The sequence below is a fragment of the Ptychodera flava genome, chromosome 4 (assembly GCF_041260155.1).
Source record: "Ptychodera flava strain L36383 chromosome 4, AS_Pfla_20210202, whole genome shotgun sequence".
NCBI classification, from domain to species: domain Eukaryota; kingdom Metazoa; phylum Hemichordata; class Enteropneusta; family Ptychoderidae; genus Ptychodera; species Ptychodera flava.
The window spans coordinates 12,575,537-12,647,625 of NC_091931.1; the positions used below are offsets into that span (position 1 = coordinate 12,575,537).

Genomic DNA, 72,089 nt, shown 5'->3' on the forward strand with positions numbered 1-72,089 from the left:
GTGAGTCGCAATTATACGACAACACTACCAAAGCATAAACAACAGATGTGATGCAGTGTGTTATGCAGCTAAGTACGCACATGGTTGCCTCGGCCAAGATTCTGGCTGTCATTGAAAAGTTCTGAAGTCTTGTGGAAGACGTCAAATCAACTGCCTTCACGAAGAACTGTCGACACTATTCTGGATGGAAAAATGGCTGTCTGCCTTAAGCAACTACAGTGATCTCCCCAGAGGGTTTTAGCGTATCAGGGCCGATATCCTTTGATTTTTGCCGATATGCTATCACTAAGGCCGATAGGCTACCCGATATCCTATCGTAAATTGAACCATCCCTAATCAAGCTTTTCACTCCTGTGTTGCTCGTTTCACAAATAACGTCTTGTTTGTTGTAAAATAAAATCAAATCATTACTGGAGTTACTCCAATTGTCTGGTTGCTTCTATTTACCGGTATCTCATCTTAACCAGGTAGGTAAAGTTGCATTTCATTGAAAAGTAAATGAAACTTAGTTGTTTTTTTACATCAATCCCAAAATATTTTACTTACTGCTGGAAGTTTTATTTCCAACTCATCTTTGAGATCCAGCATAAAAGTGACCCTGTCAAGTTTTCTGTCAATACTACACACTAAGATCTCTCTTAATTTTATTTACCTTGTAGGGCGACAACGCTAACTACAAATCTGAGCAGATGCTGCAAGAGATGCTGACAACAACAGCCGATGATATCAGCAATGGTATATTTAGAGATGTTAAGACCAGCCCAGTATTCAGTATCATGATTGATGAAACTACTGACATTGCAGTGTTGAAGCAGCTGATCAGCTATGTAAAGTACATCAAATTTACTGGTGAATCATGTGAGGTAAGGGCACTGATGACTTCAAAATTTTCCAATAATGTGATTTACAGTATATCATTTTTGTCAGACACAATTTAGTTACAAACAGTACACATTTGACAATAAGGTTTTTATTTGCTAATGTTTTAAAGGTCAAGACTTCCTTTGGTAACATGAAGATCTGTTTGATGGTAAAGCTGACACAATTGTGAGTTCAGAAATGTTTTTTGAAGAGAAGTCTCTGGCTTTTGGAAGTTGTGTTGCATTGGGGTCAGACGGTGCTGCAGTCATGGTTGGAAAAATGGATGTGTAAGTAAATGCAAAATTGCATTATAACAGTCCTAGAACTCATGTTATGGTCATCTAAAGAGAACTAGTTGAATTGTATGAACTGGTGATTGTAGTTTAGTGAGCGGAACAACATTAGGAATCTATCAAAAAAAACTGAAATTAAAATTAGTGTCAAAAGTGAGCGATTTTGTCCTATTAACTTCTCTGTGTGTTATTTTTGGTAATTTTGGTAAGTAGCCAATATGCTGTGTTTGATGGTTTGTTGTAGGTTTGCAGCCAAGTTGAGACAGAAAAATGAGAAGATGATCAACATTCACTGTAAAGCACATCGTTTGGCCCTGGCTTCAGCTCAAGCTGTCAACAGTAGCCCGTATTTGAAGAAATTCAGCAGCATACTGCAATACTATTCTACTTCTACCGAAATTCCCCTGTATGAATGGCTGGACTGGCAGAAATTCAAGTGAGTATTTTGAGAATTGTTTGAATTGATCATAAATGCATTGACATCATTGGCAAATACCTGATGTGTTGTCATTTTTGTACTAAATTTATTCGAAATTTTGTCTTACAGAAAATACTTGGTGATCCCCAGCTGAAATTGAAGGAAGCCAAAGCTGTCAGATGGTTATCTCACCAGAGAGCAGTCGAAACATTGAAGAGGTATCTTCCTGCTGTTATCAAGAGTTTGGAGAGAGAGAGAGTGCTGAATGCCACCATGCAACAGCAGCAGGCCTGGCTACATTCTTGAAGCAGTATAACTTTGTTGCCACATTGTACATGTTGTGTGATGTTCTGCCACACCTGACCAGATTGTCTTTGTTGTTCCAGGTATTTTACATTCTTACTCTGCTTTTTTCATATAACACTAGGCACATAGAATACTAATTTTGTTTTCAGAACTCAAACTGAGAAGACATTCCCTGAAACTGCTATTATTCCTCAACACAAATATAACCTTTTTATTTTTTTATTATTTTTTTTTGCAGAAGCGGCATGTAGACCTCTCCGTAATAGACCCAGTTCTACAAAGAACTGTCACAAATATCAGGCAGCTGGTGTACCATGAAGGAGACACCATATCCAGAGGCTTGAAGCTGGACTTGGTGATGACCTCAGCCAACACATATCACCACCTACTGACAGGCAGAAGCAAGATTTTAAATATCAGGTAATTTTAAAAGTCATGTATACAAAAATTCAAAAAAAACGTATTTGTCCATACCTGTGTATGTTTCAAAAGCTAATGAAAACATTTGTATTGTTTTTTAAGGCATATTACAAGTATATTGAGGCGGTGACATCAAATCTTGAACACAGGTTTCCAGATGTAAAACCTAGAAGTAGTTTTACTGTCTTTGATGCAAGTTTCATCACCAAAGATCATGAGGGGGTCATAGGAGATGCTGATCATAAAGAGAAGCTGGAGGAAGTGAATAACAATCACCTGATATTCTGTAATTATAAAAATATTCTGAATAATCCCAGGATTAAAACTGTTTTTATCAAGTGAAAATTAGAGATCAGGCCTTGATTTTATACATTTTGTTTTAACATTTTAAACACTTTACTTTTCATCCTAGGTCTTAAGTCAACATTATGATACGGATGAAGACACAGTTCTGTCAGAGTGGGATTTATTGAAGAATATCCTTGTCCAGAATCAGGATAAAGATTATGGGAGCATCTTGAAACAGGCAGTCTGAAGATACTAAGACATCATCCCAAATCTATGTAAGAATGCAATGGTAGTACCGGTATCAACAGGAGGTAATTACTCTATGTCCACAGTGTATATTATGAAACAGCCATGCAAATAATTTAATTCAAATGCTTCAAGTTCACAGTGCCAACAATGTTCCTCTATTCCATGTAAAACCTCTAGTGACAGGTCTTAATCTTTCTACTTTATTTTCAGATTGTGAGAGAGGCTTCTCCACTCTGGGAAGAGAGAAGATTCTGAAGTATCTGCTGTTCATAAAGATTGAAGGGCCAGCCATCCATGAGTACAACTTCAGCAAAGCTGTTGACTATTGGGCACGCAAGAAGACCAGGAGAATTAGAGTAGAGTAGGGCTGACCTAGTAATTTAGGTCATACCATGTAACTTAGGAATCAGAGTAGTCTGAACACATAAAATGTGAAATATTCCTTTGTGTGTTGATGTGTACAAGCATTTAAGAAATATTTAAAAATGTAATAATGTGTAAATATATTATGCAGTGTGGGTTTTGTTGACCAACATTAAAGAAATATCTGCTTATTTTACGGTTCCCTTATGTTGACATCATTTTTGAAACACTTGTTTTTCAAGTTTTGTGACAAGATTCTCAGTGAATTTATTTTATGCCATGTTAATTATTGTTTACTGCCATTTTATTGCAATAAATTCTTAGAAAAAATGAAAAAAGGCCCTTGGAATCATTAATTCATCTAGGTCAATCTTTTTTCTATTATTATGCAAATCCATACATTATTATGTAAATTCATATAAATTCATTGTTATGCAAATTAGCCAATATCCTATAATTTTTTTGCTGAGGAGAACACTGAACCAGGTGAATGTTTGGGCAAGAGTCAGGATACCACTCTGTACCAAGATGAGACACAAAAATTTGGCTGAACATCCAATGCGCACATGCTGTCGGATACAGAGCAAACATATGTACTGGGCTTTCACGACATGGTTGACAAAAGTGCAAAATCACTGTTTTCGACATTCAAGGAAATCCTGTCTGATCTGGAAGACAATAATCAAAAAAGTGATATCGGTCAGAAGATAGCGTCCCAGATATCCAATACCATGAATGATCGTGCCAAAAATAACATCACATTCAATACCTTGCTATCCGACTACAGACGGGAAATAATAACACAGTACCTTGACATTTGGGCTGACCTCACAGTAGAGGAACAGGCGGCATATTCCAGAATCACGAATTTCTTTTGTGGACTGCATTTATTGGTTTATTTTGCTGATTGCTCGGCTGAATTAATCACGAAATATGAACGGACAACATCAACTTCAGTATGAGATGATGGAAATACAGAAGGTGGTCCAGTAAATGTCATTCGGATGGTTGCCAAGTGTTTTGCAAGGGGAGGCGATGAGCGGTGTGGAGTTTTCAGCGACTTCTCAACATTCCCCCATACCATTAATGAAAAGAACACAATCACCACTTTCCGGGGAAATTGCTTTAACATTCTGTTTTTTCAGTGACACATTGTTATTATCACCAAAAAAATATTGTTCATTTCCTTGCTAACGTGCATGGTGCTAGCAATGGTCTCCAGACGTCAATTTTGGAGTTCATCCAACAGGAGACTAACATTCCTGTCTTAAAGGTCTTGGGACTCATTGACAAGCTGGTGACTGGGCCTTTCTGGAGGCTAGTAAACGAAGCCGACCACATTTTGAAGTTGAATGAGGTTTATGTGGCATTAGATGCTTTTTGCAGCATGCGCCTGCCAATTCCGACCCCTTCCTGGCTGGTCACGACCACCCTTTCTCTGCCGATCAAACGAGGACAGACAAATACCTGGAGGCTCTTCTGGTTCCACACGAAAATGTTGATAACATAGCATGCTCCATGGCGCAGTCTGTGTTCACTGGCTTATCAACATTATTAAAGAGGGCAGTACAAGATCACTTGCAAGGAGGTCCAATACACTCGCCCAGTGAATTAGTGTGGCAGCTGTGCCTCATCAACAGCTACAACCAACATGAAGCCTGAATTTGTGTTTGGTGTTGTCGATTTCTTGTTGAGGTACAGACCCAATTCCAGTACTTTAGTAAATGAGGCATTTGTGATGTACAGTGTCAACCTCACTGGACACTGGCTTGAGTCTTCACCTCTACAGGAAAGAGACAATTTGCTACAGAGTGCCAAAAAGGTAGGACAAGACTTCAGACGAAAATTCAAAGTCAGGTGCCAAGAAATAAAAGAAGCCAGAATTCGCAATCTAAGGAGGAAGAAGGAAGAAAAGGCCGAAAAACAAAGAAAGCAGCTACAAGCGAAGCTGAAGCTGAGTGATGATATGATCTATTTTGGATTGTGGCAGTTCAGGCAAAAGAAACTTTCAAGATGAAAGCACCAGGCCTGGCACACCACTTTTGGTGGGCAAAAGTGTGAACCACACCACAGTCCCTCCACCAAAGGGGGCCGTGACCACACATTTGCAGATTGTATAACATATCGCGGCAAGATTCTGAACGTGGTACCAGGATTTCCTTCCTGGTAAAACATTCAATATGATGGATTTGAGCGCCTGTATACGTATACAGATTGCACAATATGCGCAAAGTTTACAGTCACTTTCACCTGATGCACCAAATTTTATCCTCGGGGATTTATTTGCCTGTAATCTGAAATCAATTTTACCTTCTTTCAAACAGTATGTCTCATGTTCAACTAGGCTAATGCTATATTCAAGCTGCGTATAAATCGGTGTCATTAACACCAATTGGCACGTCGGACCACAATACCATCCACCTGGTGCCTGAACCGACCAAAAATAGTGAGAGAAAGGGTTGCTGAAAAGAAAGTGGAAGTGTGGTCATCTGACAATGTAGAGCGGCTACAAAGCTGTTTCGAATTTACCGATTGGGACCTGTTCTTTCAAACCAGTGTTGACGTGCATGAGGCTGCATGTGTCATATCTGATTACATTCTGTTTTGTCAGGATATGATTATACCTAAACGTAGTGTGAAAATCTTCCCAAATAATAAGCCCTGGATTTCAAAGTCGCTTAAAGCCTTACTTAATCAGAAAAAGATTGCCTTTAAATCAAATGATCCAAATGAAAGAAGGAAAATCCAAATAAAACTGCGGAAAGAAATTAAGGAAGCAAAGAAGCAGTATAAGGAAAAAATAGAAAACCAGTTTACCTCAGGAAACATGTCTGATGCCTGGAAAGGGCTGAGGACACTGTCAGTGCTGGGTAAAGCAAAGGATAAAATTGGTGGGTCAACTTTGGCGGAACAAATATCGATGGCAAACGAGTTGCACAAATTTTACTGTCGTTTTGACAAATTTGATTTCAGTAATGTTATTGGGGATATTAGATCAGATCTTGAGCAAAGGGCAGGGAAAGAGCTTTTTGAGATTACCGACGAACAGGTTAGGTCCATATTTGGAAGGATTAACACACGGAAAGCAATGGGACCAGATAACATATGTGGAAAGCTTTTGAGGTTTTGTGCTGAACAGCTTGCAAGTGTTTTCAGTAAATTGTTCAACTGGTCTTTGAATGATTATACAGTACCAGCTATTTGGAAAAACTCCATCATCAGCCCTATTGCCAAAAATTTGAAACCCACTTCCCTGAACGATTATCGTCCAGTAGCTTTAACGTCCATTATAATGGAGTTTTTTGAACGTATCGTTCGCTGCCAACTTCTAAAATACACAAATCCCTATCTTGACCCGTACATTTGTGCGTTTGTTGTTTATAGATTTCTTATCAGCCTTTAATACAATTCAACCCTATCTCATGGCACAAAAACTTCTTAAATTTAGTGTCAACCCCAAACTTATTCTTTGGATCGTTGATTTTCTTGTATTAATCACTCTCAAAGGGTTCACTATGAGTCAACCTATCCAATCTCTCGGTCCAACTTTACTGGAGCTCCACAGGATACTGTTCTTTCCCCGATTCTATTTACACTTTACACAAATGATTGTCATGGTAATGAATCTACTCCACTTGTCAAGTACTCTGATGACTCTGCCTTAGTAAATTTATCCAACTCTGATACCACCTACTTTAGTGAAGTTGAAAATGTTTCGAAATGGTGTAAAGAAAACTATCTTGATTTGAATGTAAAAAAGACAAAGGAAATGGTTATTGATTTCAGGACAAAACCAACAGTCATTCCTAGTCTTTTGATAGATGATATGTTGCAGTAGAAAGGGTTACTAAATACAAATACTTAGGTACTATCTTAGACAACAAACTCAATTTAAAATCACACATAAATTACATTAACTCAAAGTGTCAGTCCAGGATTTACTGCCTTCAGAAGCTAAGATCACTCAGTGTCAATTCTGCAATCTTAAAAATGTTTTACCGTTGTTTTATCAAATCCGTGTTGACATTTTCATTTTAGGCTGGTTTTGAGGTTTGAGTTTGTGTGGCAAAAGCATTCTAGGAAGAATTGTGAATATATGTAGCAAGAGCATTCTAGGTAGAATTGTGAATATATGTAGCAAGATTATTGATGGGCGACAGTTAAATCTCAGTGATCTATATATCCGACGCATAAAAAAGAAGGCAAAAGAGATTTTAAAAGATCAAAATCATATCTTAAGTAGATTTTATGAGAACTTGCCATCAGGCCGTCGTTTCCAAAGTGTAGAGCTGTGAGAACGAAGCTGAGTTTTATTCCGAATTCAATTTCAATTTTAAACTATTCAAATTAGGGTAATGTCCAGTATCAGTTCTATCCCTTTGTGTGTAAGTGTATTGTGTGTTGTGTATTTTGGTGTTAAGAACCACATGTAAATTTCTCTAGAGGAGATGATAAAGTTTCTGAATCTGAATCTGAATCTGAATCAGTTGCAGGATGACTACAATGAAGGGACATTGAAAATATGCTTGTAGTTAAAGAAAGACCCACCTTATCACACCAATTTATGTACTGTACTGTACCTACTTTGTATGTATGATGTTGGAAGATATTTACAGTTCAGGTGGCAGCAAGCCAAAGAAGACCCCCATCTCATGCTGTCATTCACTCACAGTCTTGGAAGTTTAAATTTCCAGTTGTACATTCCCACCATTACACGTTTGTTGTACTTGTAAAGAGCACATGATGCACATGTACATTTCAAGCAACCTTTTTGTTCATGAATTGCAAGGTTCTCCCCACGCCAGACGGCGCTGGACGGGCCCGTCCAGCACTCAAAGAAAACAGCCGGCAGATAAAACAGTCCGTCCGGCTCCTATTGTTTTCGTTTTACTGATGTTCTGCTTTGTTTGACACAAAGCAACCGCCGTTTTCCCATGATTGGTTCACTCATAAGTCTATTTTAAATGAATATAATAAAGAAACATTGGGTGTAAAATTTCGAAAAGTGTGAAAAGCATTAAGTAAATTGGGCGGAGAAGTGATCAAAGTGGGCGGCACTTTTTATTCTAGCCCGCCACGGGCGCTACGCCTTCATGCGTTTTGTCTGTCGGCAATAGTAACAGACAGCTCGCTATATGCATTTACAAAAAATGTGAAATGGGTGATATTGGCCAAAGCAGTTTTCGGCCTTGAAAAGAAAGACTTGAAATTGTTATCACTTTTTGGGGTGCCAATCTGACAAATAAACACCTTTTGGAATACAAACTCGAACATCCTACTGCTCAGTACCATTTCTATCTCGAGATACACATAGTACACATCGAGTCTGAAAGCTCCGTAACCATGTAACTTCTGAAGTACATGACGTCTGGTAAACGTAAGCAGTCAGCTGATGCTGAAAATCAACCACCAGCAGAGAATGATGTGAAGAAACCCAAGCTAGATGATGCGAAGTCGGTGCAGCCGATCAAGCAGTCGACAGTTTTCCGGTCCGAGTGGCTCAGAAGTCGAGAGACCTGGCTGTACTACCGTAAAGCAATCTCATTAAAATCCAGCTGTAGTGATGTGCTCGGTATTTTCGCCCTTACCGTTGTGGTCGTTTACTTCCGCGTAGCCTGAGGCAAGGCTACGCGGAAGTAAATAACCACAACGGTAAGGGTGAAAATACCGAGCACATCACTATAGCTGGATTTTAATCAGATTGTACCGTAAAGGCGAGGGCATGTTTTGCCGCCTGTGCCAAAAATTCAACCTGCGTCCCTACGACCGAAGTACATGGAATGACACTCCATGTAAGCGACTCCGACTAAGCAGCGTAAATGAACACGAACAGACTGTAGCCCACCGAGACGCCGTTCAACGCGAGTTGGCCTCCAAGTTCAGTCAAAACATCGCCAAAATTATTCGACCCGAAGTAAACTCCGATGCCATTGTAACGCCCCTCCCTGTAGAGATTTTATCTTGAAGCGTCCCTCACGTGGCCAAGGCGTGTGAAGTTCATTGACTCAGATTGTACGAGAAGCAGATAAGAGATAGTGTGATAGTTTAATTAATTATTGGTTAAGATTTCATTGAGAACAATCGAGAATGGGATATTCCATGGTGTGATCTTATTTAATCTTAAGAAACAATCAAAGACTGGCGGGAAAATTACCACGTGATAACTTTTGTAATTATGTAAGTTTGAAGATGTATTTAACTTTGTAGAGAGTTTAGACTGAGACTTGAGATCAGACCGTTGACAGTGAACGACACGGTCGCCATCTTGCAATAAAGTACAAGGTTGTGTTACAATCTACATCTTGGTGTGTCGGCTTCAGTTACTGAAAGCATTACGATCCAGACTGGTACCTCTCAACTCGTAATTCCCCTAACTACGAGCGCAACAATTTGGTGTGAGAATCCGGAGTATACTGAAGCAGCACGGCTGTAGGTTTCTTAGATCTGGTGGTAGAGTCAACGAGGGGCGTGCAAGAGAGATGGCAGACCCCGACGAAGGACCACTGAACCAGCAGTACGAGCGAATGTATGGTGATATGTAGCGGCTCATCGAAGATGCACCCCAGCGGATGGAGGTGAACTATGACCGGAGAGACGAAGGCGGCTTGCAGACATGGACGCGTGCCGGACGTCCGAGGTAGGCAATGTGACATTATTAATGTTGGTGCTAACGTCATGCTTCGAAGATACACCGGACGAGAGAGTGGTTGTCTACAGAAATGGCTCAAGAAGTTGGTAATGTGTGTGAGTTTAGAACAGATACGACCAGCCAACGTCAGCGATGCTTGTTGTTCACCTTCCAGTCGGCTGTGTAAACACGGGGCTGATTATGTGACGAATGAACTGACAATCGTAAGAAGCAGAATTTCGGAATACACCCACCCATAAAATGCGACAACAACGTACAAGATGCATGACTTTTCAGTTTTGTTGATTGTATTTTCTGGTATTTTGGAAACCACTCATTTCTTAGGATAATACTCTGGACTTGTATGCAAACGAGGCGTCTTTCTTTTTGAAGTGTTGTTTTGTTTTGTTTTGATGAAGTTTAAGTTATGTTGCTGTTGAAGAAGTAAGAGTAAGGAGTTGTGGATGTCTTGTTGTGTATCTCCCCTCAGTTGGCTAGGAATGCCAGTGCTAGTGATCCGTAAGTGATACAATGGTCCTTAGTTTTGACCGATGGCCTGAGGAATTGAGTTTTTGAGATGAAGCGATATTGAGGTTTATCGCGTTTTATTTTGGAGTTTTTGAAGTCGGTTGATGATGTTTGGTGTCGATGTTTTGCTGTTGTTGTTTTTACATTTTATGAAGATTTTTGGAGATAGAAAGAGCCCCGAATATTGGCACAGGAGTTGCTATTTGCTGCAGTCTAGTGATGCCTAACGGTCGTTACTATGGTTACCCTGAACCTTTGACCGTGACATCAGAATACACCAAGCAAAATTACTTCATCCTTCCCAATGTCCACCCCTTCCAGCTAACCCACCCTTTCACACAAATTAAAGAAAATTATCACTGATAAATGGCAAGATTTTCGAATGATTTTCGTCGATTGTATTTTATGTAGAATAGTTGAATTTTGAGTTTGTAGTTGGATGTATTTTAGTGATTTTATTAGTATTTCTGTAAGTATTTTAGATGCGTTAATGTTAGTCTGTAATTTTGTAGGTGCACGAATAATGAATGACTTTATGCTAACTTGTAAAATATGTGATTTATGCGTATTTTAACCGCACTGCCTTACGATTAATGTATTTTTTTAATTTTAAGTAGATTGCAATTGTCAGCTATCGCCATGCTTCGTCACTCGTTTTGACCAGCGAGGACGCTGGTTATAAAAAAGGTGGGAGAGTGTAACGCCCCTCCCTGTAGAGATTTTATCTTGAAGCGTCCCTCACGTGGCCAAGGCGTGTGAAGTTCATTGACTCAGATCGTACGAGAAGCAGATAAGAGATAGTGTGATAGTTTAATTAATTATTGGTTAAGATTTCATTGAGAACAATCGAGAATGGGATATTCCATGGTGTGATCTTATTTAATCTTAAGAAACAATCAAAGACTGGCGGGAAAATTACCACGTGATAACTTTTGTAATTATGTAAGTTTGAAGATGTATTTAACTTTGTAGAGAGTTTAGACTGAGACTTGAGATCAGACCGTTGACAGTGAACGACACGGTCGCCATCTTGCAATAAAGTACAAGGTTGTGTTACAATCTACATCTTGGTGTATCGGCTTCAGTTACTGAAAGCATTACGATCCAGACTGGTACCTCTCAACTCGTAATTCCCCTAACTACGAGCGCAACACCATTACCTCTGCTTTCACCATCCTGTATTTTCTCACTAGGCGTCGCAATACCACACACCACAAACTTTGAGCCGACTCTCTATCTCCTAAGCCAGCTTGGCTTGTCAGTTAGGCAAGATTTAAACGTCAGCAAGAACGTCACCTACTGCAGCGAAAGATCGAGGCAAGAAATGTTGCACATCTTATCATCCGTCATCGATGACAAAACAATCTATGAACTGAAGAGCTCTGAGTTTTATTCGGTTATGCTGGATGAAACCACAGATGTTAGTGTTAGCAAAGAGCACAGCAAGTTTTAATGATATAATTAGTAATAGGCAATAAACTAACAGGTAATTCATTTGTCAAAATACGAAAATGTTTAATTGTACCGATGGCCTGTTCAACATATATACGTACATTTGCTATTCTTGAAGTTTCAGTGACTGCTGTGCTTGTCATTGGTAGGTTTGCAGTAGTGCTAGGTGGAATTGCCAACCTTACCTGCTTTATCATCAAGTCATCATGTATTTTAAATCCTCTGTCGGCTAACAACTGGTCATATGGGTCTAACAATGTGTAAAAATTGCTATTCTGTACGATGAATTTATCAGAGGCCCTACCCCCATAACACTCAGAGATAAATGATATCAATCCATTGGGTGAAATGCCAACTAAAAATTTTACAGTGCAATGGTGTTTATACTCTGACCAAAATTTTGCTTGCAGCTCGAGACATGATGGTCTCTCTACAAATATTTCAGTACAATCAATGATGCATCTCACCTTGGGGTAGAAACGTCGAAAACATGCTGGTAGATTATCCCGTACTGCTTGTTTTGAAGGCCAAATAATTAACCACCCAAGTTCCCTACTCATTAATTTAACCCATGTAATAAAAATAGAACTCACCAACCCATAAGAAATTTGAAAACGAAACGAAAGATCAGGTATTAGTAATGTCAAACGAAGACGCATCATGACCAAAAGTAATTCTTGGGGCAAAGTAAGTTTTCTTGATGGACCTGGCCTATTGAAATAAACTTCGGATGTGGAATATCTTGATGGTGTTTCTTTCACCGTTTGTTTTTCCCCTTTCCAATATTGCATATGTGCTGCCTTTGGGAGTAAATGATCGAAAATGGCCTCAAAAGCAGCACAGTTCTTCAGGCCATTATAAAAATGCATATCAGCATCTCTGGTAATTTGTTCTGATGCTGTACTTATTTTTATTCCTGTGTCATCGATGTCCACATTGTCTGATGGTATATCAACACTGGTATTTCCTTGGGAGTTATTGTTGTTGTTAATACTGGTACACTTTTCCAACACTCTGCACTTCCTGGGGGATGACTGGTACTGTGACATGTTGGTTGTGAGGAGTAGTGTTGGAAACGGGTTTTCCTTGGTCGGCTGCCCTTCTACGAAATGGTTGGAACATACACGCATACCTGGACCAGGCTTAAAGTCCACCCTTCCTCTACCTACTCTAGCAACCCACTGTCTACATAGATCTTCATTTGAGGGGAAGTTATGAAATCTTAATGACCCCACATGACTACGCTTGATTTGCCTGTTAGGGTATCTTGTGTCGTTATTACAACCCTGCAGCTTGCAGCAACGGTCTCCACCTGGCATGATGACAACTATTAACAGAAAGAAATTTAAAAAGAGATCAAGCTACACCCAACATAACCTGGTTTTGTAGATTTGAGGCTTGAGTGGGAATCACAGATATGAAAGGAAATCACAGATATGATCATAAAATCTTTGAAATCCATATATTATACATGACTTTCATCCAAGCTTGATAAACTTCGGATCTACGCCAACCACAGACAACGGAAAAAGAGCACCAACGAAGCATGGGCAGTCTGAGTTTAATCTTCAAGTTCAATCAATGGTCAAATAGTGACTGAGCTACACTACGGTACCATACCGTACGAAAAGTCCGTTGCTAGGAAGATAACTTTGTAGAAATCTTGTACTATTCAAATTGTAATTCCTAAATAAAAAGAAGATGATAGGTACCTTTGTTCAGTATCACAAATACATGCAGTGTATCGCAAGTTCATCACAGACTACATGGTATAAAGGTAGTCTCGCTTGAGTCGCCAGAAATCTGACAGCTGGCCGTAATAGGCGATCACCTTTCGCGGTCACAAACAAACGGAAAAATATACATGCATAAAAATTACGAATCATTAGATGAAAAATGTATAAAGTACAACCAACTTACCAATTATTTTGATGTAAATCGCAAAAAAAATACGCAAAGCGAAAAAAGTTATCAGCGGCAAACAGGCGATATATTTCCGGGTTTTCACAATGACAACAATAAAGAGCGCCGCAAGCGACCGTGTCCGCCATTTGCCCCCTGTCCAATATGGAGTCGATAACCGTGAAAGGGTCCATTGACTCTGAACTGTAGGTTTTTAGATGCGGACGGAAAGCTATCCATCAAATTTCTCAAGATCATCGTGCCTCTGAAGCAACGCAATGGTGACAACCTCACTGTGACATTGAATGCTGAAACCATAACCAAGCACGTGACCGCGTACTTCGAAGAAAAAGGACTCGATTATGAGAAGTTAGTTGGTATCGGTACCGATGGCGCCAGTGTCATGACTGTTAAGCATTCTGGTGTTGTGATGCGCCTATATCACTTCAGCAGCCATCGGTTTGCACTGTCAGGCACATAGACTTCAGGTGGCATCTGTGCAAGCAGCGAATGCCATCCAGTCCGCGAAGATATTCACGTCAGTATTACGCCAGCTATATACGACTACTACAACAACAGTGTGGTCAACATGGCAGGTCTTCTGGCTGTCCAGTCAACACTTCACGAGAAGCAACTGCGTCCCATCGAACCGTCCACTACAAGATGGCTTAGCGTCGAATCTTCTTTACAAGACTTAAAGACACTTTCGTCAGCGTGATATTGAGTCTTGATCGTGAGGGGGAAGAGCGTGGTGACGCCAAGGCACTCGGTCTACAGACTCTCATATCCTCCTGGCGTTTCATAGCTATGATGTTGTTCATGTGCGATCTGCTGCCACACATCTCAAGATTATCGAAGGCCTTGCAAGCTTCCGAGTTTGAGTACAGTCAGCTGAAGTCACTGGTCAAGTCAACGCTTTCAACTCTGAGCGACATGAAGTCTCGTGACGGTACCAATTTACAAAGTTTGCCAGAGTTCCTCCGCAAACTAGAAGTCTCCGACATATCTGTCAAGAAGCGCTCTGACGACGAAGTTTTCTTCAAGCAAAACATCCGTGAGAAGTACGTGGACATCCTCATCGAAAACATCGAACGACGTTTCCCTAACGAAGACACCGGTATTCTCGGCAGCTTTCGAGTTTTGGACCCCAAGTCTGTTAGAAGCTCTGGTGAATGCAACAGCGACAACGTGAGAAAATTGTCTCGACATTTTCTTCGACAAGAAGACACGGCAGACGCAGTGAACCAGTGGATCGGCTTTAAGAAGTACGTTGAACATCACTACAACACCAAGATTTGACATCGAATGCGATCGTCAAGCTGCTATGCACATCGCCATCGCTAAAGTGTGCATTTCCGGCAATCACCACTGCAGCCTTGCGAAGATTAACCATGTCCTTTCGTGTCACACTGCTGATTCGGAGAGAACATTTTCGCAGTTGGAACTGGTGAAAACCCTTCCACGAAATCGCCTCAAAGAAGCTACCCTAGATAGTTTGATGCGTATCGCCATTGATGGCCCTGCAGTCGACGTGTACGATTATTCGTCAGCAGTTCGGCGGTGGTCCGACAAGAAGAATCAGGGTATTCGTGTGACAGCGTAAGTAGACGGTCAGAACAGAACTTTTGAATAGACTGTAGCAAATCGGATCTGATTGTGGAAAGATTGTTGTCATGGAGTCCATACAAATTTCTAACACTGTAACAATTTCTGTCTGACATACCTACACATACTGTAGTTTGAAAAAATACTAAATATTGCATTTGCCATGAATCAATGTAATTTATTGTGACACTTTATTGTAAGTTTGATGAGACAGCAACCAAGTGTGGTGATTTGTCATGGTGAGTCTTGCTTAATTATATTTGAAAATAACAGGGTATCATGTTGTTCATATTTTTATTCGTAGGACTGCTCACCAACAATTGTCATAATACGTATAAGAAACCTTCCAAGATCCTGACTTCTGTTTTCCCATTCATGTCCAACAACGCTTCCAGCTCCTCTTCACAATCTCCCAGTTTACCAATATGAAGAAACGTATGTCCACAAGACGTTCCTTGACGTGATTCTGTTCTCAAGTGGCTCCTTTTTTGGGAAAATGAAACTTTTTGAGCTGATTTTACGCAAATTTCTTCACACTCGGTCGCGTCGTTCACACTGGTTGCTTCAGAGGCAGCCATGTTCATGTTATCATGCATGCGTAGTTAGGATCACAACAAACCTTATATTCCTCCACTTTCTGCATTCAGGTGGACCGCCATTGTTGTGTTTGTTTGGTGGTTTGTGGCAGTTCTTTACTCCACTTTCCAGTTGCACGGTTTTGATTTCTTGGAGTCGATGGGGAGAACACATGATATTTAGCATCGTTTTAGCAATAATAGTTTATAGCAAATGGCTGAGATATTTAGCAGCTATTCAGATACAGAGTTTGGTTGAGATACTTATGAGATAAAAAAAACCCAAATGCCCCTGAAGGATGACTATTACTATATTTCATTTTTGAGGTCAACCGATTGATACTATTTTATTTTAATAGGTTCTACCAAGTTTTGATAGATTACTTATGTGCGAAGCTACCAGTTGTAAAGTTGAAAATAATTGAGATTTGTCGTTGGGTGAGCTACTCCTTTCGCTTTCATTTCCACCGTGAAATTTGAGAGTGCTGTCTAGGTTCTTTATTGGCAATCCTGCACTGTTCTCCATTTGTACACCCTAGATAATAAGGTAGGCGCAGAGGTCCAAAGCTCCTACCTCCATGCGTTAGCTAACTAAAGAAAAAATGCCCCAGCTAAGTGAAAACCAAAAAAAACTAATCACTGAATTTTTTGAACTTCAGAAACAAACGTATGATCATGAAAACCACAGTAATTACAGCTTAGTGCTCCTCTTTGAAAACTAATGCCTGCATTTTTTAAAAGGAAAATGTTTACAATGAGAATGGGCATAGAATTTAAAAGTTTCACGAAACAGGAGAGCAACTGAAAGTAAACTCACATTAACGTCGTTGTTCTCAAGTGAATAGGTGTGATCTGCAACAATATAAAGTACATTATAATTGGTTAGTATGCCAAGAAAAGCAGACTGACCTAACATTAATTATTGGTATCCTGCCACTTGCGTACGGATAACAATTAATCACCAAAGCAAAGATATACACTCAAAGTGTCTTACTGATAACAGTCTGTACCTTTGGTGAATCATGGAGCTATCACTGTGAGGGTGCACATCTACTGTCTCTTTTGAGAGGTTTTCTACTTAAATTGCCACTTGTTAAGGTGACATATTTGCCGGTATGGCGAAAATCATACATGGATAACAAACATTGGCTTCATTGTACGACATGAACAATGGACGTAATGCAGTTCATGTATTGAAATACAGTGTTGTTTTCTGCCTATCGATATCACAGCTGAATTTGCCCCCTGCACTGGTAGTCAATATCAACTACCATGTTACAAAGGTAGAAGTCACTGAGTAGGAATTGGTAGTCATTTGGTAATTGACTACTTCTAATTTCAAGCCCTGAAATTACAGTCAACTGCTACAATATGGGTTACAATAGTGAGCTGATAGTAATTATGAGCTGATCTATTTAAGGTAAAACAACTACCAAATTATTACTCAACAAAGTACTTGCCTTCTGCATGAATTGTGGGTTCAAGACCGTACATTTCATCGAACTGTTTAACCCTTTTCCTGCCAAGTCGGTGAAAATCTGCTTGAAATTCGGTGTAGCCAGAATCTAAGCACTGGTGACCGTTATTCTACCAACGCGGTGAAAATCGGGCCCTTTTTGGGTACCCCCTTTCCTGCCAAGTCGACGGCACTACGTTTTGCTATCCCCTATGCGTTTAGGGGTCATCCAATTAAGGACAGGTTTTCTGACAAGGAATGCCTTTTCCCCTCGAAATGGGTTTGCAGGGAGTCGATAGACAGGGAAAGGTGCAGAAACCTGTCCGCCAGTCCCCCACACCTGAGGGGGGCTGGGTTTTTTTTACCGCTTTTTAGCGGACTTTGCAGGATAGCATGGTGACGTTTTCTGGCGGAGTTGGACGTACTTGGCTGCCTTGCACTATAGAGATTGCTGCCGAACTTGACCAACTCGGCAATGCTAATCGTAAAGGCTACCTCTTGCAAACGACTTGGCAGATGGTGCCGATGGTGCGAGACGAAGGTCACTTATTCAGTTGTGCATGACTGAAAATGAGAACGTATTTTTGACGGGACGGCTCGACTTGATCCTCTGATGGAACGGATATGAATGACTCGGAAATACCATTACAAACTGGTGTCCGACGTACTAAGCTGGGCTTCAGCTCTGCAAGTTCAAGCCAGGCAACGTCCTTCACCGCCTTGGCCGTGCCATTCAAGGGACGTGGCTTTGGATTTTTTATTTATTCCATCGTCCGAAGTATTGGCTCTGGTTTGCAGACAAACGTATCCTCTTGCCGACGCATTGGTAACTACGTACCCTGTTTGCGTATTGAGAATTCAAAAGGGGACATGAGGTCAATGATACGGGGATACCGCCTGCACTTAGCAGGGACTGCTTTTGTTATGCAAACCATCTAGTAGTACAATGGCCGCCAGGCATGTGGACACGTCGATGGCTAGAACAATGGAAGCATATTGCGTTGTACCCGTGCATAGCAAAAGTGAGACTGACGACTTGGGTGTAGTGACTGGTTGTCACTGGTTAGCTGCAGCCCAAGCCATGACGGTACAAACCCGTACCTGACTGAGGACCACTTGATTAAGTCGGTAATGAACGGTAACACTCGTAAGCCAACTCCCAAATGAGCTGGCTAAACTACGTGGAGCTGTGCTTCAATGGCTCAGCCATGTCGTTAATACAACGGCAAAAACGTAGTTTTTGTGCTACACTGCCAAGTCGTTGAAGGTACGTATTCAATTGACCCTACCCTGGGGAAACAGGACAGGTTTGCCGGTGCTGCCGCACCCCTAGCACGACCCCCAGGGTCTCTGACTAACAGACGAGTGAGGTGATGTTTGTGCCTAGCGGACGTGTGCAATACTGAAGGAGTTTATTTCAGAGAAAATAAACATGAAACGGCAATAAAATGACGCACTCCCAGGGGCAAACAAAGCCGGTGACCTCAATTTTTTTTCTGCAGTAACCCTTGAGCTCCTTCCCCTGTCTACGGGCATGTAGAAATTATCGAAGTCTCACACGTATAAGTACGGCTAAAACTACCCTGAAAATGGGCGATTTCTACCAAAATGCCTGGCAGGATAACGTGCAGGAGAGCCAATCTTTTGCAGGCACATATTATGGGGCGGTTTTCTACTGACTTGGCAGGATAACGGACAAGGGCGCTCGGCAGGAAAAGTTAACAATACGTATCACAGCAAGAATGTGTTGGCAGTAATGCAGAAGTGTCAAACCACATGGCATCAGCTTTAATTTTGTAGCAGAGTTGACCGTACTACCCTACATGTTGTGTTTAACAAGTGTCGCAAGATTGCAGTGCCACTTTTGAAGAGTGATAAAAGGCTTCTCTTTCTTTTATTATTCTTATATTCTCTTCTTTTATTATTGTTTACATGATTCTTTACATGATTCTCATTGCTTTATTTTGTTTATGTCATTTGTATACAACCCAATAACAAGGATACTGACCTTATTGCAATAGAGTTGTAATATTATTAAGCCATTGTATTCTTTTATCTTAAATAGGTTGATATTGATGTATTTCTAATCAATGAAAATTACCCAATATTGTGTGTAATAGATGGTCAAAGCTACAGTTTAGTCATCGTAGAACAGAACAATTTGAGATGCACCGTTTGCAGGCCTGGTATGGGTTTAACAGCGATAAGCATGTCACAGCTGTTGAAGACTACAGATGACCCTGATAGTTGGGCCACACCTGTACAGAAGATAGCATAGTTGACACAAGAGAAACCTAAACACCAGATGACATCTTGTAGATCCACAATGAGAATACTTTTGTACCTCCACCTGAGTTAAAAAAAGATCCTTTGTACCAGTGATGAAAAGCGCTTTGATTTAGATGAGGTTGGCCTCTGTCATTTGTACCCTGGTGGGATTGATTGTTGGAAATGTCCAAAATTTGCATGTGAAGAGTCACTGCAAGACAAATTTTATAGTGCTGTAATTATAACCCCTGAACAAGTTTTAAATGCTATAGGTAATTTATGATATACTTAGTCGGGAGTTATGAGGTTATTACAAAAGTATGACAGAATATGTACAAAGAAATCAGTGCAGCTTAGCACCCAATGCTTTGAGGAGGGCGTTGCGTGCATTGCACTATTGTCTGAGTGCCAACTATGTAATTTAATATACATCTTACTTTTGTAGCATTTCAGAAAATCCTTTAACTATCTAACACACCTTTATGGTCATAATTCGGGCATATGTTCAGCACCTGCAGTGTAGTGCTTAATACCTTTGTTTTCATCTGCATGAGACAGTTGGCAGTTATCCAGGGGAACATATCATTTATAGTGTTACAGAAGGAGTGCATGCATGCATCCAGGGGAATGTGACAACTGTGGAGTGGAACTTTGCAACAAAGTTTCAATATCTCCACTGATGTACTTGGATGACAAGCACAGAATGATGGCCTATGAACACGCATTTTCATTGCATTTTGATCATAATATATCAATCATTGACAATGTACCTCCTCCCTACAGAAAGCCCATCCGGATGGTCTAGTTTTAGCACTGCTACAGTATATCTAGTTCCGATGGCCTGAGAAGGTCATGGTCACTGTCATGATGACTATCAAAATTTTCATACAACTCTGAGAATGAAACGATTTGTCAATAGGTCACCAAATTTTTGAGTATCAATGTTGTCCATTTAGCCAAAAAAAGAACTTTTCTGGTCACCAGTGCATCATTTCAGAACCTGCACGTCATGGCATTTTTGGGGAGTACAGCTATCCTTGATATCCCTGTTTGCATATTTGCCATACCACCTTTGCTGAATGTCAAGGAACAGACATAATATTTTGAGGGGGGAGCCTACACCTGTTCTCTTTGGGTATTCGGTGTGCAAGTATTCACATCAATTGATTAGAAAATTCACTTCATGGGCAGAATTTTGAAAAATTCCTTTTTCTTGTCTGGTTAATGAGAAACAATATCCCTAAACTAAAATATACATGGGCTACCAGCCATATTTCCCTTGGTAGTCCACTCGGGCTTCAAATTTCAGAAAATGGTAACCCAAGCGGACTAGCAGGGGGAAAAGTTAATTTCAAGCCCTGGTTTAGAACTTGGTAACCAAAGCAGAAGGTACTGATTTCTTCGAAATCTGCTCTTGTCTCTGCACAATGAATCATCAAAGTGTCACCTGTTTAATTTTTGCATAAATTATCGACAATTTACACTTTGAAGACTCATTGTGCAGAAACAAGAAGGAATTTCAGAATTCACAACATGTGTAAAGATAATTTTTACAGGCCTTGAATAGGGAAAACAGGCGGCCGCAAGAGGTGTGTTAGAAGGCAAATCCCCCCTGACCGGCTATAACTGACAGCCCTATAGATAAATAAGACACTGTGTTTTGCACTATTAATTCTGATATTCTTTCACATCACAATTTTTCCAATACTTTCAAATATGAAATTAAAGACAAATTACACAAAATTGTGCTGAGAAAGAATTGAATTGAGCTCAACAAGAGATTGCATATTTCACAAGATACAGCATAAATGATTTTTCTTTTGAACATCCAGAATAATGTCTGAAGCCATTGCGCATTTTAAGTAAAGTTGAGCATTTATCTTTTGTCACATTCACAGTGAACACCAACATTCTGTGAAGTTACTAAAATAACATTCTTAGCATCCCTCCATTATACTGCAAGAATATTTCAAGAGAATGCTATCTTTGAGGCTTGGACAGAATAAAGACCACTAACTTTTCCCCCTTCCAACCGCTGGAGATTTTTTCTTTGAGTGACTGGTAACAGGAGGCTGGCTTTGAGGAGACTGCTCAGTAAAAGTTTGCTGTGGAATATCTAAAAATAAAGAAATATTAAAACTTTTATTAAAATGGTGGCAATCCTACTGTGTTTAGTAGTGAATATTGTTGTGTGTCAACTACGCACTAGTGTTTACAAAAAACATGCACTACATAGAATTATCACACGCACCTACAAGCAAAATCAAACTACAACTATTTGTTTAAATATATAGATACACTTCACTGTATTGCAATAAGAACTCTATTGAACAAGAACTGACATGCTACTGAAAATTAAATCAACTTATTTACAATAAAAACTATCAAACTTATTGCATGATTGAAAATAAAATCAACTAGTATTATTGATTTGTTAAAAGAACTTTACTTCTCTCATTTCTTATCACAACAAAGAATTATGATATGTACAACTACAAATAGAATCTTACCATTATTGTTTATGATGTCTTCTCAACACTGCTTGACAAATTTTTTACTAAAGACGTGAAAAAGTAACATACTATAAATGAAATATAATATTTGGGAATTAAAAAACATACAAGAAATGAAATAAAAAATATTGACCTGGAAAAATGACACACTGCAAATGAAATAAAATTTATTGGAAAAAATAACATACTAGAAATGAGATGAAAAATATAAATTTTTTACTATAAACCAAACGGGATTCGAACCCCCACACACTCCCGGCAACATCGCCTAGCTGATAGGCCTCACACAAAACCAGTCGGCCACTGCTTCCAACCCAAAAGAGTTGGTCACAGTAACCGACTTAGATGTTGCAATTCTGTGCGCGACCGAACAACACGGTGTGCGCGGAGCAGACGACACACAGACACAGTACACACACAGACACAGTACACACACATATAGTAATCGGAAAAGCATGAAGCTTTATACTGAGCTATCAGACAGACTCGGGGACAAGTAAAAATCCACCAGCAATACTGTCCACTCAGGTTAAAGAATATAAATTTTTTACTATAACCCAAACAGGATTCGAACCCCCACACACTCACGGCAACATCGCCTAGCTGATAGGCCTCAAACAAAACCAGTCGGCCACTGCTTCCAACCCAAAAGAGTTGGTCACAGTAACCGACTTAGATGTTGCAATTCTGTGCGCGACCGAACAACATGGTGTGCGCGGAGCAGACGACACACAGACACAGTACACACACAGACACAGTACACACACATATAGTAATCGGAAAAGCACGAAGGTTTATACTGAGCTATCAGACAGACTCGGGGACAAGTAAATATCCACCAGCAATACTGTCCACTCAGGTTAAAGAATATAAATTTTTTACTATAACCCAAACGGGATTCGAACCCCCACACAAGGTTTATTTTTTAGGGATTCCTATGATTTTTTACTGGAGATAATTTAAATGCCAATGTGTAATTAATTTTTTTCCTGTACAGATTCAAAGGTCACAAAAATGGTGTTTTTCAGTTGTAACAGCTGTAGAGTTTTTCCCATGACTTTTTATTAAGGTCACCTATACTTGAGGAATATGGAACAATTTTTTTTTCTGTGTCCATTGTGTTAGACAGTTCAAGGTGTTCTTTAAAAAAAATAAGGGTCTGTTGAATTCATTGTGTGTGTGCAGCAAATTACCCAAGTGCAATGTTGTATGTAATGTGTAACAAAAAAGACAAAAAAACCATATTTGAAAATCTGTAAGATCTCATTTGCTTTGTGACCATGGTGAGTGAACATCAACCAAGAACAATGGTAAGCAGTCATGTTTTTTTTAGAATTTTATAAATACTCCTTGATCCTGAGCTATTGCGATGTATGATAGTGAGCATGCGTGCGGCGGTCTCAGTCAGAAAAATGTAACAACTTAGCCGGCTATTGAACCACTCTTTTTTTGGGAGTGGAGATTTAGCCGAGTGGTTCTGTCTCTGGCCTCTCAGCTAGGCGACTGATGCCGTATGTTGTGGGTTCGAATCCGATTGAAAACTATCCGTATTCTCATGTTCATTTTAGGGCAAATGTAATCAAATCTATTTTTCCGAAACATGGTGTCAAATTGAAAAATGTTATCTGAAAATCCAAGAAAGTACACTGAGATAAGAATAGAAATTGGTTTGAATTCGGAGTAATGTCAAGAGTTGCTGTTTGTAATATATAAATGATTTACATCCATAGACCTGAGTTACAAAAGGAAAACAAATTCCGAAACACAAAATGTGTCCCATCCAAAGAGCTCTTCGGACGGGACACATTCTGGAATACCAGTTGGTTCTCCATGATACAATCCCTGTAAATATATCATCACAATTAGCAATTGCACATTGGTAAATAATTCAACATAGTTATAGATTGCTGAATTGTTTGTAGTTTCTACAAGGTTAGAATTATTTAGAAATTTAAAAATGTCCCGTCCGAAGAGTGAAACTTTATTTTGTTGCCTATACGCTTTTGTTTATGCATTTCAAAAAACTTCACCATGAAAAAAAAATACTATGAAGTGATAAATAATGCTGCATACATAATATCCTTATGTATTGTTTCTACCTTGTAAAAATTAAAATTTATTCAAAAATTCAGACTGTCCCGTCCGAAGAGCAAAATGCACATAATACAAAATGTTAAGTATAAAAGACCAGAAAATTCATCCAAATTTTAGAAATAAATCACATTTCATGATAAACTATTGTTGTAATAGCTTTACAATACCCTGCATGGTTTCATAAAGTACGTGGCATGTATATCAACTGTACCGGTATTTTCTTAATAACTTGCCTGAGGCATTATGATATGTTCAGTGTTCATCTTGTGAACACAGCTGATATCAGCATTGTTATTGTTGACATTTGAATTTTAGTCCAGACTAATTCAATTGTAAAATAATAAAAAATTTATTGGCTGAAGTAATAAGTTGAACTCTGGGCATTTCAAAACAATTTGGGAACCTGAACCAGGACAAGGATATGCAGTTGATTTATAGAACACAAATATTTAAAAACGTCATCATAAATTACATCTACTGTATGTCCTTCAAAAGGCATTTGCAGAAAATCTTTGAGTAAAAGGCATTTCCACTCACAGTGTAATGCCCAGGGATAGATTCTTGTGAATATAAAGGCCATTTCTTTGCCTTATACTGTAGTCTTTTGTCAAATGAACACTTGTCATTCTCTTTCTTGTTTATAATTTGTGATGAATTGTTGTTACAGCTTTCATATTTTATAACTAAAATTGATCCCATCCAAAGTTACAAAATATTGCTGAATGACTTAACTATTGTATGGATGATGTCAATAACCAACTTAACGAGACAAAGCCACTAACTTAGGACATTATTTTGGTCCTTTTAGTTTACTTGAAACATGTCATTCAGATTGACCAGTTTGGTGTAGCACCGGTGTTGGGCCTGGGCCAATTACGTAAAATAACCAATGTGGACATGCTGCGTCAGCCTAGGGCCGACATAGTTTGGTCCCATCAAGAAGGGGGTTCCGGGCTGACACAAAATGTGGGCCGATGCAAAGTCGCATGTATGGACACTTTGTGTTGGCCTTGGTCCCAGTTGACCAGTTCTCCGCAATAGATCGAAGTTGAACTAGTCATACTATTCGCACAAAACAAACGACGTCTAAAACTAAAGTTTACACGTATCGAAAGTTTTCAATCCAACTTTATCATCCCATGTACGCAGAACTATATTTTCCCACCAACCTTTGCTCCACAAGTGAGACCATATGTCATTCGATTCACAGTGCATGGAAGAGACACATTGGTTAAAGCCCCAATCGCTGCTAATTTTATGCATTATTTTCATGATTTTATTTTCAAACCAAAGTTGGTTTGTGTAAATATGTTAATTCAAGGACGTGTATTGAAGTATCACTGCTCGCTGATTCGGATCATGCCTACACATTTTAACAGGCTTAATAATAAAAGGGTGCCGCACCCATAAAATGGCGCCACCACAGGAAAATACAAAAAAGAGTACTTCCTGCACATATACATCGTGATCATACCAGAAACAAGCATGATGCCATTTACTTGTATGCACAACACACAGTGGCCAACATTTTGTTGTTTTGATCTTTATTTTCTCTGTCATATGATTAGTTTTTGAAAATGGCAGGAAATCTAAAATGACGTTAAAACCTCTGAATTTACATGCCACTTTTGACAGTCATGGCAGCGTTAAACACTTTTTTAGTCTCTAATGGGTCTTATTCAAAGAAAACTCTTGGAAAACTAAGGATATTTTGAGATCGGTTTGCCAAACATTTGCAACTATTGGGGCTTTAACAATGATGTCAAAAATGCCGTGCACTGATTATTTCTCCACCGCCGTTGTACATATACCCTACACTCATCCAAGAGATAGTGAAGATCTCTCTGATGATTAAAAGGGCGAGTGGTGGTCATATATGCCCTTCTTGTGCATAAAAAACGCAGGAAAATCATGAACAGTAGAAACAGCGCGCCATTATTCAAATCCGCCATTTTAAACTTTGACAGGCCAGAGGTCTCAAAGGACGGTAAAAATTTACGTTGGCCCTAATTCTGGTACCGGGAAGTGTGGATAAGTGCGGATGCGGCCCAAATCTATTCCCAAAAGGACAATTATTTTTCGTCTGCCAAAATTTCAGTGGGATTGCAAATGTTTTAAAAAGTAAACAACTATATTCTCCTGTTATCTCTTATAGGCTCAATTACCAGTTGTAACAATTCAACTCACACCCAATACATGATTATGACATGAACAATGACATCATACACTTTTTACAATAAAGCAAAATATTCAATGAATTAATAATGCACAATGTCCATTTTAGGGTGTGAGTTGAGTTGTATTAAACAACTGCTCTTTGAGCCCATTTCAGTGAATAGAACAACATAGGTAATGTTAAAAATAAAATAAACACTAATGTCAAAAGTTGGCAATTTTGTGCCTTTGACATTCATCAGACATCTCATTGTCCCGTCCGAAGAGTTGAGTGTCCCGTCCGAAGAGTATTTGTACCATTCATTTCCTGATTGCAATATAACTTTATTACGAATACTAAACAGGTTTTTCACTAATTTTTGTTAATACTGCTTGCATTAAAGTTTTTTGACAGTGATTGATTTAGCAAATGTGCATTTTTGTGTTATTGGAACAAATGCAACAACGTGACACTTATATTTCCTGTAGATATATCTTCCTAAAATTGTTACATTATATTCTTATCATAATGAGAAGCTATCTACATTGTCTGAAAAATGGGTTCCAGCCAAGACAGAGATATTCTAATCAAAATCACAATAAAAAATAATTAATTTAGGTTCATTTTCACTTCTCAGTGGAAATTTGTCCCGTCCGAAGAGTTCTTCTACCATCAAATATTAATACATGTATTCCTATTCACAAACTATTTAAACTATCTTTTCAATACCCAAAACATGTACCTGAAAGACTAACCTAACTAATTTTATAAGTAGCCAGTTTGTCGGCTGTTGTTCATTTTTCATGATTTTGACACCCATTTAGGCACATTTAGCTTGCAACAGCCCTACAGTTTGCTATGTTTTTGCAAAGAAAATAACTCTAATTTTACTGGTGATGAAGCAAATGGGATAAAACAGAATACCGAGCACATGATACACTTAAGATTCAGACAGTTCGTTTTACGCAACGGCCTTCAACGACCCTGTGGGAGTGATACACTACACAGTAAACTTAGCCGATGACTGCTTGGACACTATACGATCTTGACTGATTACACAGAATGAACGTATGGCCGTATCCCAAATCCAGTACAACGAGTGCAAAAAAAAAATACCATGGTTACATTTCAAAACCTCATGGTTTACTTTAACGTTACCTTTGTCTAATTTTTGTTTTTTAGTAAAGTAGGGTTGAATATCGTTTTTCTTTTTCCGAATACCGCTCCGCGTCTGCATTTTGAGAAAATTCACATTTGACCCCTGGGGCATGTCAGAAGGCATGTAAACGCCTATGACAATCACTGCAATTATTACATCTAGTGACATCTTATCTTATGTGAATTCCCATGAGTTGGAAAGTCTACGCAATAACGCTCAATCTGATTGGGCATACATACTCATGAAAGGTCAAATGTAGGTTCTTTGTTTATGGAAGTACGACGTCTGGGTTTTATCGGGACGTGTATTACCTTAGACATTTTATGGCCAATTATACAAAATTTCAGCAAAAATACAAAATTTAGTACTTAACATCTGTGAAACCAGCCGGCATGGGTCACATGTTTTTTAGACTTCCCAGGTGCTATTTTTGCCAGCTGCCGGCTTTTAGCGAGAACCCTGCTTAGGTATTTGCATGCTAATTTTAAAGAAATCTGAGCAGTAGTAATTAGAGTTTACAGTTTTTACCAATTTTTCTTTGTTTTTTAGTTCATTTGTATTCTTTTGGTAATGACAACTTCATTTTAACAAAATCTCATGTAACGTCAAGCATGCATATCTGCCAAATATAAAGGTTAAATGTTACTGTTCTGTTTTTTGCTACAGACAGATAGACAGACAGACAGACAGACAGACAGACAGACAGATATCACTGACTTATCATATAAGCTCTCTTTTTTATACATATCAGTATGTACAAAATATTAGTATCTGATACACATATACATTAAATGATTATGTCTATAGCCAATGGTATACATATACACTAATTATGAATGTCAATGACAAAAAAACACAAAAAATAAAAGCCCTTCTCAAGTTTACTGCTTATACTGATTTGATAAATATACAAAACTTCAAACACAAGAAAACTTACCAGGTGTGTTGGGAGATACAAATGGAATTCCTACTGGCCACCACTTAGGTGCCTCCATAGCCCACATACCTTTATTGCCTACAAAACATAATACCAATAGTTGTATAATAACTGAATATTACAGATCACTCAACACATAAAAGCTTCAATGCTATTTCAGGATTTCTTTGTCCTTTGATGCACAGTTCATGTTATATGTTCAGCCCTGTCTTCATGATAAATAACCGAAAATAGGTAATGTACAATATACCGGTAATTTTTACAAATTTACTTACCAGTGGGATTCACCAATTTTGGTATTAGTTTTCGAAGAGTCCTCACAGTGTACTTCTTAACATTTTTTGACGGAATTGTCAATAATTCTGCATCTAAAGTTAGCAAAAGAAAATAGTTTCTCAGGACATAGAACGGCTAAACAATACCAGGTATACCTTAGAAAATTGCAAACCAATTTTCAAAGCAATCTGCCATGCAGTCATTGAGGTTTTAGTTTTTGACCAGTTTCGCATTTTTCCACCCCATTTGCATACTTTTGATGGCAAGTCATCATTGACGACACAGTCCCCACTTGTTAATGGGTACTTTGATTACAAGTCTTTGGAGAGGATAGAGTCCTGTTCAATAATTAGGTCTGTGATTAAAGATGAATTCCATGGTGGTGAAAATGTAAAACCAATGGGGGCTGCAAAACTAATAATAAAAGGTCATTAAATGAGTCAATTAGTAATTAATCGGTATTTAGCGGTATCATTAATAAATGATACCGCCAATTGTCAATGAATTGTATCACGACACTGTGAGATCAACATCTGCAGTCTACGATAACGCCATACAAGGAGCTGGCAAATTTGAATAAAACATTAATATTCATGTCATTCTGACCAATCAGCGATCGTATATACCACGCACAGTAAATTCACAGCAGTTTCTTCCGGGTTGCGAACGTCGATGTATCCGTACTCAGAAGTCGTTACTATGTAAAATTTCAATCAAGTTTCGCATGTATAATGTGATATTAAATCTTTCTTGATGTTTACGACTAAGATTATGATGTTAATATATATATCGTTCGGTAAATGACAAATGTGTAGCACGTCAGTACCCGTGGGCAAACCATGCATCGTCATGCATGGCAAAACATACATGTTCATGGTTTTGTTGAGTGGCCGTGGCATGGCTGGCCGCTGGTAGAGTAACTACGCTTGAGCTATGATGACTGGACATCGAATGACAGGAACTCACAAAAAAACAGAAACTCATGAGAACATTACAGAAAACTGGAGTGTTGATGTACTCTCTCACACATACGACAGTGGGGGGGGTCGCAAGCTTAGCGCCAAAGCCTTCAAAGGCGAGCGAGTAACTGGAAAGGCAGCTACGGCGATGACCGTCATAATTATCAGACTCTTGTCAAGGCGTCACGCATTGTCTTGGTGACATTTAACCCTATAGAAGATCTTTACTCAGGGTTCGAAATTAAATTTTTGTTTGGTGGTCAAGTTTGACCACCAGATTCAAATTTTGGTGGTCAATTGCAAAATTTGGTGGTCCAAAAAATTAGTAATATCAGAGTGTAATTCTTGTGGAGGTTGGGGTCCATGGGGGTGAATAGTGGGCTGTACATGCTGTTTTGGAACCATTTCACCATCCTGCTACACATGTTAAGTTGGTTTACATGTATGTGGATGCCCAGTAAATCCACTGGAAAATTTTCAGTCATTTACAGATCAACTTGACTACTGCATGAGTGATTGACTGACTGGTTATATGCAAAGGACTTGAGTTACAGATTTTAAGTTTTGACAGAATTACTGTGTAATAAAGAAATGACAATTACAGCTTGTATAACATGACAATTATTGCATTTTTTGGACTATTATGAAGTTTTGTATGTGTCACTTTAATGACTATAGACGAAATTTGCTAGGAGATGTTATTCAACGTTTGCAGATTTTATCACAATAATCATAGCAGTAAACAGTAAAACAAAGAGAGACATTGTCTATTTAAAGGAACACTCAGTTGAGTAATGGAGTGGGGTTGAAGGACTGACATTGAACCACAGTGGAGGGACTGTGATTGAACAGACAAGACGTGTACTAGATAACTGCTAAAATATCTATCTCTGAGGACAATATATTGTTTCTGGATACTCCTAGCAATAAACTGTGAGAGGCATGTAAGATTTACAGCTCTGCAGTGCACTATAATTGTGACCTCCAACAGTGTTTCATCTAGGATGCTACACCAGGGGAGGGGGGGACTGGTCCCCCTCTGCAGGAATTTTTGAGGGGGATTTTAAAATTTTGGGGGGATTTAACTAAAACATATAACCACGGCTTTACAGGTAACTTTTAATGTTGCAATGATGTCACTTGTGATACACATACTACAAACCATAAATCACTTGCTTACACAATCCAAGCTGCTGGCTGCAAACACCATCCTATATAAGATGTTTTCAAAAGTCAACAAATTTGAGTATCTCTTTTGTGAATGTATGTAGAGCTTAGAAGAGTGGCGGATGGCTCATTAATATTCGTAAGCATTAATATTCCTTGAAAACGTAGCGTAATTTGTATGCTACAATATTCTGTATGTTTGTTAACAGCTAGCCATTTCCACTGTACATGAACCTTCAAGGGATTTTTTTCATTTTTAACTGAACTTGTGTACTTATTACACAAAGCAAGAAAAATCTTTAGTAGTTATAAAGGAATGCTTTCCTATCTTCTGAAAAAATAATATATATTTGTTTGTCACGTTTTTACTGTGCTTATATCATCCCTAACCACAGCAGAGTTTGGATCAAGATTGCCCTATACAAACCTGTTAGCTGTATTTTTCTAGTGACCTAGCTGGTCTTGTAGTCTTGTGCGCAGACTCAGTAAAGTTAAAACGAACAACTTAGGAGGTCTCTGTCTGCCGTGTTTTGACGGTGGAGTTTCTCGATGTCAGATTCGCTCCAATTGCTTTTGTCAGTCATTTTACAGTGGGAAAATAACAAACAGAAATGTTGGTTGTCATCAACAGTTAACTTTAGGGTTTATTTGCCCGAAAAATAAGTCAATGTTTGTTCACTGAATTCAAAAACCGGGCCCATTGACACTACAGCTTGCTTGTGACTCTCATTGCATGCAATCGTATCACTTCACAGTGCCAATGCCATTCACTGAACTGAAAACATTTCTGTAACAGTAGAGTCAAATTTCCGAGTCAATTTTGCTACCAGAATTATTTTCATAGTGTTACGGATATTCATACTATGCACAAAAACTTCAGTTTGTCTCCTGTTCTCGATCGTACAGAGATAATGAGACAAGGGCAATGAACTTTTGTGAACGTAACTCTCAATGGGCTGACAGGCTTTCATATGCAAAATCAGCATACGGAAAGTACAAAAAGTATCAAAATCGAACTAAAATTAGTTCCTTTCATGTAAATGTTCTTGCTACACTATACAATGCCTGTTGCCAAAGTATTAACAGGTGCCGATAATGGGTTAAAAGCATCGAAGTGTGACACCCATGATATTTGGATATGCCATTCCAGCCAGCTCAGTGCAGTGGGCGATGGGTCGCCCCTTCTACGTACTTGGCGGCGCGCAGCACACCAATTTAAAGAGGGGGAATCGCGCAGCCTAGATGAAACACTGCTCCAAAAACTTGGTGGTCAAGATTGACCACCAAAAATAGAATCTGGTGGTCCAAATTAGATAATTGGTGGTCTTTTGACGCATGACCACCGGGTATTTCGAACCCTGAATTTACCATGGTTGTTTGCGCAAAAATGGGCAGAAGCACGTCTTTCAGACTGCACAGAGCCTGAATGCAGAGGTTGATCATCAAAATCAGCGGTGAGCTTCAAGATCGAAGGTCAAAGCATGCATAGAAATACATTAATGTGCCATTTTCCACCAATCAACATCATCAACAGAAAGACCTTTCTGGAGATATGTGTAAAATTGCAATAAAGCTTCCAAAAGCAGTCCACCGATTGGCTAATAAGTTAACTCATGAATATTTAAGTAGCTTTCCTTTTATGGTGTTATCGTAGACTGATCTGTACAAAGTTTCATCAAATCTGATGAAGTGTATCATTCTAATTAGGAAAGTTCATTATGTAAATTAAATATTAATTAACATAACACTGCAAAGTGTCTTTATTCAATGTTAAATCAATGTGAACTCAACATCTGTACCAAGTTTCATGAAATTTGATTAACCATTTCTGGCCATATCAGCCTAATTACAAAATTTTATTAAATATGCAAATCGGCAGTAAATGGACATGATACTACTACATATCTGTGCATGCCTTAACGCTACTGGAAGATCGATATCTGTAATACATGAATTTGATACAGCATTTCTGGACATATCATACTAATTATGAAAGTTAATTGAATATGCAAAATAGCAATCAATTAGCATGGAACTGCTTAATGTCTTTCTCACAGTATTAGAGTTCCAAAAGATCAACATCTGTACCATGTTTCATCAAATTTGAAGCAGTATTTCTGGACACAGCCAACTACTTAGGAAAGTTCATTAAATATGCAAATTACAACTAATTTGCATGACACCACTAAGTGTCTTTGTAAACTTATATGAGACTGTGAGCTAAAGATCTTACCAAGTTTCATCAAATTTGCTGCAGTATTGCTAACGTATCACCCTAATTACAAAAACAGTGACAATGTCACTGTTCGCTCCCATATAGTTATCAAAACAAGCCAACAGCTGTATGAAACATGGACATACAGACAGACAGACTAACATACATGTAGACAGACTGGCAAAGAGTGATGACGATTGGTCCCAAAGTGTGCCTTGGCATATGGAGAGTGATAAAGATATGAGTCATTCCATGATAAAGTGCACCCAATAGGGTCACATACATCTGAAAATTTTAATTTTAAAATTTGCAGCAGAAAGTTTGAAAGGGCAACATGTCTATATCATGGAAATATGCATCACGAGATAAATATGTGTGTTTCTGTTCGGCGCGATCGGCCTTCTTCGTCTTCGCCGTCCCTAAATCTATGCCCTTCTTTTCAGTGTTTGCTGCACGGTCGACAAATATATAGCTACCAATGGTGGTCGCGATTATTTCAGCAGCATTTCTGACGTTTTCTCAGTTTCAATCATCCGTGCTTCGACCGAATTTCCCAATAAAAGTACAACAAAAAATGATTCTTACCTTTTGTCTCTGTTTTGATGCATGTATGGTCGTCTACATTAAACTCCACTGGGTTGGATCAGGATTTGCGGCGCAAATCAAGCCCAGATGTAGCTCTGCATGGCACGGCCTCCTGGAGGCCTTACAACGCCGGTAACACACAGCCCTGCCATGCAGAGCTCGCCCGGATGCAGGTTCAAGGTCTGCCATGCGAGATACCAGTTTGGGATTTTAAGCCCTATGAAATGGTGATTTACCTTGACTGATCGGGTGAACCAATGGCTGATCGTGGAGGATAAGTTGGGTCTTAGCTCAAACCTTCACTTTGAATCAAACTATTTCCTGGCTTCCTGGCTGTCCACGATGTCGGCAGGCGACCTTGAACAAAACAAGTCTGTCTGCTGGGTTGGTTACGTAACTTCAGTGATGGTAGAGCTATAGTGCTTCGAACTCCCGAATATTCACTGATATCTTGGTCTAACTTTGTATGTAGTGGTAATTTCCACTTCAGACGTTTCAATTAAGGATCAGTGTCACGATGGATGTCGGCATTGCTGTTTGGCGGGCACGAATTGGCGGATTTTGCCACCCAAAAACTTGGCGGGCTGTGGCAGTTGAGCGGTACTCGCCATATTCAAAGTGGACGTCAATCAATGAATACATGTACAGGTGCGGATGTACCAGTGTGGTAATTGGTTTCGTCACCATTGCCACGTATGCTCTTCTAACTTCAACTTGTTGGTTTCAAGACTGGGATCGTGGTTGTAGCGTTGTTGATTATATCCTTGCCACGAGTCGTTTATTTGAAAACATCAAAACTTTTCAAGTTGGTACACTTGACTTTTCCGATCACTTCCCTGTTGAATGTGAACTGTCATTCCCTCACTGTTTCTCTCATTTTTTTTCGAAATCTGTTGGTGCTATGAATGTGGCACCATATTATAAATACAAATGGAATGGCGAAGAATTTGACACATTACGTACACAACTTCAGGATGCTGTTTCTTCTGGAATGTTTAACGATTTCAATACAGAGTTATCAGTAGAAATGAATGTCAATGAAGCTCTTCACCTGTTCAATAACATTCTTGAAGTAGTGTTTGGTTCACTTAAATGTAAAGTAGGGGGTGTGAAGTGTTCTGGTAAAAGTCACAATAAACCATGGTGGGATACAGACTGTTCGGAAATGAAAAAAGAAAAATTCAGTTTGCTACAAAAATTTAGGCGTTCCAATAAGTTCAGTGATCTGGTAAATTACAAAGATGTAAGAAATACATTTAAAAGTCTTTGTAGGGAAAAATTGACTGCCTATCAAGAACGTCAAAAAACAGCAGTTAATTATGAAGTCACGCAATGATTCTAAAGGGTTTTGGGAAGCTATGAAAAGGTTACGTGGTGTTAGAAAAAATACCACACTGTCTGTTATATCACCCTCTGATTGGTTTAAATATTTCCATACTTGTTAAATAATGTTGGTAACATATCAGTTGATGTTGAATTTCTTAATTGCGTGAAAAATGACATCGAAGCACACGATGTTTTCTGTGAGTTGTGTTCTGAAGATGTTCCTTTATCAGTAAACCAGGGTATATCTGAACATGAAATTCATGCGGCGATTAAGAGTTTCAAAATAATAAAGCCGCTGGTCCAGACGGATTCGTCGCCGAGATTTTTAAAAATACTGTCGATATTTTATCACCATTTCTCTGTAATTTATTTAATTGCATTATGGATTCAGGTGAATATCCCGCTGAATGGTGTAAGGGAATAATATTTCCCTTACATAAAAAGGGTTCACATGATGACGTTTCAAATTATAGAGGAATTTCATTACTGTCTGTTTGTAGTAAGATTTTTACGAAAATTCTGAATCAAAGGCTAGTTGCTTGGGCTGAGGAAAATAATAAAATTGTAGAGCACAAGCAGGTTTCAGGAAAGGATACTGTACAATTGATAATATTTTCTGTCTGCAGTCCTTTGTTCAGAAATATTTAACAGTGAAAGGCGGTCGTTTATATGTATTTTTCATTGATTTCTCCAAGGCTTTTGACAGAGTAAATCACGATCTTCTGTGGCACAGATTGATTTCGTATGGAATACATGGCAAAATTCTCAAAGTGTTGCGGTCAATGTATTCTCAGTTAAGTTCATGTATACGATTGTGCAGAAGGTTTAACAGACTATTTTCAATGTAATATAGGAACAAGACAAGGTTGCATGTTAAGTCCCTTTTTATTTTCCTTGTTTATTAACGAATTGTACAGTTATATGAATAATGAACATGCTTGTGGTGTTTATGTAATGAAGATATACCGGCAATTAGCATATTAATGTATGCTGACGACATTGCTGATACTGCTGACTTGCCTATATCTCTACAGCGTAAGATAAATCAATTGGAAAAGTTCTGCAAACAGTGGCAAATGGAAGTTAATCTTTCCAAATCCAAAATTATTGTATTTCGAAATGGTGGTTACCTGAAAAATTATGAGAAGTGGTTTTTAACAGACAAAGAGTTGAAACTGTAACATATTATAATTATTTAGGTTTACTGTTCTCATCGAGACTGTCCTGGTCCCCTGCAAAAGCTAACTTGGCAGCTAAGGGTATGAAATCTTTATTTTCATTCAAATAGCAATTAAGAAACTTGGTGGAATGTCTATTGAGAATGCTTTTAAGTTGTTTGATGCAGTCATTGTCCCGATAATTTGTTATGGTAGCGAGGTTTGGGGTTACGAGTATTCAGAATGTATTGAACGTGTACAAACTAGGTTCTGTAGATTTTTAACAGGTGTGAGTAGTAATGTTAATACTGCAGCTGTATTGGGAGAATGTGGCAGACATCCATTGTATTGTTTTTACTTTAAACGATGTATTTCGTATTGGCTGAAACTGCTTTTAATGGATAACAATAGATACCCAAAGGCATGTTATTTAATGTTAAAAACAACTGGATGCGGCTGGTAGACGTACATGGGCCACTTATGTTAAAAATCTTCTTTTTAAGTATGGATTTGGAATTGTTTGGTTGGAACAGCAGGTTGGAAATGTAACTGTATTTTTGAATATTTTTGAACAAAGGGTAAAAGACTGTTCTGAACAAGAATGGCATACAGATATTGTAAATTCTTCAAGGTTAAGTCTTTATTCTGAATTTAAAACAATGCTTGAGCCAGAAAAGTACTTAAATTATTTGAGCCACGACCGTCAGAGAATACTTGCAAACTTTCGCTGCTCTACTCATAAACTTAATATTGAGATTGGTCGTCATAGAAACTTGCCAGTCAGACAAAGAATTTGCATGTATTGTAAAAACTTTAAAAATTTGTCAATTGTTGAAAACGAATTCCACTTTATTTTTATTTGTCCATTTTATGAGGATATCAGAGTTATATATATTCCATCATCATGGAGACTAAATGTATATGAAAATAAGCTTGTTGAGCTTCTTGCATCGAAAAACAGATATGTCAACTCTCAACTAGCACAGTATTTGTTAAAAGCTTTTCAAAAACGTGAAGAACTTCCTGCTTTATAACAACAAGAGTATTTCCTATGCTTGTATTTCTGATCCAAGCACCATGGTTTCTTTCTTTTGGACGTCTTATTTTATTAATTTCATGACTTTCTTTTTTGCCTGTGTGAAATTGAAGTATTCACAGTGTACCTGAAGTTATGTACCTTCTCACGGTTTTTTTTTTTTTTCCAGACTTTGTATTTCTCTGTTGTGCGATGGGCTGTGGCCCTGCATTGAAATAAAAAATCACAAGTCTGTCTGCTAGAAAATGGCGCCCCCTTGTTTTAGGTCACATGTTCTGTTGTTCAGGTACTTGTAAACATAGCTTTTTGTTGCCAATATCACGACAGGAAAAGACAGGCCTCGAAGTTTACGCCGGCCCAGCGGCCCAGGGCCGGTAAAAATTGCGCTGGGCAGGTGTTTTTCATTGTCATCGGCCCAGCTGGGCCGGTGAATTTGTCAGCTTATTTCATAAAATTAATGTTTTCTCTGACAGAATTGTCCACATTCAGGAAATAAAACAATAACAATGCCTTTGCCCTAAGTTCAAAACACGGACTGTTTCAAAGTAAAAGAATGTTTGACGCGATCGCGTTGTCATCAAGCGACTTCCGCATTTAGGGCAGTACATATTTGGTGACCTGACCTTTCCCACGTACACAGCGTACGTGATGTCTAAATATAGCTACCATAAATTTGCATACATCGTCGCTGCTGCACATGTGACTTATTCATTCCCCGTACGTGCCTCGCTTCACCTCATAGAATAAACATGAGTCTTTTCAACTTTGGCTTTACAAAAAGTTCGAAGGGAGTTTGTACTCCGCAAGAAAATCAAAGTGAGAAAAGAAAAGGCGATGACAAAGAAGGAGACAGTACAGCAACGGTCGACAGAGGTAACGATCGTGATGCAACAAATGTGGAGCCATGTGGTGAATCGACGGCTGTAGCAGCCGTCAGTGTAGCAAGCACGTCAAGAGAAAGTGGAAAGTCCGTGAAAAGCGATGACGGTGCACAATCGACTTCGTATTGGAAGGAATATGAGCGAAAACGGAAGCGGGGATACAGGGATGAATGGGAGAAAGAGTTCAAATGGCTAAAGCGAGATGAGAAAGACGAGGAGGCAGTCATGTATTGCGAATACTGTAGAAGTTTCCCGGCACTGGCGAACAACTCATCGGCTTTCTTTGTAGGTACGACACGATACAGAAGACAGGCTTTGAGTGAACACCATAAAAGTAACCGTCATATAAGATGTAGAGATGCAGTATTTGCACGTCAACGACCTGCAGCAATGGACATAACTGTAACTAATATGGAAGCCAAAATGAGAGAAAAGATGGTGAAGCTATTTAACATTGCCTACTTCGTTGCAAAAGAAGAGCTTCCATTCACAATGTTTGCCAAATTATGTCGACTACATGTGAAAAACGACTGTGAAATCGGACAGACATATTTCAACGACCATGCTTGCCGAGCATTTATCGAAGCAATTGCCGATACTATGAAAGAAGACTTGCGTAACAAAGTCAGTGAGTCTACTTTTTTATCAACCATGTGTGACGGAGCAACCGATACGTCAACCAGCGAAAATGAGCTGATGTACGTACGCATTATTGAAGCTGGTTTGCCACAGAATAAATTTCTCAGCATTCAAGCTTTGGAAAATGCCAACGCAGAAGGCATTCTTAAGTCCATCGACAACGGGTTTCAGGATGGTCTACGATTGAATGGTCAACAATGGAGAATGAAACTAGTTGGATTTGGTGCAGATGGTGCGTCTGTGATGTTGGGTAAAAGAAATGGAGTAGCGGCTTTATTGAAGCGAGATGTTCCCCATTTAATTGAAATGCATTGTGTTGCACACCGTCTCGAGTTGGGTGTGTTGAAAGCTATCAAAGAAGAGACAATGTTACAAGATACCAAAGAGTTGTTACAAGGTGTATATAAGCACTATTACTACTCCCCTAAAGCTCTCAGAGAACTAAGATCTGTTGCCAAGACACTGGAGGAGAGCGTGCTGAAACCAGTCAACATCCTGGGTACCAGGTGGATTCCCCATATGCACAGAGCTGTCAAAGTCTTTATGAGAGATTTCAAGATTGTTGTAATTCACTTTCAACACACAGTGGAGGAGAGAAAAGCCAGTGCTGAGATGCAAGGAAGGGCAAAGAATGCACTGAAGAAGTTACAGAGCTATAGCTTCTTACTGTTTCTACATTTCCTGTGTGATATCCTGGATAAAACTGCCATGCTAAGTGAAGTCATGCAGAAAGATGTGTTGGTACTTACCCAGGTTAATACAGCCTTGGAGAGAGTGAAAATTTCACTCACAACTATGGTAGACCATCCATCAGATCAGCTCAATGATTTTATTGATACAGTCCGTGACACAGGAAAGTGGAAAGACATTGAACTCACTGTGAGAGACACTGACTTACCTAACTTCAATCGATCCAAGCAAGAATAGTGGAAAATGTGACCAACCACATGGATGAGAGATTTGGAAACCTGAGAAATGACAATATCCTGGTGGCATCTGAAGTTTTTGATGTAAGCAACTGGCCAGAAGATAACCAAGCACTTGCAACTTATGGTAATGAGAACATCAATTTGCTCATCAACCACTTCACTCCTCTACTTGAAAGACAAGTACCTCACTTCAGTGCAGATGATGCTAAAACACAATGGCTGGATGTAAAGCTTGAAATAAACAGACATCACAGACATCTAAGGCACTTACCTTTGTGGCAACACTTTCTTACTGATCCTGAACTGGTGGATAAATATGAAACCATACTATACCTTGTACAAATTGTACTTCTGTATCCCATGTCTACAGCCTAATGAGCAATGAAACGGGTCAAAACTGACTGGCGCAGTAGTTTGAGCATTACCTCCCTTGATATGCTTCTCAGGATTGTACTGGATGGACCAGAGAGTGATGACTATGCGGCCATTAGAGCACTTGACAGATGGTTACATAGTAGCACACGTAAGAGACGACCCGAACTAAAAGACTTGTGAACTTGGGTTGGGCAGGTAAAAAAATTGTTGGGCTGGTAAATTTTCAGAGTACCTGCCCAATGGGCAGGTAAGCAAAAAAATAAACTTCGAGGCCTGAAAGATAATTTTAATATTTGAACTTTTAAATATAAATTAAAGATTAGAACACTGTCGACATGCTTTCCTAAAAATATGTTTTACAATCACGATAGAGATAAATTCCGCTGGAGAGGTGAAAGTTCAAAGCCTAAAGAGTCAATGTCACAACCTCAAACTTTACTAATTTATTCCAAGCAGACATCGGTTAACGACAAAATAAAACGGTCAAATGATGTTTTAAGCTTTTTTTCAAGTCAAGCTTTAACTTGGGGAAAAATTAGGTCACATATAATTTGCCAAACATGCAACGATCGCTGAACAAACATTACCTTCGACTTTATACGTGGATATATTAGCGCTACTGTTGTCTGATCGTTAGTATCACCTTGCTCAGATCACAGTCCCTCCACACACTTTGCTCGGCGATCGGATATGGATGACCATGGAGTTGCCCACTTATATGTCTACATGCTCGGGATCTTTGAGGGCGCACTACACACAGAATGCGATATGCGGCACTGTATGCGGCAGCGGTCGGCGGGAAAAATCATCCCGGATGCGTGACGATTGCAGGTAGTTCTATGTTCTTTTCACGGTTCTGTGACGCGCCCTTTCAAATACTATGCTTGTCTACTTTTTGTTAAGTTATTAATTTATTTATTTGTTTGTTTATTTGTTTATTTTTGCCTAAGCTTAAGTTTTTAAGAACACCTACTAAAGATGAAACTGCAAGCATTACCTTTCAAAATTTATACGACTTATTTGTTAGCAAAATATCAGTCGAATGGATTCACTATCCATAGAAAGGTACACAAAGACAAAAATTGTCTGCATTTCTGTCCGCGACAGCAAATGTCGGGGATCACATCATCGCTACTCCGTAAACATATTACATAACAACATACAGGCTTTTAAATACTATGTTTACATGTTGTCTACTTCTTCTTATTCATAACAGTAAGGACTATTCCTATGCTGATCATCTCCAAAGAATGTTTCAGAAATTCGAAGAGCTTGACCTTCTGTTGGAAGACGTTAAAAAATCAAAGGAGCATAAAAAACGAGGCATCTTTACAAAGAAAAGCAAATCATGTCAACTTGAAGACGGCCTTGCTGCGGCCGCCGCAGACCTCAAGGGTGAACTGACTCGTCTGATTGAAGAGAACGTAGAGCTGCCAAGTCTAGCAGAGGAGCACATAATTTTGAACGAGACTTGAAACTTCAGTGAGCCGAACACGATGACAATATCCGAATTATACTGCAGAATATCGGCAAGACTGGTAAGAAGAAGCGGCGGAAGAAAAAGAAATCTAAGCACAGACGACGGAAGAAACGCGGCCGCGTCCAAAAGTCGGCACCCGATCGCAAGACTGAAGACATTGTCAAGGCTGCAAGCGCTGACGACGGAATAAATCTGGAGTACGAAGACAAACTTTCGGAGCGCAATCTCTGCATGATGAAAATGAGATTCTCGGATTTGCAAAATATGGCGCGATGAACGTAATAATTTAGACAGGAAGGGGCGATCGAAGGCGTGTTTACCTGTTATAGACTAAATACATAATAATCGAACAGTAGTAGCACAAACCATAGTAGCCCCTAAACGTGTAATTCACAAACTTTCATGTTCGCCATCGAATCTGTTCCACCTATCTATCAAGGGCTTGAACTGTGCCCACTCCTCTGTTTTCAAAGATGTGTATTTCCATACATCCTTTGTTAACAGCATTCATAAAAGTTTGTTTTAAATCGTATCCACTTGTAAGGATGTCACTTTTAATGATCACATTGAGCTATCAGACGCAATAATCGTCACAAACGAAAGGTTTGTTTGACATTCACGTAGAAGTCCCTTTATAAAGGCATTTCGGAGAGACTACAAGTTGATCATATTCAAGATGTAATTGTATCAAATAGACAGTGCTCATCAATACTTGCAATCGATGTCGCCAAATTTATCAAATTAAGTATCTCTGTGGTGAAATTCACCAAGGTTAAGAAAACTGGCTATAAACTTCGATCATGATGTCCTAAACGTTGATTGGTTTTGCACGAACCCACAGATCTTTTTCAAATAATTTCAATTGAAACAAATATTATAGATAATATTTCAGCTTGAAAATAAATAGACTACATTTTTTTTCACTTTCTGTTGCCATCAAAGACACATATTTTGGAATGACAAATCAATATCCCTGCATGATTCTTTTATCGATATTGAAACACTACGAAACAGACTACATTTAGTGGGGTCTTCATTTTGGGCGTTTTCGCGTTCTGACCGCGATACGCGAGGGCGATCTAGTCAACGGAGAGACCTGCCGCGCGACACCGTATTGTTCAGTTAGAGCGCAATGGTGCGCGATACAGAGTTTTGTGGCGTAAAAATCAGGAAATTATGCTTTCCGTTCGATTTCTAGAGCGCTCACATAGGGACAGTGTCGTCTTCTTTAATGTAACCTCCCCGTGATATCAAAATAATACTTTTCTTCTCGTTATTCGTGCTCACACACTAGTGATTCGTTAACATATATGCCTTTTCCTAAAATTCCAGAGATTCGCATTTTTAGCGCTTGAGGGCGTCTAATAAATATGAGCGCAACTGTCATTGGTGTTGGCTGGTCCCCGCCTCAGTGACAAGCACGTGCTGCGTCTAGTCAAGTCACGTGAGACGCAGTGATCAGCGAATCATTGGTGTAAACGGTAGTGACGTCACAAAATCGCTCTGGAACTATCGAACTGTAACAAGGTTACTATATCTCAGCATTCGTTCTCCGTAATCCTCGCAAACCTACAGAAATCTTCTTACTTCGTTTTTTAACGTATGCCAGAATCCTTGTGAAAATACAGCAACATGGGTAACCTAATATCAACTCAAAGGCATGGAGGTGCTCCGAAAACAGTCGCAGACCGGTGAGTGTGAACCTGTATCCTGCCGATAGCTGGCGACATTGCATAACAACTTACGATCTCTTTCAATGTTTACGAACTATGGGAAGTTCGAATGCAAATGTAAAGTTAATCCATCAAAAAAAGACGGATGTAAGTTTAATGGAGTGAATCATCAGCGATTTTTTTTATATTATGGGTCAAATGAAAGATGACCGAATTAGCGTATGCACGATTGGACCCGACAACAATAAGATGGTTGTTCAAAGTAGACTTGTGTTGGAGTATTTGCATCCTAACTTTTCAAATATGAAACAAGTTTATTGTTCGCCGATTCGTGTAACTGTAGCGGAGTGGCGGTCAGCGAGCAGATCTAGCGCTCTAGATCATTTCAGTCACTGTGACAAGTCTCCAGTGTACTTTCATCGTACAAATCAAAGTTCTGTTTAGTGATATTTATGTTTTTCTTCTCAACAGAGGAGAAAGAAAAAAGACAGTAGAGTCGAAGAAAGGAAAGAAATGGTGGTTCTTAAGGAGGAACAATGTCCAACCAGAAGTTAGAGGCAGCACGGCAACTGTTGACAACATCCCAGACGCCCAAGAAAAGGCAATTACTGTGACGAGGATAAGGCGTCTGGCGCAGCTTTTCACGACCGAAGAAAGTGGAGAACTAAAAGCGAGTAAAGGAGTCAGTGAAGTACCTGAGAAGTTTGATACTGTTGAAACTGTGCTGGATGAGAGGTTGAAAGTCAGTCCTAAGGATGAAATTCTTGCGGACAGTGAGAGTAAAAACGCTGCTACCACGATTCTGAAGAACACTCGTCTCAGGAACACTCGTCTCAGGAAACGCGGCGACCGAAGAAGAGAACGTCTAGCCGCTAGAAGATCCAGAGCAGAGAAACAGGAAGCAGGTATAGAGGGAGCACAGGTCGAAAAGGTTGACGATGATGTCATCGAGCGCACGATGGCGGCAAGGAGAGGGAAAATTGCAGAGATTAGGAAACGCATGGAAGAGAAACGAAGAGAACGCGCCGCTAAGCAAAATGGACGTTCTTACGAAGACAGTTTTGCCAAGCTCAGAGCCATGGCGAAACTTGACTAAGCGAAGACAATACTGAGCACTTCATCCATCCAAAAGAAACATGTAGTCTGTTCTTCGCTGCTTCCCCATAGCGTCCAATGCTTTTGTTTGTCTCTGTCAAGACTGTGTTAGTGGCGGGACCAGATAAAAGACCAAAGAAGTGATCAAAACATTTGTGAACGGAAGACAGTGGAAGACAGATAAGGATCAGAGTCTGTATTAGAAAATCAAAATTAGGAAAAATATTTTGAAAATCTAATAATAAAAAATCATCAAAAATTTAAAAAATTAAGAAAAGTCTAAAACTGAAGAAAACAATATATAAAGGTAGTTGAATTCTTTCAAGATGAAAACATTACATATTATTTATACTTCTTTATAGTTATATGATTTTCATAGAAATATAATATTCAAAACGTAATAAAATCATTACTTGACAATGCAACATAAGCATCTGTGTTGATATGTTTATAATATAAAGTGAAGGCACGAACATGTCGAATGATGAGTGAAACGACCTCATTTACATATTTAGATTAGTTTTCTGCAATAATGGACCATCCTGTAAGCATATATAGAACAAAGTTTACTCAAAACGTGTTTCGGAAATTTCCGATTTCGGTTTTAGTACATGTACATTTCATTAATTAATTCCATGAGAACTATCCACGACCCGGCGGGATGGGGACACTTCGTGACGTAAAGACCCATTGCTCCGTTTGAATACATCAGAACCACAGGCGTATCTTTTCACCGGCTGCCGAAATTAAATTCGTTTAAGAATTTGTCAACATTGAATTGCTGAACATATTTACTGAGATTTACCTCTGTATTTCTCTTCTGATAAAACTGCGTTCACTGCACCTCTAGAGAAGAGGGACCAGAAAATTGTCTTGCATTTACCAAGTACCGCCTACCAATGACTTTTTGTGACTTTTTGTTCAATATTGATCCATCATGATATGTCCAATCGGCAGCATTAATTTTTTTAATGCCTCCCTTTGTATCCAACAATATTTTAATTCCAAATGCAGATACCTCAGCTTATTCGAATTCCCCTCCTACCTCCCGAACTTCCCCTCCAGAGGTGTTTGTAAACGCAGCCTAACTGTTTTAAAAATGCTACGCCACAGAATTACTATATCCGGTCAAACGTCAAACGAGACTTCATTCAGTGTATAACTACCATGCCTTGCCTGAACTTATCGCTCTATATTTATCTAGCTTGAAGTGAACATAAATTATCGATTTCACAGCAATTCAATACATTATATCTACTTACTGTTCCCCTAATATTCGAAATTGCTTTTTTCCGTCGACATTTTGAAAGGGAAAAATGCAGTTGCCGCGTGGCTGTCATCTTCGTACAAATATGAAAGGCGGAGAAAAAAAGGAAAGTACGAAACAGATGGACGAATTAAACTATCGAATAACCAGTGCAACCACGCTCATATGTAACAGTTGTGGCCATTTTCAAAACACTTTATCGTGGCCACAGACTGTGATATAGTGAAAACTGGACTGAGAATTTCGACGCCCTTATTTTTCAGAGCCAATAAATTAAAATTGTATTCCGTTGGCCTTTTATTCACCTACTTGCTCAGGTTCAGTTTTTTTGCTAATATTTTTCATTCAAGGTAGGCTGCGCCTCGGGGACAGATATTCGGACACTCAGTTGTTTACAATACTTGCCTTGACTACTGCCCTTTGGGGTACTTTTTGAAGCTTTTCGAATAATGTTTTCACCTTTTTTTTGTATATCAAAAATGAAATTTTGCGTAATAATGCTAACACGGGATGACGGCCATTCGAATTTGTCAAGTGTCCGTAAATTTTAATACCCATATCTTTCTGAAGGGCCAAAATTTCTTCAAAATTTCTTCTTCTTTTCTTCTAGAATGGTTTGAAGGCTCCTTAACTTCTTAAGGAAAAAATCGAGCTAAATCTTTCAGTTTCATGGTGCGTAATACCTAATAGTGCTGACGCGTGCATTGTTCCTGTTTGTCATAGAGTCGCTAAATAGTAGGACCTATACGGTCTCCCTTCCATGATAATTGATCCTTGTGATTTCATTTCATAATAGTGTAAAGATGGTGTAATTTTTGCATGCGTAGGGTACCTTGCATGAGTCATGTTCCCATACTTTAAACCTTACTCTTCGTGTAGAACACTTCATGTATTAGCCAACATATCTCTCTCTCTCTCTCTCTCTCTCTCTCTCTCTCTCTCTCTCTCTCTCTCTCTCTCTCTCTCTCTCTCTCTCTCTCTCTCTCTGCTAACGCCAAGGAATGGATGTTACTTCACTATACAGGCAAGTGATAAGCTTATAGGCCGTAGTAGTCCATTCGCTCTCAACGATGAAATCTATTTTCCCCAAACGTTCCCCTTTTCAGAAACTATTCTCTTGTTCTCACTATTTTTAACAAATTTGTACCGATTAACCACTTGAAAGACAGTATGCAGTCTATTATCACCTCAAATATGTTGTGAGAGACCATTTTCGTCGGAGATCGGAACGTTTCATGTTCTCTTCGCGTTTTGAAGTAAAGAGGGCGCTATGAGCGTCAACATGATTGGCGCAAAGTAAAGCTATAGTGACGTCACACTTGTGTTCGATCTGTACAAATAGAACGCAACAGCCACAGCCAGCAACGTTTTTCGAATCACTTGCGAAACGTCAGCACTGCAATAAAAATTGTCAAGCTAAGCGATTAATTTTGTAATTCTACTGAAAACGTAACAAAATGGGTAGCAGACTTTCAAGAGAACCGAACGTCTTCGACAGAATTGTCTTGCAAAGGTGAGTTAGCTAGTGAATTAGCCTCTACCACAGAGTAATATCATAGACAGAGTGGCAACACTTGCAGGCCTTTTGTTCCATGGTCGTCTCGGTAGACTATTGGCTTTTCATATTAAAATGAGCTTAAAAGGTGTTAAACTTTTTGGAGGCTTGGTTTGTGGTTGATAATTACACGAGATTATGCGAAACATGCGACGAGATGGCATCGTACTGCCAGTCGCGTAGCAACCATAGTTACTTTGTGAGCTCATAGGCCAGAAACACTGCCTCACGCCAATCAAAACATAACACGCCAGCAGTTTCATAAACATGTTCTTTCTTGGCGCACGTGTAAAAGACGGTATGACTGACCGTAAACCATTGAGTAAAACCAGACAGTATCGATAAAAGACTTTCAAATTTGGTTCAAACACACTCATTATATATTCATAAAAATATGAGAGGAATTTTTAAAACGGTAAAACCCACTTTCCTGAAGCTCGAAACACTCCCGTTTTCGCCAGCACATCAATTCCGATCAGCACCACACGACAACAACAACACAAGCTTTGTCGAACATACTTTCGCTTAACAATTGGTGAAAAATCCGAAAATTACCGAAGGGTGCATGGTCGGCACTCTTCGGAAAAGAGAGCCACGAGCTTCGTGAGGCGAGGCAAACATGGATTGCTTACGTAACCGCTTCACGCCTTAAACAATAGCTGTTGCCACTCTGTCTATGATATTACTCTGTGCCTCTACAAACCCGGGTCTATAAAATGTGAGTAATTATTGAGAAGTTGCAGCCCATCTGCAGAAGCAATATGCACAGCTCAAATATTCTATAGTACATGACAACAGAACGATAACTACTAATCTTTGTGACTTCGTGAAGTGTTGTAAATTTCCCTCTGCAGAAGTGCATTCTTTAAATAAGCTGGATTGCCAGTATATCCAACATTAAGTCATTGTTATCTAGCGTTTACATCTCTCTGACCCGTTCGCTGGAACAGACTGTGCGGCCAGGTGGAAACGGTACAAGTCTAATATGAATTTGACCGTGTGCTTGAGGATGTCTTTTCAATTCTAAATGATTACAATGTGATATATATGCGTGTGTTTTGGTTTACCTGTATCGTTTTCATTCCCTTCGAGGGGTGCTCTGAACATGAAACCAAATGGTTCCCCAGTGAAGAAGGAAAATGCAAGGCACGTCCCTGCAGATCTCTTTACGCGTGGTTACCATTGCATGCACTATGTCAATGGTGGCTAGTGGAGTAGGCCTATAGATGAGTTAAAACAGTATCACGGTCCGGGTCATCGACTGAGGCCACTTTCCTATTTATGTCTAACTTTGATGAATTAATCTTTGTAGAGACGAAGAGGAGAAGTATGCAGAATTGCTACAGAAGTGGGAAACCGCGCAAGTTCATCTTGTTGCAATGGAGGAGAGGATTGAGAAAAAGAGCAAGAAGAAGAGGCGTTTTTTTGGAAAGAGAGTGAGGAAAGAAATTCAACACCAGAAGGAAATCCTGGACACTGTCTGGGACATAAGAAATGAATTCGTCAGCGAGATGAAGAAAAACCGCTTGGTGGCGTATCGCAGAATGCAAAACCAGGAGAAGAAGGAACAGATAGAACGAGAAAGAAAGCTATTAGAAGACGCACAAGCAAGTCTGAAGGAGAAAATTGAGAAGATTAAAAAGAGAGAAGCGGCTGAGAGTTGCAAGGAATTTATTAAGGAAAGGAAAGCTTGCCAGGGCGAGGATGAGGTCATCGAACGTGAGATGGCCGAACGAAGGGAGAAGATTACTCAGGTTAGGATGCGCAGTGCACAGAGAAAAGAAGAGAGAGCTGCCCTCCAAAAAGATAGATCATTCGGAGATTATTTCGCTAAACTAAAAGCCATGGCAAAGATCGAGTGAGAGGGAAGTTTACATAGACTCAGTGTTGCAATTTCATAACGATTGCAACTTTTCAATACAAGAACTTCCGATCCAAGTTGATGGATAGAATCTATTCGAGCGTTCCCCTCTCACAACCAATATCGTCGCGTAAGAGGCAATGTCGAGTATTCGTACTTGTGTTGTAGATTCGTGTTCTCATCCACAATATATGTCGCCGTCGACACAGGCGCTTGGCACATTGCTGGGATAATAACCGTATTTTATATGTAGAGTTGATTATTTAGTAAAAGAAACACCGTACGTGAGATATTAGTGTAGGCCTATAGGCCTACATGTTGACAGGCATTATACCGAGTGGCTGTGGCTGCCTGGCTCGGGCCTGGCGAACACACTGCATAATCATCAATGTGTAGAATGTCTACATGACTTGATTATTTTATAAAGAATAACAGTACGTGATATTACTGTACACGTCGGCTAGCTTAACCAAGCGGCTGTAGCTGCAGGGCTTTGGCCATGGCCCGGCTTGGGCCCGTTGTCCACTGCTGCACAGACATAAACTCAAGGCGTGAAAGCTTTTCATAGCCCGATTTCATAAATCAGCGAAATTCAGGATCTCTGAGCGTTTTCGGTGATAAGAACTGGTCATCGGTCAGGTGGTTGCATAAACAATCGATCGACTGGCCCTTTTGCCTAAAATCATACCTTACCCTATGCTACTGGCAAGAAATCGTCCTGAAATCGGCTGGGCACACCAACCCAGCGCCGGCCATTTTGAATAAGCTTCCTGCAACGTACGCGTCCAATGAGAGAAGAGCAATTGAAAAACAATACGTCATCTGCCAAGGGTTGTATGCACAGGCGCATACATTGCATGCAGCTCATTCAAAATGGCCGGCGCTGGGTTGGTGTGCCCAGCCGATTTTAGGACGATTTCTCGCCAGTAGCATAGGGAAAGGTATGATTTTAGGCAAAGGGGCAAGTCGATCGATTGTTTATGCAACCACCTGACCGATGACCAGTTTTTATCACCGAAAACGCTCAGAGATCCTGAATTTCGCTGATTTATGAAATCGGGCTATGAAAAGCTTTCACGCCTTGAGTTTATGTCTGTGCAGCAGTGGACAACGGGCCAAAGCCGGGCCAAAGCCCTGCAGCTACAGCCACTCGGTTAAGCTAGCCGACATGTACAGTAATATCACGTACTGTTATTCTTTATTAAATAATCAAGTCACGTAGACATTCTACACATTGATGATTATGCAGTGCGTTCGCCAGGCCCGAGCCAGGCAGCCACAGCCACTCGGTATAATGCCAGTCAACATGTAGGCCTATAGGCCTACACTAATATCTCATGTACGGTGATTCTTTTACTGAATAATCAAGTCGTATATAGACATTCTACATCTTAAATACGATTATTATCCAAGCAATGTGCCAAGCGCCTGTGGCCGTCGAGTCTCTTTGTGATATGACTCGCGTGTCAGGTACTCGTGCAATGGCTTTTCCTATACTCGTGCAATATCTATACGTACTCTACCTTGCAATAGAGACCTGTAACATTTTGAAATGAAAACTGCATGTCGTTGTGATCGGCGTGCATGGTGCTAGCGCGGTATACCTACTGTTTGCTACCCGGCCTTACAACGTCGATGAAGACACCATACATGTATTTATGAAAAGACAAAACCTCATCTCCGTTTCAGGAAACAAAAATTCGACATTCGAAATGGACGAAGAAACGAGTGATTTTTTTTTCATTGTAAGAGAAAGTTTTACAAAAATGCCCCACTGCTTTTCAGATACAAACGCAAACTACTAGTATTTTATAATTATTTTAAAGATTAAATGAAACCATTGACAAACAGAAACATCTAATTCAGTTTTGATAAATTTTTCCTCATTGAACTTGGTGAGAGTATGGCGATCATGTTTATTTCTGTCTTATGACTCAAAGGTTTCAATAATAATTACTGGTTTAATTAAATTTTACATTTTATTTTCTGTGTATTAATAAACAAAAGTAATGAAATGTACATTTTGCCTGTTATGAGTCATGATGTATGAACTATACACACCTATGCGCAAACACAGGCGTACACACACACACAAACACACACACACACACACATATATATAATATATATAATAAATATATATATATATAATATATATATATATATATATAATATATATATATATATAATATATATATTTCGCAAGCGAAAAGGGCCCTTATGCAAGGATTTGACGATTTTTATTTTTTGTCGTTTTTTGATAGTTCTTGTGCTGCTCTTCTCATACATGTGCTCCATATTGTGAACCCACACTTGGAAATGTCATTTACAGCCCATGAATGTGGCATGTGACCTTTGACCTTACAGATCAAGAAACGCATTTTCTATGGTTTTCCGCTTTCAATTAAAAGATTTGAAAAGTTAAAACATTGTATCTCTTTTCAATAACATGAAAGATTTTTGTTGGTTACAGGTTTGGACTTCATCCATAACACATTCTCTCACGAGTAGGGTCGGTCATTCCATTACATTACAGGGGTGGGAAGCATACAAAATGATGCCATTTAAATTAAAAATAGATTTTATTGAACACCAAGGCAATAACACCTTCTTGTACTACACAACGTAGGATGTCCTGTTCGTTTAGAAAATGACACTCACATGATGACATCACAAACATAACTGTTGCCGTGGTAACCTGCAGTGTCAGAATTCTCATCATGTAAAACACTAGGATTGCTATATACATGTATACATTCACTGCATCATCTCATTGTTTACATCACTTTTTGAGATATATTTGCTGTATACAGAATATTTACATCATTATGTAACTATTTTCATGAAAATACAAGTGCAAGAGTATCCCATGCAAATTTCCATTATTTACTCTTCAGGACAAAATACATGTCTATATGGCTGTCTGACAAAAGGAATGATATCCTTATTTAACTCACTCCATCTGGCTAAACTTAAACCACCAGGTGGCAACAAAGAGGGTTTCATCTGTGGTGATGGAGGCCATGTTACATTGCGTTTGACAAGATTGACACGGAGTTCATCATCAGTAACAATCTTTCTGACATACACAGCACCAGGATCATCCTTGGTGAATCTAAAATGATGATAATAACGAATTCCCTTTAGAGGTTTGAGAAATGTAGAAAAAAAAGTATCCCATTGAAACCATTGAAAATTACGTGCAGAATTCTGACTACCATAACACTTCACCTTGTTCACGCGTGAACTTTTTGACACAATGTCTGCCAACTGTGAAACTGTGTCAACATCGCTTCTACGATACACCTGCCGTATCTTACCGAAGCAGGCATCACAAATACACTTTGTGTGACCTGGTTCCAGAAAATGATAATTAATTTCATCATGTAACCCAGTGCTTGTACGGTAACAAAAATAATGGATAACAGTTTTGTTTTTATTCTGACCCGCACAGTTGTCAGCATTACAATGACAACCCCTTTCACCCAATCCATGCTCATCAAAATAATTATGAAGCATGCTGACTACATTATTAGCACCATGGCACTTCCTGTTATCAATGCCAATGGTCTGAGACTCATCAAACAAATAATTCATTTGAGACTGAAGACTATCATTACATACACCAAAGCAATTAACGCGAAGTGGATTAAGAAAATAAAGTGGACTAACTTGACGAGACTGATGAGGTAACAAAAAACTCTGTGCAAAATCAAATGTATAATGAACATTGTGTAAATCAAGTGAGCAAGGACTACATGGAGGTTGAACTGTAATGTCTGTAACTTCATCCTGTGCCCTTTTAATGCATGAGTTCAGAAATTCTCTTTCCTTTTGTGCCTTCAAAATGTGTCCTGAAAAAGCAATACTAGAGTTGAGTTTGTCTTCTTCTGTTGTTGCAAACTGAATTTCATTTCGAAAGTGTTCACATTTGGCGCATACATCTGTGCGTGGTTCCATTCGCTGGATATGAGGTACACACAACTTCCAGATATTTCTGAAAGTTGTCTCCCCCACAGACTGCTTAGCTGGCTGACAAACCTTGCAGGCATTCACGTACTTCTTGTACACATCAGCCTTGGTGTCACAAGATGGCAGATAAACCGGAGGCCGTCCATCTCTACCATGAGGAGCAGCTGGCATTGGTAGACCATTGTCATCTGCATACCTCAACAGAAATTTAACAACATCTTGCACTACCTGTATGGGAAAAATAAAACAAGGTTTAATCATTAAAATGGATTAAAACAACCATATGTTAAGCTACCCTTCACAAAGATTTGGTTTAGACCTAATTCTTCATAAAACAAGCCACCTTGTGGTTTTAGCAGTACAAACATACAAGTATCAGCAACATGTCGAGGTTCAAAATTAGTTTAAAACAAGGTAAGTGTATGATTTTGCCAATAATCCATGACTTACACCAAAACTCAAAATACAGCCTAATGAAAGCTTAGAGCTCATACAAAATTTCATATTCCTATTAATATTGTTGGCAATGTTCTGATACTCCTAGGAAAATGTTTAGGAACTTTGATCAGTGTTTTCATTGACCAGCCCCTGCTGTGTTTTGCTCACCGGTATATCAAATCTCCATACAGACTTCTCAGTCCATATAGAAAGGAAATATAGGGAGATTAAGGAAGACAACAAAGGCACTGATCAAAGTTCCTCAGTGTTTCCCTAGGAAGGTGGGAACATTGCAAGGGAAATTGATAGGAATTTACCAACTTACACAGGTGACCTTCAGAAACCTAGTACTAGGATGCTCACAGCCTAGAGTACTACTGAGGATGTGCCAGCAGCCTTGTGCTAGGTAAAACATAGGGAACCCAGACATCTGGTTGTTGTTGTTGGTTTTATTGTTGTTTATGTTTATTAGTCGTTTTGTTGTTGTTGACCAATAAAATTCAACGAACATAACTGTTGTGTTGTTGTTAATGCTCAAACGTAACGTAGATGTCATAAGAAATGCTACATTTCTTGGCCTGATACAACTCTCTGCTAACGTACATGAAGAGAGTGTACATTAGCAGAGAGTTGTATCAGGCCAAGAAATGATAGTGTCCTTGTAGTGTTTCTTATGACATCTGCGTTACGTTTGAAACATTAACAACATCACAACAGTTATGTTCGTTGAATTTTATTGGTCAACAACAAGACTAATAAACATAAACAACAATACAAACAACAAAAACAACAACAACAACAACAACAACAACAAAAACAAGATGTCTGGGTTCCCTGTGAGTAAAAGAGCACGCCCCAGTACCAGCTGTGTTGCTCACATCTCTGTAACAGGGAATTTTTTCTTAGATCCATGTTACAGAGTTGTTTGTACAATAGCTGATACAAATCAACATTAGACCCTTTTCACTACCATGGTTTGGTCAAGCCCATTTTTTGTTAAACTGTACCTCCACACAGAGAAAATGGGTGAAAGGGTTAAGTGATTACAAGAACTATGTAAGGAGTGACCCATTTGATTTTGAGGGGCGGAGGAAATGGGCATGGTAACATTTTTTCACCAACCTAGGCAGCAAATTTTTAAAGGTTATTTTGAAGCTTTATCTGCAAAGCCTACACGAACATTTTTTCCTGTAATTGTAACAGGATAACATTTTTGTTCAAAAATCCAACACCCTCAACCCCAAGAAATCAAATGGACCACCATTTCTGACTGAAATTGAGTACTCACTTCAAATGAATAGGCATTGACTGGCCTTTTTCCTCGACGACCATGATCTCTGGGTACCACACCATGGGTTTTGTAGTGGGCCTTCAGATTCTTAAACCTCTTTTCACCTAGAATATTAAAAGAGATACAATTAAAATATCACATTATGATATGAAATATGGCAAAAACACGCTATAATAAAAGTCTTAAATGAAAGTTTCATTAGAATGTACATTTATTGCAAATACTGAATAAGCTGCCAGGTTTTTTTTTTCAATAAAACTAAAAAAGGTATATGCATGGCAGATAGTACTAAAAAGCTACACAATATTCCCATTAATAAAATCCCCAACAACGCCCATCTTTACCAATAAGGGACAAGTGTTGGAAATAAGATGAAGTTTATAACCATGCATTTATAATTATAGGCCCGGAGAGGTATGGAATTACCTAATTTCATGGCTACTGTGACCCATGAGTCTGTTTCATTAACCCTTGATAATCTGCACAAAGGACTGAGGAAGATTCCCCAATATTGATTAGTTTTTTATTGGAATTCTCCTGATTGTCACGATGTGTTGCTTTCTAGTATTGTGTTATCTCTATCAAATTAATTTCAACAATCTGATTTACATTCATCAATCAATATTTTTGAACTTATGCTCGCACAGAATGTGACGTACATCAGAAAAAAATCGCATGCAAAAATCACTCACCTAAGTTGTGGATATAACGCAAACTTTTTCACAGGTACGATGACCATCAAAAACGTAGTCAAAAAACTGTCGCTCACGTTACCACCTCGGATTGGTTCACCCTGTACTTCACACTGCTCTAGCTTTGCTAAGACGAGAACATCGAGTTGGTCTTTTTGTAGCCCTGCGTACGATGCTGTGTGTTCCGCTACAGCTAATAGCCCCGCTCACCACAGCCCTGCAAAGACCCGTACGTAGAGTTGGTGACTTTAAATCCATTTTTGGACTTGACGTAAAAAGCCAAATTACTGCCGAAATTCAGCGTTCTTGGGCCCAAGTCGTATCCCTGCCTACCTCAGCTACTCGATCGCTTCCAAAATGCCAGTCTTTTATTCTTTTTTTTTCGTAAATAACCGTCGATGTCGGCAACTCTCTCGCTAGCCCTGAGTACGTACGCAGTGTACGCTGTGTGTTAGGAACGCACACAGGGAATGCACAGCGTACACTGCGTACGTAAGCAGGGCCAGCGAGAGAGTTGCCGACATCGACGGTTATTTACGAAAAAAGAATAAAAGACTGGCATTTTTGGAAGCGATCGAGTAGCTGAGGTAGGCAGGGATACGACTTGGGCCCAAGAACGCTGAATTTCGGCAGTAATTTGGCTTTTTACGTCAAGTCCAAAAATGGATTTGAAGTCACCAACTCTACGTACGGGTCTTTGCAGGGCTGTGGTGAGCGGGGCTATTAGCTGTAGCGGAACACACAGCATCGTACGCAGGGCTAGTCTTTTTGGAATTCGGACATGTTTAAACGATATTCCCACACCCTGTCCACAGAAAAGTTAGTGTAGCACTGATGCTTACAACCGCAGCCAGTCCGAAAGACAGCTTCCACCGATGATTTGTCCAGGTCATCATCATCATCTTCACGGTGATCGTCTTCGTGAACCATCTCTGGATGAGTTTGGGAATAAAATCTGGCTAATTCGGTCGGATCTGCTTCTGTTAGCGGCTCGTCTTCATCACTGTCGTCTTCATCGTCGTTAGCATCGTGACGAATGCAATCTTCGCTGACGTTTTCAGTTGAACCCTGAGAATTCGCTCTCGACTCCGGAGAACTGAAGGTTTCAAACAACTCCTCTTGCCTTTCTTCAAGGAGAGTTCTCAGTTCTTGATTAAACTGCGGATCAATAGGTGCTGAAAAAGCCATGATTCTCAACCGCTAACAATTACGCAACACGCAGTGTCATCAAAACTTCTCGCTCGGTACCCCTGACCTCATTAGCACGGAGGTCACGTGTAAAAACGTAAACAAAGTGGCGGGAACAAAATATGCTAGAACGTAAATGCCAAGTTTTTTCGGCTAAAAAATCAAATTTTAAGAACAAATGACATAAGCATGTTGTGTTTTCTCATGATGTACTAAATTTCATGCTTTTTGTTCCCGAAAACGCGAGATAGGAGACGATATTTCAATTTTCCCCGTCAGTGTGGGCGACTATATTTGCATGTGAAAGCACACAGTGAACGTCACTTATTCAAATGCAAATTACTGAAAATGACGTAACCTTGCATAAGGGCCCTTTTCGCTTGCGGCGGCCCATATATATATATATATATATATATATATATATATATATATATATATATATATATATATATATATATATATATATATATATATATATAGTCACGTGCTATACGTATATTTGTGTATATTTATGTGTGTGTCTGTGTGCGCACATGTGTGACGTCAAAACTAAAGAGCAAAGTCCGGTAGTGTTTACACGTGGTGGTGAATTTCTGTTTGTATGAACAATCAATATACTTTATATTACTTTGCTGAAATATATGAAACATTTTGTTGAACCTGTGCTTCTAAACATGAACAGTCAAGGCGCGGTTTTCCTGTTCTACGAATTTGAAGAAACTCATCTTCGAAATGCTCTGAGATGAGAAATGTAATAAAAGTCGGATAGTGCTTGTCACGTGCTATATGATCATTTGTTTCAATTTACAAATATTTATGTGAGTTACACTATTGGAAATGTAAATACGTGTACAAAAACGTGAATACATAAGTCTTTTGTATGATAGGGCCTAAATGAGAATTCAAAGGACAGTACAAGCGTCCACGACATCAAAACAAAATGACTTGAAAAAACGAAAATTGCATACTATTTTATGAAAACATTCAAAAAGTTGTAAAAGATTTCGTCAGCGGCGGCTCTAAAGATATTTTCCCTGTTCATGATTTTAACTGGGTTTTTTTTTTTGGGGGGGGGTCACCTTTTGTTCCTGATAAAACAGAGCTTACATCAATACACTTTCCCGTTTTCCTTTGACGTGTTACAGCCTTGCCAACCAAAGAAGTAGTAGTAAAAGACAAAATACTACTACACTACTTATCACATCATGATGTTAGATGGCGCTGTACTTACAAAACAATCTCCGGCAAGCAATTCGGAAAGCTTCACGCAGCTGGGGATGTTCGCTTCGCTGCCTCTGCGTAAACTTCCATTGACGCCGTAACTTTGCAACATTTTGCGGGGTATCTACGGAGATAAATGTTTGATCATCTTTAGGCACGATTTTTAAGTTCTGCATATATTAGTGGTCGACACTCAACAATGAATAATATCGGGATGCTTGTATTAGTTATTATTCGGACAGAAACGAAAAGAAAAAATAGTTAGTAAGTGAGTCAGCACACGACGTAGGCCTACGAAACCCATTTCTGAACGACTTTAAACATGAAACGATGCCGGTCAGTCACTCAGCTACCGGACTTACACCACAAAAGTAACTTGAGTCAAAATATTCATACTGACGCACTTTCCATGTATCGTACTTGGTGAACTCAGAAAACTCGATAGAAAAGCATGAACTGCAAACAAAATTAACCCAAACAAACGACATTATGTACACTCATAGACACACGAAAAATCACTTTGGAGGTACCTCGTCCAGTTTCTGCCACGCATTTAGGAAGGAATATAAACCAACATCATCATTCGTTAAGTGGTATGATTAACGACCCCTAAATTTGATCGAGTCTCCGGTCTGTCTTCATTATTTCATTTGAATGATCTCAGTCACAGTGAAGATTTATTCATGCAATCCTCGGTTTCAGGGTTGATTTCGCATGCCCCAAGCATGTTCCACTATGAGTTCCATCGAAGACGCACAGAGACATTACTGGACATTACTGTTTTAGCATTTATCAGCAGAAAGTGCCCTCTTTCAAAATGCAGATTTTGTAATGTTTCATTTTGAAGACAAACTAAACAGACAACAAATTTTAAACTGAGCTACGCATGTGCATGAGGCGTACCTGTGTACGCAGGAGATCTCCTTTCTCGCCTCTTCATTGTCATGTAAATTACAGTTGTACGTACCCAGGCAACAATGGCGACGCCATAACAGGGCAGAAAGTCGGAGGCATGAAGGCGATCGTGTTTAAGCATCGGTATAGGTATTCATCGACGACGAATCACTTTGCATCTAGAGCTTCGTCGGCGTAAGGGGTCGCGCTGAAGAAGTGATTGAAAATGGGTTGTGGGTCGAGTTCCTCGGCAAACGTTCACGGTGGGAACACATTTGACAGCGTCAAGGTAAGTTCATTCACCACCGTGTTGACTGTTGTATTGACTAAATGCATTATACATGCTACCGCTTGCAATGAATGGACATAACGGACATTATATCCATGTTATTTGTCTACAATGATTTGGCCTTTTCGAGGCAATATAAACATTGTCTGCTCATGATATTGGACGCGCTTGCTATCGGTTTGTGACATGAGAGTCCATTTTACCAAGGTCCGTAAGGCGGGCCGTCTTTTTTTTTCTCTGTGACGGGGCATTACCGTCACATTAGATAAATCTACCTGCCCAGGTGACTCGTCTTTTGCAATATAATCTGATCTTGGACCAGGGCCCCTGTAATTTTCAGCAGTGGTTGACTAATGCGTTGAATTTACAGTAGGCCTATAGTCTAAGAGATAGAATCACGACACCTTGGGTAGGAAGGGGGATATGGGGAATGTGCAACCGTGGACCCTCAAATCTGCACAAAGCTAACAATACCTTACGCTAAGCACAGTCATTCTACTGTGTGCGTAGTCGTTTTGTATTTAAAGAAAACATATTTGTCAAACACTGTAAGGGTTGTCAACTGCACGTCGCCGCTCGACATGCTGTATTTGAATAGCATTCTGTCAGTGCGCATGTGCCAGTTTTGCGTAATCTCATGGGCAGATCCACGGTCCCTCCACAAAAGATCTACATGTTCTTTGTGTCCTGTGAGTTTATATTCAATCATACTTTAAAGACGGTTAAAATCCACTGAAGAATATCTGACCGTAAACATTTATCTTCCCCGGGGTCCTGCAAGACAATGATTTACATGTGACATCTGCAAGCTCATTTTCCCACACAATTGTACCAGTTTCCTCAATTTTTCCCGCTTCCAGGCTACCGATAAATCTCAAACTGACCCAAGGAAAATAAAAATACTGAAAGGACACTTTGACATTGAATATCCGTCCGATGCGAAGATTATAAGAATATTTACAAGTTCGACATTTACAGGTAAGAATGTATGTCTGAGTATGCGTCGACCTCCCTTACAAAGTGAATCATGGAAAAAATTGCTCATTTGACTAAAAGCACATTCTGATGTTATATGTAGTTGCTAGGACAGTTTTATCCAAATGTTTTCTGAATTCCAATGTATATATGACTTGTGTGGATATAGAACTAAAAGTCAGTGCCTGGCTCAAGAAGCCAGGTTTTTAGCTGTGGCGCGAAAAAATACGCGCTGACGGAAACCACCTGTTGATCCCAGCATTTTTCAACTTTCCCGCGCTGAAATAATTCACTTTCCCTCCCGTACAATTAATCCCCATGAAAGCGTCTCTGAATGTAAAGCATTCAAATACAAAATTAGATTTGTTTTCTCTTCACTTAACTTCATGGTGAAAAATGTGTATGTACCTGTTTTTCGAAGTTTTCATGCTGTAATACGGTTTTGTGGGATGCAGCTGTGGCAACCATGGTAATTAAAAAGTCTTCACACGAGGGTTGGTCACGTTTTCACAGACACCAAACACGAACGCGATGCGTTGATGGAGCGGGTGTACCCGAACCTGAAGAGGTATTGTCGGAGCAAAGGATATGAATTTCAAGTGGTCGACATGAGATGGGGAATCCGGGACGAGGCTACAGATGATCACATGGTTACCGAGATCTGTCTGCGAGAAATCGAAGCGTGTCAACGGCTGTCAACGGGACCAAATTTTGTGGTTGGTTTGGATTATTTGTATCGCTGTCTTCGTAAACGGAATGCGCACTTCACAGATTAAAGTTATATAACGGAAAAGATTTAACAGATTTCTTTTAAACTGATCGATTTAATTATCTATTAATTAAAATTCATGGCCGTTCAATAAAAGGGGATTCTGTTAACCGTAAGCGCAGTACGAAAAAATCATTAACATGAGAATAATCGTTCTAGTTATTCGCGCGTATGATTATAACGATAACTAACTGATGTAAATTTCTCTACAGCTGCAAAACATTCAACTTCAAATTAACATCATTCATATATTATTTGCATCATCAGATTTGTAAAAAAAAAACCGCGGTTTCATCAATTTTATGTTTCAGACGTTATTATCGCACAAATACGGTCAGAGGCCTTTATTGAGAACCGTAGACGTGAGTGAGTTTGAAGCTATTCTGCAAGGAGTAGAGGACAATGATACTAAGGACCTTATTAAAACGTGAGTTACTATCTTTGATAAAATAAGAGTCCTCCAATCATTACATGATGAATTGCAAGGAAGCTTCATCGAAAACTGTGTTTCAATGCCATATTAAGGCAATACCTGTTTGTGACTTTTTTGCTACGTTCATATGTACGAGTAAACAAGAATTGCAGTTAAACCGTTAAACAATAAGGGACATTTACATAGGCGAGGCCAGCCTCATATGTAAATGCATTCAATGAAGGATATGCTTTTTACCGCTTTCTATATCATTCTACCAAATATTGGTGTTCAATAATAAAAACCCCTACTTTGTCACCAGCTGGTACAGGAAGGACGAGAACCAAATCCCAGCCGTTTACGTTCTTCAGCCAATCAGCGCCACCTATCCAGATTTTAAGAGCAATGACGTCACCCTCAGGAAGGCTGCTAAAGCTGCGTGGAACGAGACATACGACAAGCTGCAAACGGCATTTACAGAAGCGGCTAAAGTCAAACTCAAGGACAAAAACAAAGTTGACAAGTTTATTCTCTCGGGTATTTTATACATATACAGTCGACTGATTCACATTCATCTCTTTTCCTGCGATGAAGTCTAGTTTGGTATAACTTTCATCACTGTCTGAGTGTCTTCTTCATACTCTCTCTCTCTCTCTCTCTCTCTCTCTCTCTCTCTCTCTCTCTCTCTCTCTCGTAATAAAAATCTGATCAGTAGCCACACTGTGTTGGAGGAGAAAAGTGTATTCTGCGACATGACCTGACTTATTTCCTTTCCTCAACCTTCAGTCACCGCTAAAGAAATCGACGCTGGACTTTTGAAGGTCAGAGAGCCTAAGAAGTCTTGTCTGTGGTTCCATCGAGTACTGAAACCAGTAGACCAGGCACCGCAAGACTTCATCGACATCAAACGCAACACCGAAGATGATGTCGACAAACTTTTGAAGGAACTTAAGGACGAAAGAATTCCTGCCGTATTACCAACAGAAAACATCATATCATATACCGTCCAGTGTACATCCAATGGTGGGTCACTATACATACATACATACATACATACATACATACATACATACATACATACATACATACATACATACATACATACATACATACATACATACATACATACATACATACATACATACATACATACATACATACATACATACATACACACACATACACATACATACATACATACATACATACATACATACATACATACATACATACATGTATATACATATGTATGATAATAAGAAAACAATGACATGCTGCAAAAAGGACGTTACAACTACTTTATTTAGAGTCCATCAGTTGATTTCCAGGATGATTATTGTGGAAATTTGAAATCAATATAAGTCAAATTATCGTGACTTTCAACACCCAGAAGTGTTGATTCAGAGACTATCACCACCTATACATACACTTCTTAGCAGTCTGACTCACAGGCTAGTCGATTTTTTTTGTCAGAAAACTGAAGACGATGGTTCACGTAACAATTTTATTATCGTTTACGACATTGTGCCATTACCCAAGTTCTTCATATTTGTAGGATTTGATCCGTCCAATGTGGTTGACCACAAGGAATACATCCAACGATTTTGCAGCGACTTCCAGCAGAAACTGGAAGAGAAGGTTGAGCAAGCGATCAGGGAAAGACGGAAGACAGAGATAGACGACCCTGTGTTCAGGGAGGCTCTGCAGCACGCCAAGTTTTGTGAGACAAAATGTGCAATGTTCCACGGACAGAGTAATGCTTTACAGGTGACTCCCAGAAACAGTTTCCTTTTTTTTCAAAGTTGTACGTCTCCGCCTTCACGACAAACAATCGGTCCAACCCGTACATTGACTAGATGTCCACAACTTTCTGTACGATTTTTTGTAGGCCCGTAGAAATTTAGAAAGTCACTAATATATGTCTTTACAATGAATTTTTAAGCCGTTCTACGATACTGGCTACATATACAATTACATTTACACCGTTAAGTCTGTTGAAATCTAGTTTTAGTCGATATCGATAGTCGATAGTTTTATCACTTTGACATCCAGGTACTGAGATGAAGACCCCTTAATTCTCTAAGCCTGGCAAACCACGCTTGTCTGAAAAATCACCACTTTCTGATTTATGGTCACTTTAAGTTTGTTCGTAGAAGCAATTTATCAGCAGATATTCCAACAGCCTCTTTCACAAATGCAAGTTAAGTATACTTTTCTTCGTTATGGATCACAAATGAGAATCGAGGCTTAAGTTGGTGTATTTTCGTCAGCCCAGAAAAAGTTGAATGTTTGAAACAACCGCGCTCGTATAGACATGAATCAGTCTGTGTTTTCAGCTGAAAGTGTGCGTAAACGTACACTCTTTAATACATTTCGTGTCAAGGTGATGTAGTCTCGGTTACCCAGATTGCACTGCGGGGCTCTTATTCGTGTGGAGATGGACGAGTGAGAGCCCCAGTGCAGTCTGGGTAACCGAAACTGAAGGTGATGATGAGCCAGCCTATATTTATTGTCAAAATCACAACGTCTGACTCATTTTTGCCAGATCTGGGGTCTATATGGTTTCGCATATATCTGCACATGGCACATATAGATGTACAGTTGAAAACGTTGCGATCAATCGCCCATTACAATCAATCCGACTTTTCACTTTCAGAAAATCAAAACATATGTGACGGGTAATTCCAATGCCCCTCTGGTGATATATGGACCATCCGGGTGCGGAAAGACGTCACTGGTCGCCATGGCGGCCAAGTTAACTAGGAAATGGCTGTCGGGTGACGCCGTGACGGTTCTCAGGTTTATCGGGACGACACCTGACAGCACGACGTTGAGGAGGACCCTGTTCAGTATTTCTAAGCAAATCTCACAGGTGTACGAGGATGGTAAAACTATTTCCGAGGTACGGTTATGTATCATATAAAAAAATCGTAGTTCGTTGATTTTGAGAACTTCACGTCAGTAAATGATAAAAGTCACTGTATATCCGTTAAGGGACCGTGATTATATGATGCAAATCTTCGACCTCAACGAAGATTTACATATATTGTACGTAAAGAAAGCTTCGGAGATATTTAACTAAGGTTTTCAAACTCTTCTCTCTAGTACAGATGTGAATCGCACCTATAATGAGTCATTATCATTAAGACTGGATACTCATTGATGTACTTTGCATAAATGAACAGTATTATGTCGCGTTTGAAGTACATGCATTACATGCTCACAATAAACTGAAATACTGAAACAGTTCTACACACGTCGAGACAGAACACCCAGAACTTCGCTTTGAATCTTCGCTAACGAAGTCTCCAAGTCTCCTTACCGATGTACATCAATTTTGCATTCCAGGAACTAAAAGACTTAACCAAAGAATTCGACGAACGGATGAGAAATGCGTCGCACGAGTGCCCTCTGGTGTTGTACCTTGATTCTTTGGACCAATTTGACCCTGATGACGGCGCACATCAGCTGCACTGGTTACCGAACCATTTGCCGGAGAATGTCAAACTCGTGGTGTCCACGTTGGTGGACGACAAGTACGAATGTTATCCAACGCTGCGGGTGAGCATTAGTTTCAACCGTTTTTCTCACAACTGTTGATTTAGACTTTCTCATAATTACTACTCCCATCAACATGCCACTGAGGAGATGTCAGCTCAAACACCAAGGAGACTTAAAATATAATTATTATAAATACACTGTGGGCGTATTTACGAACTCTCTCCACACTCTGTACCATCAAATAAAAACAAAGGTAAGACATTTGTTCAAAAGCTGGGCTGAAACATTGCATATTCTGGACGAAATTAATGAAAACATAGAAAGATTTTATTCTGTTCACAACCATTTAAATTTTCTTGAAATCAAGGGTACCACAAATCGATTCAAGTTAAATTGCTAGTCTAAGAGTTCGGTGACAAATTGATGGGGTCTCACAAAACCTCTGTGATTTAACATTTTCACGGTTACCAAGTTAGCGAGACAGTGGGACTGGGTACACTGTACACAAACTCAAACAGACCATTACACTCAACTGCTCTATAACTGATAAATTGGACATCCTGGCACACAACATCTTCGCTGACAGGCAAACCTAAAAGATGAAGATGCCTTCTTGGAGGTTCCCCGGATGAAGGACGAAGACATCGACGTGATTTTGCGCAAGTGGCTGTCAATCAAAAATCGGACGTTGACGTCACAGCAAATGAAAGTCCTGGTTTGTGCTTTCCAAAAGTGTCCGCTGCCCCTGTTCCTGAAAATATCGTTCGATGGCGCTGTTCAGTGGGCTTCATACACCGATCCAGTTCAGACCATAGTGTACCAGGCCATCCACGGTGATACCGAGGTCAAAGGTGACAGCACACCTGTCAGAAGAGTGATCGCCGCCTTGTTTGAGACAGTCGAACGAAACCATGGGGAGATGTTGGTCAGACGTGCCTTGGCTTATATAACTGCTGGTACGGCAAAGTAATTGTCACTGATATCTTTTTCACTTATATTTTTCGATTACGGCATCGGCCGGTCTTCAAAAGTTCACCCAAAAGATGAAAACCAATCATTCACCCCGTCCAATTTACCCCATACGAGCCGTAAAAAGAGGCTTGTCGGAATCCCCCTCCCCAGTATTTGAAGAGGGCGATATTTCATAGCCTTACATTCAGTTACAAATCAACATTATTTCAGATACCTTCCAATTTATCACATAAAGACACCATAGACGGGCAGATTTTATGAGCTTGAGATGAGCCACACAAACGTTTTATCTAAATGCACCAAATGAAGTAGTGCACGTTTATTAAGTACTTTGATTGCATAAAATGCATTTTCTCTCACTGCCCATTGCATTGAATAAGATTTTTAAATAGCGTATATAAATTACATTTTCACCCAGCCAAGAGTGGTTTGACAGAAAATGAACTGGAGGACATACTTTCCTGTGATGATGACGTCCTGAATGACGTATTCCAATATTGGACCCCGCCGATTCGACGCCTCCCTCCGTTGCTATGGATACGAACTCGCACAGATTTGGCGCCGTACTTTGTCGAAAGAGGAGCCGACGGGGCAAGAGTCCTGTACTGGTACCACAGACAGTTCACCGAGGCCGCCAAGGACCGGTATTTAGCGGATGGATACACGACAACTCTGATACACAAGTATTTGGCGGACTACTTCATGGGTGCCTGGGCAAACGGTGAGAAATTCTAATAAATGAATCACTGTTTCTTTCGTTTTGTCTTAACATTTCTTATTTATATTCCGATTTGTTTATAGGCCATGTTTTAAAATTCGAATTTCGATAAGTGTAAAAGCAGTGACAATTATATCTGTATGTGTTTTGTCGTTGAATTATAAAGTGTATGTAGTTTTAAGATCATATTTCCCACACTTCTGGTGTGTGAAACACGACCATATATTTTCCGTGGGTTTCGCAGTGTGTCACAGGCCAACTGTAACCGTAGTGAAGTTTACTTCTGTACAGGTTTTGACAAACAACTCCCAGTGCTAATTTTTTGCTTCATTTAGGTACCAAGAAACCTTACAAAGCGAAGGACGGCAAAGTCGAAGAGAGAGATCGTCTCGTGGCTGCACAACCGTTGGTCTTCCATGGTGGAAACTACAATTTACGGAAAATGAACGAGCTGCCTTTCCATTTGATTCGAAGCGACCAAGTTGACACGCTGGAGAAGGGAATTCTGTGCAACTTTGATTGGTTGTTGACCAAAATGACGGCAACATCTGTCAGGTAGGCGATTCAATACGCATAATCATCAGACCAAAGAAAAAATTTGTGCTGTTCCGATAACCCGAACTACCCTATTTTTTGTCTGTCGATCCTAAACTTTTTAGATCCACGTAAACACGGAAGTAAAAAAAAAAGAAAGAAAGAAAGCGTAAAATCACGTGTTCGTTAACTGGCATTTGATTTTGCTTCTACGAGGACGTCTTTTATGTTTTTATTCCCTTTATATGTATGATACGTTTTTCTGGAAATGTTGTGGCCAGTGTTTGATCGCCCTGAACCCCTGAAAATTGCTTCTTTAAAAGTAAAAATATTTTGGGAAAAAATCGCTGCCGACCTACCTACCCTATTTTTGAAAACCATGTTATCGGAACAGCACAATTTATTTTGGGGGGCCTCAAAGTGAAATTGAATGTCATCAGAGATCAGTATAATTAGGTGTCTTTGTGGACATTTGAATGCCTTTCACATTTGCTCTAATTCTGCACCGTGACATTCACCTTGGCACAGAGGCGACGGTCAATGTATGCAGTAAAAAGTCGCAGTTCGGTCGAAACAAAGCCGATAAAAGAGTAAAACCATACGTACTGGGTGCACGCTACCCTCCTGTATATACACGCTCAGTGAGTGTGCACATATGCCAACAGTTACATCATCAAACATTTACTTAACAAAGATCCCAAACAATAATATTTCCATGTGCCTGAAATCATCGCGAAAGGTCAGCGATTCACCTATAGAGAAACTTGGGAGCCTCAACACATGCAAATTTTTACCTTTTCTGACCGTGCAGACGAGTGTTGGATGACTTCAAGAGAGCTCGTGGCGCCTACCCGGAGAATGAACGGATAGCAACGGTGGCCGAGCTGCTACAGCTATCCCATCATGCACTGGACAAGAACCCGGATCAGTTAGCATCTCAGATCGCTGCTCGAATATCCAAGGTAAGTGAATAAAGGCTTCGAAAACGATACAGATTCCAATTACAGAGTTGAAATCGTAGATGATATGACAATACAAGTTTGTGGTAGGAGATGGAATCTGATGCCAAAGAGATAGACTGTTACGATCATGTTCGACAGACAGACAATCGTCAAGGGTTACCAACTTATTGAAAAAACTGAAGAATTGCTGATAGATGAATAAATCGATTATTTCATCACAAAGTCGAAATTCAGTTACGAATGAATACGATGCGATAACAAAAATGGATCACAATTTTTTGTGGGGACAGCATCACCGCAGCCTTGGAAGACCTGAGGCAGTTGTTTTATGAACATGTGTGTATACCGGTATCAGTGATTGCCAATATTGCTATGTTGTTGTTCATTATCACAGCACGGAGGATTGGAAGATCTTCTCCAAAGAGCGATGAATCCCCCGAGGCCGTGCCTGGTACCGATGTCGCCCTTTCTCACACGACCCGGCGGTATGTTAGTTCACTCACTTGCAGGACACATGCATCGCATCTATGGACTTGACATTTCGGAGAGCGGCAAATACGCTATCACAGGTGAATATTAACTTAACGTCTTGTGAAGTTCATTGCATAGATTATACCCGGCTCTCTATATTTTGGTGCTTTTTAAATCTACAAGAGACGGTTGATATGCCTGTATGCTGATGGCTGTTTAATTTCTTTGTTGAAATCAGCATATACATGTATATTGAGTAACTGTATTTCGAATCATCCGTATTGGATCTAGGCACAACACAGTAAACCTGTACAAGAGGAAATAATTAATAGTATTGACATAAGCCAAATATTGAAGAGGCTAAAAGCAATCAGTTGTTTTTTGATACGTCCGAAAAATTCACAACATGGGTTTCTGGTACCTTTGGTAACATTACTAGCTGAAAAGCCATCGTTTAAACTGCAAGCTCGTCAGCTTCCTTGGGATGCAACCGTAGTGACCGAACAAATTATTTACTCTTCCTCCAACATTTCTTCGTTTAGTGATGCTTTCTTTCCAGTACCGAGCTACAGTTTCATCTACGTTTCTTTTCACTTTTCTTTTCTTTTTCCTTGAAGGTCTCTTGTTCATGCTCTTTAGTATCAGGATGAAGTTCTTTACTTCTTTGCTCACTGCAATTAAAAAATTCAGGCATTTGAAATCTTGTTGTCTTGTATAAATTTTTGTAAATTTGTATAGGTTCTTATGATTCGACCGTAAAGTTATGGAATATTGAAGAAGGCGTGATGGTGAAGAACATCGAGGAGGTCGGTGACAGCGTCAAAAGAATCAAATTTTGTCGGAACGACGAATTGTTTGTCTTTTCGGCTTTGGTGGACGGTAGAAGTGTCATCAAGGTGTTCAACACGGACACTGCGACGATGGTGAGCTCCTTGGCAACGACGTCGGATTATCCAACGGCCTTTGCCGTCACTGGGGGCGGTAGACTCCTCCTCGTGCCCGAGCGAGGAAAACTGAGAGTGTTCGATTTAGAGAGCATGCAAACGGTTAAAGAGGTGGAAGATGACTTCCTATTGGAGAGTGGAGAGACGGCTGCAGTGGAAGCTTTCGGTGACGTCGTTGCTTACTATCTCACCGGAGACTTCGACAGCAAGCAAGTACGAGTTCGTTGTTTGAGTAAACCTGAGAGTGCGCTGACCATCGAAGTCGAGTTCGAGAAACGCTACGACGCCAGGTACAGCGCCACCGTTGGCGGCATCGCGCTGACCGCCAAAAAGCACCTGATCATCTGCAACCAAACGAAGTCCAACATTTTGATCTATGACAATTATGGAGAGAAACTCGCGAAGAAGATCGTCGATGCGGAGGGCGGGCAAGGCGCACACGGTTCAGCGGCTTCGTTTACGGTGACGTCCGACGGACGGTATCTGCTGGTGACGCGATTTGACGAAGTGGCCATCTGGGACTTAGACAAGGACACCAAGGCTGTCATGTTGGAACATCCGTACTTCATCTACCGCATCGCAAGCCGGGATATGAAGCGTGTGGTCAGTACATCCCCTGATAAACTGGTCCGCGTGTGGGACATCACAAGGGGAAATATGGACGCCCACGTGATCCATCAAGATCTCAAAAAACTGGAGACTCTCGAGCAACAGGAGATCAAACAACTTTTATGCCTGCCTGGTGTGTCCATGGTAACCATGGCGATACACAAAGCAAAGTCTCACAACTTAGTCACTGTTTGGGATATCCGTTCGTTGAAGCAGACACAGAGACTTAAAGTCGTTTCTCCAAAACCGATCACATGGAAAATGTTAGACGAGAACAGAGTCATTGCAATAGTCGGGAATCTGATAAAAGTCGTGAATGTTACTCAGGTCAAGGTGGAGATCGTCTTCAAAGACACGATACCTAATCACATGACTCGAGTGGCCTTGATAAGTGACAATCGCCTCCTGGTGGCGCTATCAGAAGACGGGCTGTCAATCAAGATACACGACGTCCACACAGGTGAGGTGGTCGCCGAGTTGAGACACGACGCACAGGAGAAAGTACTTGATTGGCGCACGAACGAGGCCGGAAAAGGCGACGTTTTGGTGTCACAGCTGAGGAAGCGATACGGTGTGCTGTACGTCTGGAACACGGAAACCAGAGAAATCAGTCACATACTGAAAATTGATGAGAAACGTGGAAAGGTGAACCTAGATAACGCTGCTATTTCAGCCGGTGGCAAGTACATGGCCTTTATCACATTCAGCAAGGCAAAGAAAAGGGGACTGCTGGTCTATAATTTACAAACAGGTAATTTGAAATCTTTGCTCAAACTCAACAGGTTCTTCAATCACGTGAGAGTTGCTTATTTATGTACGTGGTTCGAAGAAAATTACGGCGATACCTACCAATGACCAGAAGGGTAGCCTATAACTGTTGAGAGTTCCGTGAGGCATCAAAGTCATAGCATTTTACAGACGTTCTAAGACAAGTAGCGAATACAAGGCCTTTCTCTTCCGATGAAAGCGACCGATCCGAATGAGAATGTTCTCTTTCTATTCCATTAATTGCCGAAATCAAAAAGTGAAAAAAAAGAGACGATATTGTTGCTAAAGTTGATGATTATGATGTTAGTGACGGTAGTGCTGGTATTTAAATGATGATGATGGTGACTGTGACGATGATGACGACGACGATTATGACGGTAGTGGCTAAAATGCTGACGTTGTTTAAAAAGTAACGAATATATAAAATGAAAATCTTGACACATCCATTGCAAGCGAAACATGCGTTGTGGTGCTTGTCGATGATGTCGACTAGTGCAACGAAAACGTCAACGACGAACCGCTCACAGATGAACGCGATTTCTTTCTCTCTTCCTCTCGTCATCCTGCCAGGAAAACTTAGAGTTGTATCATTTTTTACAGGTAAACAACTCTATCACCATCGAAACAACGACGTATCCGTCTTAGATCTAGTAGCTGTTGGCGAAGACAAACTCATCGTCCAGTATGGTGACAAAAGTACACGTATCCTTAGCTTCGCCTCAGGTCTGTACTCATATTAAACGTTTATCCAAATTTTCAACGAAAGATGAAAAATTTACATTTCAAGAACGTCTGTCGTAATTCTATACAGCTTTCAAATTCTCTGATGCCCCATGCAGGCGAACATCAAATTTGCTTCCGTAAATCCCATCGTTGAACGATTCCATATGTACACGCCGAAGAGATGCTTATTCATAGTCTCTTTATAATTATGGAAAGGCGCGTCGAAACACTACAGTAGCAGTGTCAAAATGATTTTCAATTATGTGGTTCTTAACTTCTTAACTAAGAAACTTCTCCATCGATTCTAAAATGGTGAAATTAGATCCCGGATAACCAATTACGGATGACCTGTAGCACAAAGTCTTAAGAAAAGACAACATATTAACGCCAACAGCGCAATCTTTTATAGAACATCCGAAATTTTCAGCTATAGAACGTGGTTAATAATTTAGAGGCACTCCGACGAGAGACTGCAGTGTCTTGTCGATGTTACGCGAATATGTGATGGTCCGAGAAGATGTGATTTGCTCGGAACGTCACTCTGATTATGGCTACCTTTGTCATTTTTCAAGTTCGCTTCAATGCGTCATCAGATTTCTTATTTTGTCTTTCTCAGGAGCTCTACTGTCCTGCCTTGATGGTCATTACGAATTTGTCAGTCAGTTTGAGGTGTCGCCCAACGCCACCAGAGCGCTGGCATTTTCAGACCGTGAACGGAAACTAACACTATGGAATAGCCAAGATGGCAGCCGGCTAGGGAGCTTTACGCTTGAAAAAGTAAGAAATAGAATACATTGAAG

General features: G+C 39.7%; 5 protein-coding genes and 1 long non-coding RNA gene across 7 annotated transcripts in view; 4 read left to right on the forward strand and 2 right to left on the reverse strand.

The window, feature by feature from the left end:
• Positions 1-11,773: 11,773 nt before the first annotated feature.
• LOC139130909 (uncharacterized) lies at positions 11,774-34,048 on the reverse strand. 2 transcript variants are annotated; one of them, XR_011552016.1, is made up of 7 exons: positions 33,909-34,048; positions 28,746-28,838; positions 28,471-28,548; positions 22,123-22,169; positions 21,630-21,728; positions 16,706-16,740; positions 11,774-16,038 (listed from the first exon to the last, which is right to left on the reverse strand). It is a non-coding gene; the product is annotated as an uncharacterized lncRNA (long non-coding RNA). The 2 variants fall into 2 exon arrangements; XR_011552017.1 differs by having other exon boundaries at positions 33,673-34,048.
• A 3,892-nt stretch (positions 34,049-37,940) lies between these two features.
• Positions 37,941-39,638, forward strand: LOC139130620 (zinc finger protein 862-like). The gene has a single exon (XM_070696370.1). The coding sequence runs from the start codon at positions 37,941-37,943 to the stop codon at positions 39,636-39,638; it is 1,698 nt and encodes a 565-aa protein (XP_070552471.1).
• A 3,386-nt stretch (positions 39,639-43,024) lies between these two features.
• LOC139130621 (caldesmon-like) lies at positions 43,025-44,264 on the forward strand. Its single transcript, XM_070696371.1, has 2 exons — positions 43,025-43,186; positions 43,640-44,264. The coding sequence occupies exons 1-2, from the start codon at positions 43,128-43,130 to the stop codon at positions 44,262-44,264; spliced, it is 684 nt and encodes a 227-aa protein (XP_070552472.1). The 5' UTR covers positions 43,025-43,127.
• A 2,723-nt stretch (positions 44,265-46,987) lies between these two features.
• On the forward strand, positions 46,988-48,947 carry LOC139130623 (uncharacterized). The gene is made up of 2 exons (XM_070696372.1): positions 46,988-47,043; positions 48,398-48,947. Exons 1-2 carry the CDS (start codon positions 46,988-46,990, stop codon positions 48,945-48,947), a joined length of 606 nt encoding a protein of 201 aa, XP_070552473.1.
• Positions 48,948-51,509: 2,562 nt separating this feature from the next.
• Positions 51,510-56,527, reverse strand: LOC139130624 (uncharacterized). The gene is made up of 4 exons (XM_070696373.1): positions 56,142-56,527; positions 55,340-55,362; positions 54,645-54,751; positions 51,510-53,146 (listed from the first exon to the last, which is right to left on the reverse strand). The coding sequence occupies exons 1-4, from the start codon at positions 56,525-56,527 to the stop codon at positions 51,833-51,835; spliced, it is 1,830 nt and encodes a 609-aa protein (XP_070552474.1). The 3' UTR covers positions 51,510-51,832.
• A 2,184-nt stretch (positions 56,528-58,711) lies between these two features.
• The window catches only part of LOC139130910 (NACHT domain- and WD repeat-containing protein 1-like), a 16,217-nt gene continuing 2,839 nt past the window's right edge, over positions 58,712-72,089 (forward strand). Inside the window, exons 1-17 of the mRNA XM_070696716.1 lie at positions 58,712-58,931; positions 59,792-59,909; positions 60,420-60,622; positions 60,987-61,102; positions 61,410-61,624; positions 61,874-62,110; positions 62,643-62,854; positions 63,744-63,989; positions 64,436-64,648; positions 65,175-65,544; positions 65,979-66,281; positions 66,614-66,833; positions 67,624-67,774; positions 68,169-68,343; positions 68,984-70,549; positions 71,167-71,289; positions 71,906-72,066. Coding sequence (XP_070552817.1) covers positions 58,869-58,931; positions 59,792-59,909; positions 60,420-60,622; positions 60,987-61,102; positions 61,410-61,624; positions 61,874-62,110; positions 62,643-62,854; positions 63,744-63,989; positions 64,436-64,648; positions 65,175-65,544; positions 65,979-66,281; positions 66,614-66,833; positions 67,624-67,774; positions 68,169-68,343; positions 68,984-70,549; positions 71,167-71,289; positions 71,906-72,066 — 4,692 coding nt within the window. The 5' untranslated portion in view covers positions 58,712-58,868. The remainder of the gene's footprint in view (positions 58,932-59,791; positions 59,910-60,419; positions 60,623-60,986; positions 61,103-61,409; positions 61,625-61,873; positions 62,111-62,642; positions 62,855-63,743; positions 63,990-64,435; positions 64,649-65,174; positions 65,545-65,978; positions 66,282-66,613; positions 66,834-67,623; positions 67,775-68,168; positions 68,344-68,983; positions 70,550-71,166; positions 71,290-71,905; positions 72,067-72,089) is intronic.

What these genes read in the sequence shown, in the direction of transcription:
- LOC139130621 (XM_070696371.1), top strand. Translation starts at nt 43,128, where the DNA reads ATGGGTAACCTAATATCAACTCAAAGGCATGGAGGTGCTCCGAAAACA. An exon ending in CCGAAAACAGTCGCAGACCG is followed by an intron (nt 43,187 to 43,639) that starts GTGAGTGTGAAC and finishes TCTTCTCAACAG; the next exon opens with AGGAGAAAGAAAAAAGACAG.
- LOC139130620 (XM_070696370.1), top strand. Translation starts at nt 37,941, where the DNA reads ATGAGTCTTTTCAACTTTGGCTTTACAAAAAGTTCGAAGGGAGTTTGT.
- LOC139130623 (XM_070696372.1), top strand. Translation starts at nt 46,988, where the DNA reads ATGGGTAGCAGACTTTCAAGAGAACCGAACGTCTTCGACAGAATTGTC. An exon ending in GACAGAATTGTCTTGCAAAG is followed by an intron (nt 47,044 to 48,397) that starts GTGAGTTAGCTA and finishes TAATCTTTGTAG; the next exon opens with AGACGAAGAGGAGAAGTATG.
- LOC139130624 (XM_070696373.1), bottom strand. Translation starts at nt 56,527, where the DNA reads ATGGCTTTTTCAGCACCTATTGATCCGCAGTTTAATCAAGAACTGAGA. An exon ending in AACTTTTCTGTGGACAGGGT is followed by an intron (nt 55,363 to 56,141) that starts GTGGGAATATCG and finishes CCTGTGAAAAAG; the next exon opens with TTTGCGTTATATCCACAACT. An exon ending in GCGTTATATCCACAACTTAG is followed by an intron (nt 54,752 to 55,339) that starts GTGAGTGATTTT and finishes TTAATATTCTAG; the next exon opens with GTGAAAAGAGGTTTAAGAAT.